At 49.7% G+C, this 72,089-nt stretch overlaps 4 non-coding genes and 1 pseudogene across 4 annotated transcripts; all 5 read right to left on the minus strand.

The window, feature by feature from the left end:
• Window positions 1-22,033: 22,033 nt before the first annotated feature.
• LOC142771507 (U1 spliceosomal RNA) lies at window positions 22,034-22,171 on the minus strand (annotated as a pseudogene).
• A 5,829-nt stretch (window positions 22,172-28,000) lies between these two features.
• TRNAG-GCC (transfer RNA glycine (anticodon GCC)) lies at window positions 28,001-28,071 on the minus strand. The gene has a single exon. It is a non-coding gene; the product is annotated as a tRNA-Gly (tRNA).
• A 707-nt stretch (window positions 28,072-28,778) lies between these two features.
• LOC119186995 (U5 spliceosomal RNA) lies at window positions 28,779-28,902 on the minus strand. The gene has a single exon (XR_005111779.2). It is a non-coding gene; the product is annotated as a U5 spliceosomal RNA (small nuclear RNA).
• A 24,540-nt stretch (window positions 28,903-53,442) lies between these two features.
• LOC142771636 (U1 spliceosomal RNA) lies at window positions 53,443-53,606 on the minus strand. The gene has a single exon (XR_012886036.1). It is a non-coding gene; the product is annotated as a U1 spliceosomal RNA (small nuclear RNA).
• A 3,259-nt stretch (window positions 53,607-56,865) lies between these two features.
• LOC142771543 (U5 spliceosomal RNA) lies at window positions 56,866-56,992 on the minus strand. The gene has a single exon (XR_012885982.1). It is a non-coding gene; the product is annotated as a U5 spliceosomal RNA (small nuclear RNA).
• Window positions 56,993-72,089: the final 15,097 nt, after the last annotated feature.

The raw sequence follows: 72,089 nt of genomic DNA on the forward strand, positions 1-72,089 counted from the left end.
CTCTTTTCGACTATAGAGAGTGTCATTTCAGCAGCGTGGCTTTTGTTTATACTTTTCTTCTCGTTTGTGTGTATGTGTGTGATGTCTGATCGCATAAATTAATTTCTAGCGGTTTTTCGTGTGAATCATAGAGTTTATTTGCGCAGGTTATGAGCGAAAAATTGCAGCAATAACATAAATATATGTTAATTACCACCCATTGATACATCTCTGGTTTTCACTGGTGGATATAACTCCGTGTAACTTATTCGGTCAGGTGGAACTGCGTGGATTACAAAGAGGTATCTAGGGTTTGCAGCACACACTTGGTTAGAAACGTACTGTGACATCACCCCTCGCCCATCATATGTGCTTCTATGCAGTCTACGTGAGAATAGATAGAGAGAAAGCACCTGACTTACTCATGCTGTCAAAACTACAAGGACAGTATTGCCATGAGATGAGCTTCTCACAAAATACTGGCTTACTACTTGTGGTGTACACGTATCCCGAAGGAGTACGGCCACCAGCGTGGGTCCGGTCTTAGCGAGCCGCAGGGCACGCGTTAACTGTCGCCGTGACGAGAACACGATACTGCTCAAAGTCGCAACACTTTATTAGGGAGTTTTAGTGCTGGGTACCCAAGCGGCTTGCGTACGCAGGACGTTGGGGCGGCGGTATTGCGCATGCGCGAAACCCCAAACGGATGAGTCGCAGGATCGCTGGGGCGATGGGGCCATGCGTCCGCGCGGTCCACCTTCGCAAGAACTCACGGTATCCGCACTGCGGATACTCTAGCCGTCGAGTTAAAATAAGCCAAAGTGCGAGCACTTATAGCAATTACACGGTTTCAGCCAGATTTCCAAAGCTAGAATAGCCTGGAACATAGAAACTAAAAAGCATATGCCAGCCCCCCGACCAGCTGAAGAGGTGGCGCCATCTAGCGTGGCCATAGTGAATCAGACAACCACAACTTTGTCATTGCAGAAACATTGTGCATTGTACATCTGGTGCAAAAACTGCGCAGCGACAATACTACAAATGAGTAACCTCTTTATTTATTCATTTTCACCTCAAAAACATTACGCGTAAGCTAACATGTTCATGACTGCAGTTGCACGAAGTGTCACAAGATGTCGACACTGTCGTCACAATAACCTTGTATTTCACTTCTTTGCGTATACCAGATTACTGTACACAATAAAAAAGTGTCCTGATCACTAGGTATGTTTAATTGAACAGTTTAAATCATAAAAAAGACTTAAATAATACTTACGAGACAAGACGCTATGGCTCTGCGAGCGCGTGTGAACTTCGTGCGGCTTGCGTTTGCGTGCGTGCCACCGTGGCGCCAACTAAAAGGCATTCCGGTGTGGTATGGGTTGGGCACGCAACGCCGCGCGCTCCCAAGCCCGCAAGGCCCCAAGAGAATGCGTACCCAGCACTAAAACTCCCTATTGTGGCAACACCAAACGCAGTACAGCCCGTTGCAAAAAGGCGCGGCGGGAAAGAAATAGGCTTATCCACGCCACGGGCGCAAAGTACTACACAGGGTGCCACGAGCACGTCTCCGCGGTAAAGGTAATCCACGGAGACACCGGGACAAAGGCCCGGTTGCTCGAGTGAGGGCAAAGGCGCTCGCGTTGGCTTCGGAGGGAGACGGGTCGGCGTAGCTAAGCCACGCACTAGGACACCGTACCGCCCTCGGCCATGCGTACGCAGCGGGGCAACAAAAGGTGAGCGTTCGCCTCAGGCGCGAGGCGCCGTCAGCGAAGTCCGACGAGCCCCCGAGCTACGGGAGTCGATGGACGGAAAAGATAGCGCGGCTCACCGTTTGCTGTCCCGGAGAGTACTGTCCGCCCGCTCCCGACGCAGCGCGCGAAAACCTCTCGGGAGTCCCCAAGCACGGCGCCACAGTCAACATCCGCTTCCGGGTGAGGGAGTTAAACGTAACTCTGCTCTCCCACCACGGCTGACAGCAAAGGAGGGCAGACATCTCGGAACATGAGAATGGCAGAAAAGGCGGCAAAGCCCGCGCAAAGGCAGCGGGCTAGCCTCAATTCCCACATACTAGACTACAGAGAATACTGACTTACTAAAAATATTGACGTCAGGTGACTTAAATTTTGGGACAAGGAGTTCGAAAGTGTAGAAGTATTTGAAGAAGGAAAAGTGTCGTGTGTTTTTGATGCCCCCATGTAAGGCCGAAAGTAGTGAGGTCGGTGAGGTATCTAGGGAAGACATGGATAAGGCAGCGTCTGCAGCAGGCGGGGCAGGAGAGGCACACACACACCACGGCCATGTGTGTGGGCAGTCTTGCACCCCAGGGTGGATCCGACCACAGCAGATGCAGCCTTCAGGCCAGGTGCAGCATTTCTTGACATGGACAAATTGGCCACGCTGCCCGCACTGGAGTGGTCGGGGCCTGGCCGGTCGTACAGGGAAGCGCATGTGAAACAGCGTCACCTGCTCTGTGGGAACGGACCTCCGAAAAGCAGGGTGACTGTGTGCCCCTCTCTGGTGTCCGACAGCACAATCATCGTGGACAGAAGGCCAGGCAGCAGGGACCCCACCTCCGGGCCTCTGTCAGCACCATGCAGGTAGCCGGTGCTTGTCCGAAGGTCTGCCGGCTCCTTGGCAGTGACCGGTATGCTTTGCAGCTCCGAGATGGCAAGGAGCTCTTCCAGGCCTTTCCTGGTGGTCGCGTCCACCGCCACGATGTTCTGGCGATGGTTCACCCTGATTTCAGCGACTCCGCGGTGCGACGACAGGGCCTGAACAAAGCTCAAGCGGGGGATGCCGCGTGAGGAGCCCCCGAGAGCTGAGGGTCGGTAGAGCGCCGTCTACACGACCGCAGGGCTGACTGGCAGCCAGCAGCAGCCAGTCTTTTGGCATGCCGGAGTGCAGCCTCCAATCATACCTGCTGGAAAGACCCCTCGGCATCTGGCTCGTCCTCCGGGACACTGGGGACGGCAGAGTGATGGACTGGTGGCCTCCCTGAGGTTGCTGAGCCTGCTGGAGAAACCCGAGGTCCCTGAGAGAGCGGATGACAGGAGTACCCGCGGGTGCAGCAGGCGTCCTCCTGACTGTGTTTGCTTTGTTTGTGTGATCGTGGTTTTTTCGCAAAAATGACTATATGGTGAAAGATCGTCGTCAGAACTCTCTTTTGACTTACGATAAAGGCTTCTGATTTGGTCATTTCATACGAAACATATAAGCCATTTCGGCGATTTTTTCAAATGCAATCAGGCGTTTACTAGCCGGAAACCAGCGAGCATACACAAGGGCGACAGTCACGGCCAAGCACGGACTCTCAGCGCGAGCGGCGTCCTTTTTTGGGTAGACCCACTAGAAGGCACTTGAGAGTTCGACCGATTTCAGTGTTCGGAGGCTTCTCTACAATTACCCCGGGGTCGAAGAGGGAGACGCCTGGTGACCTAACAGCTTGTCACTATGAGCGGGTCACAGTAAGCCTTCAGGCGCTCTGCGTTGACTATGTCGCACCCGCGACAGCGCATGTCCGAAGATTGTTCAATTGGTTCGATAAGATAGTTGACCGGAGATGTGCGCTCGATGACACGGTATAGGGGCCTTCGTATTTCGGGAGTAGTTTGCAAGAAAGGCCAGCTACAGAGGTCGGGAATGAGAGCCATACAAGAGAACCAGGAAGGAACGTGGGCTCAGAAGTGGCGGAGCCATCACAGATACTCTTCTGCCGCTCTTGCTCATGCGTCGTAAAAGTCTTGGCAAGCTCGCGATACTCTTCAGCAAGGCTGGCTGTCTCAGAAATAGGTGCACACTCAGATGGATCCGGCGTGTACGGCGGTATCGTGTCGATGGTGTGTGACGGGTGCCTTCCATTCAGCAAAAAGAAAGGTGAAAAACCGTTCGTGCTCTGAGGGGCGGTGTTGTAGGCGTAGGTGACGAAGGGCAGTATAGTATCCCAATTCGTGTGGTTGGCGGCGACGTGCATCGAAAGCATCTCGCTGAGGGTGTGGTTAAAGCGTTCGGGGAAACCATTCGTCGGCGGGTGGTAAGCAGTAGTTTTGCGGTGGACAGAACGGCACTCCGTGAGAATGGCTTCGACGACTTCTGACAAGAATACATGGCCTCGATCACTGAGAAGCTCCTGGGGTGAACCGTGGCGCAGTATGAATCGATGCAGTTGGAAGGACGCAACATCACGCTCTGTAGCCGAAGGGAGAGCGGCGGTTTCGGCGTTTCGCGTTAAATCACCTACAGCGACGATGGCCCAGCGGTTACCAGCCGACGTCAGAGGAAGTGGTCCATACAAATCGATACCTATGCGCCCAAACGGACACTCAGGGCAAGGTAACGGTTGCAGACCGGCTGGCGACATGTGTGCTGACAATTTGCGGCGTTGGCAAGCGAGGCAGGAGCGAACGAACTGTTGCACGTAGTGGTACATCCCGCGCCAGATGTAGCGTTGTCGAATGCGATGGTAGGTTTTGAATACCCCAGAGTGCGCGCATTGCGGATCAGAATGGAAAGATTCTGATATCTCCGACCACAGAATGCGATGTATCATGAGTAACCACTGCCGGTCATCGGCGTCGTAATTGCTTCGGTGTGGGTGGCCGTCACGAATGGCGAAATGGTGAGCTGGATGACGCAAGGCACGCGTGGATGGCGTTGCGGACGGATCAGAGAGCAATTCGATAAGTGGGGCGATCCCAATCTCCTTTCGCTGTTCGGTAGCGATGATGTACAAATCAATGACACAAACAGCAACCGAGGATACTGAGCAGAGCACGTCATGTTCACGTAGAAGGGAGCGCGAGAGGGCGTTGGCGTCAGCATGCTGGCGTCCGTTGCGGTACAGCACGCGGAGGTCGTAGTCTTGTAAGCGAAGAGCCCAACGAGTGAGACGGCATGAGGGATCCTTCAATAATGAAAGCCAGAAGTGCATGATGATCGGTGACGACATCTAATGTGCGACCATACAAATAAGGCCGAAACTTTTAAGGGCCCGGACGATCACCAGGCCATCTTTCTCCGTGATGGTGTACTTTGTCTCGGCTCTCGTGAGCGTATGGCTTGGATATGCTACGACATATTCAGAAAATCCGGGTTGGCGCTGCACCAGGACAGCGCCGAAGCCTACAGCGCTGGCGTCCGTGTGCACCTCTGTTGGCCCGTAGGGTCGCAGTGGCGTAGAATGGGAGGAGACGTCAACAAAAGGCGGAGTTTCACGAAGGCGTCGTCGCACTCGGACGACCACGATTTGAGAGGTCCGTTACTTCTAAGGAGCTTCGTAAGCGGCGATATGATCGTGGCAAAGTTTCGTATGAAGCGTCAGAAGTATGAGCATAGGCCCACGAATTTACGCAGTTCTTTGACGGACCCAGGTTCGGGGAATTCGGCCCCGGAGAAGCTTGGCTGGGTCAGGAAGAATACCATCCTTGGACACGACGTACCCAAGGATGGTGAGTTTCTGTGCTACAAAGCGGCACTTCATCAGATTTATTTGCGAGCCAGCATTGCTCACCCGTGCGAAAACTCCTTTCAGACGTTGGAGATGCGCGGAGAAATCTGGAGCGAAGACGACAACGTCATTGAGGTAACACAAACACGTGAAATGCGCAGAACTCTGGCCATCATGTGCTCAAAGGTCGCAGGTGCATACATAGACCAAATGGCATGACGTTGAATTCGCACAGGCCGTCGGGTGAGATGAACGCAGTTTTCGGTCGAGCGTCATCAGCCATTGTAACTTGCCAGTAACCCGAGCACAGATGGAGAGAAGAAAAAAATGGCAGCATATCCACGGAGTGAATGATGAGGAGTGGGGCGAAGCATTCGTCCGTCCATTCGTTCTTGCTTCCGTCCGTTCCTGCGTACGTCTGTGTAACCGTCCATGCGTCCTTCCACCTGTCCGTGCGTGCGTCTGTTCGTGCGTCCGTCCCTGCGTTCGTCCATGCATCCATGCCTGCGTCCGTTCATGCGTCCATCCATGCATTTGTCTGTGTGTCCGTTCGTCCATCTATTCAGCACTCCAAGTACCTCCATCTCGCATCTTTTCATCAAATATTCTCCATATAGAAGCACCGCCATCCAGCGGACATTTCAAGGACTAAACGGGAGGTGGCACATGCACACTTTCTTACGGCTTTAGCTTCGGGTTTACTTCCCACCTTTAACCACCTCGAGGTCATTGTATATACTAGTCCACTGTATTCATGCCGATGCGGCCCAACTCTCGCTAAACCTTTCTAAAACCAAGGAGGTTACACCCAGCGAGTCTAACGTAGCAACCCTTTCTCTGTCAGATCGTGCTCAATGTACAAGCCAATAGCTGCTAATGGGGATCGCAGCGTGCGCGTTACCTAAAGGCCGAATGCTCCTGTCTCTCATTCCCCCTTAGCAGCCATTAACATGTGCATTGAGAACTATCTTTTATTGTTCAGCAACGCACCGAAGAAATCTCTCACCGGAACCATCTTGGAGGTCAAAATCGTAAAGACCGCTATTTCGGGTATTTTCCACTGGTGGTTACGTACTATGAGGGACGCACAAGCCACGCCATAAGGAGCTTCGCCCCTAAAATTTGGCTCCGTGAAGGCTGTCAATTGCGTCATCGATGCGTGGCAGTGGATAAACATCCTTGCGAGTGATCTTATTGAGCCGTCTGTAGTCCACACAGAAGCGCACAGAACCGTCTTTCTTCGCAACATAATAACAGGAGACGCCCATGGACTGTCCGAGGGCCGAATAACGTCGCGTCGGAGCATATCGTCAACCTGCTTGTTGATTTCCCGACGTTCAGCAGGCGACACGCGGTAAGAACATTGCCGTAATGGTGGATGGGCACCAGTGTCGATACGATGTGTATCAGTGGGCGCGAGACCGAGAGAACCTCGCCAGATATCGAAAGAAGAAGGATATTCTTGTAACAGGTCCAGAAGCTGGGAACGCTGTACTGACGTTGTCATCAACATAGGGGCCAAATACATCAGGAGATGATGGATCAGAAGTAGAAACAGCACCGATGGTACGTGAATGGGGACAACGTGAGTCATCGGGTACGTCCAAGACTTGTGCGTCATTGTTACGGGTCCCGTTAATTCGGAAGGCGATCGCCAAGCTAATTCCAAAGGCCGAAGTATCGGCCCCCCGAACCGCACCACGAAAGCGTGGACAATTTAGGAGTGGTCCTTCTTGGCGCGCCAGCGGATGCCGGCTGTGGCCCAAAGAACAAGTCAGAGCCGAGAGTTGATAAACAAAACAAAATTATATTCTCAATAATGGCAGATCAAAAACAATACACAAATATGCACACTCCAGAATAGTTGAATACAATATGTCACCAATAAAACAACGTACTTCACAATACAATCAGCCAAACTCGAAACAATGGACACAGACAACAATACGTACTACAATGCAGTCGCATGCATCGAACAACCAAGACACTTAAAGACTAAAGAGTTAGAAAACTTAGTCAGTCCAGTGTTCTTGGAACAAAAGTCTGGATGATACTCTCCTGAGCATCACTCACTCAAAGTCCAACGTTGTCGTTCCGCTGCCCCCGAAGTTTCTCTTCCAGGAAACATCACGTCTTCAATTGGCCGCTCTACAATCTTCAACCTTCTTCACCGGAAACACGTCGGCTTCCCACACGCAGCTGTTGCCACGCGTCTTCACTCGCTAGCGCTAGACACACACTCTTGCCTGTAGCTCGAGTCTTCACCCCTCAGGTGGAAATCCTCTTCTTCTCCTCCTTTGTCACGGAAGACAAAAGGCTTCGCCCACAAGGCGGAACACCCTACGCACTCTGGCGCATACTTTCTTCTTCTCCTGCTTTGTCACTTTGAACAAAACCTTCGCCGACTACACGGCGGAATACCCTACGCGCTCTAGCACTGACTTCCGTCTTCTCCTGATCTCCCATGTCGGCTGCTCCAATAAATACCTTCCGCGCGAGACTCCAGAAAGTTCTCATCATTTCGTCGGCGCGATACGCAGCGAAGGCTGGGTAAAGGGCGAGACGGTATGAGGGCCGTCCGCGACGGATTACGCCACCCTGCATCACCACGCCCCTTTCCATTGACAAATTTCGAGGGCTTGCTCGGCCGCCGATGTGGAGTGAGGAGGTTCGTCGGCGAACCTACGCTACCGAGAGGGGAGAGGGACGCGCGCCCAGGGAGTCTTTGGATGCTTGTTTTCTTTTTTTTTATCATTGACCTCTCGGCGCTTTGTCGTAAGAATTTGGCGGCGCGCCCTTATTTTTGAGAGCTCGTTTTGTGACAGTCATCAACTGGTTGCACTCTGCCGAGACATTCCCCTCCAACCAAGGTAACAGTGTACGGGGATGGGTTTGTCACGAAAATAGTGGCGTTGGCCTGGGTGATTTGCACGATCGCAAAAGGTACTAGCAACCCTTTCCTTCTGCAAGCACGGTCGGATGGCGAAACGAGTGCAATTGTGTCGGAGAGACAGCGTAGTAGACCGATACACCCGTCGTCGAGCTTGGAGGCACTATGGTATCGTCTTTCACGAGAATCTTGCTCACTTTCGAGGGACTGTTTTCTGGCGTCAAATGCGAGAAGAATGAGAGTTCAATTTCGGTGGCCACACAATGGATGACGGTGTCGTTGCGGGAGAGAAAATCCCATCACAGGATGACGTCATGAGAGCATGCTGGAACGATGATAAATTGGGTGACATACAGAACGTCCTGAACGACAACGCGAGCTGTGCACCCTGCTGTAGGATGGATACGATGTGAACTATCAGTACGAAGGGACAACCCAGAAATCGGCGTCGTCACTTGTCGAATCAAGCGGCAAAGGTTTTCGTCCATAACTGATACTGCAGCTCCAGTGTCAATAAGAGCAGATGCATGAACACCGTCAACAAGCACGTCCATGACATTACATGGGCGGCTCTGAGGGCTGCGATAGCGTCGCAGTCCTTGCCTCGGGGACTGCGACGACTAGTTTTTCCGCTCGTGAGCAGCTGAACTTGGCCGCATGGGGGACAGGGAACGACGTCGTGGAGACGATGACCTTCGAGGAGATGGACGTTGGCGAGACGGCGGTGGCATAGACGGCGGTTCTTCAAGATAGGGACGGATGAGCTGACCATGAACAGGCGAAGAAATCGGAGCCGGCTGTACGCGATGGCAATAACGGGCTACGTGACCGGCGTAACCGCAGGCAAAGCAGATGGACCGGTTATCGGGTGTGCGACATCTGTTCACCGGGGTAGGTCTCACCCATGTCGCAAGAGCCGATGGACGGAACGGTGGCTACATGGTGGGCTCAAGCTGAGGCGGAAGGGTTACGTCAACATGCGTAGTGGGCATACCCTCTGCAGAGGACGGAGGTCGAGCGGCAGCTTCGGCGTACGTCAGAGGGGCGGGTGCTGGAACGACTTGAGGCGGCCTGGCAACCACTTGTGCGTAACTCAGGGGCGCAGGAGCTGGAAGCTGTTGGGGGTAGTACGCAGGCATTACCACCGCTATTTCCTGCTCAATCGCTCGACGGATAGGAGGGAGAAAAGTAGCATCCGATTGGTGAACAGCTGGTTGGTGGGCAAAGGGCAGGAGATAGAATTGACGCGCGATTTCCTCACGGATGAAGGACTTTAGGTCTGCCATCAACGCCACTTGGTGACAACTGGCCTCCAAGCCAGCAAGCATTGCAGCTCGTGGTGGGGAGCGACGGGTCATCGAACGCGGCCGGCGGAGCTCCTCGTAGTTCTGGCACAGTGTGATGACCTCCGCCACTGTGCCGGGGTTTTTGGCGAGCAGCATCGTGAAGGCATCATCGTCTATGCCTTTCATGATGTTTCAAATCTTGTCAGACTTGGACATGATGTGATTACGTTTGTTGCGTAAGTCCAGGACATCTTCAATATAGCTGGTAATGACTCACCAGCCTCCTGAGCGCGTTCACGTAAGCGATGCTCAGCTTGCAGCTTGTGAACAGCAGGGCGGCTGAAAACGTTGATGATAGCGGTCTTAAAATCGGACCAGGTTGCAAAATCGGACGCGTGGTTGTTGTACCACAAACTGGCAACACCCGCAAGGTAGAACACCAAGTTGGTCAGTTTGCCGTCCTCGTCCCATGTGTCGGGGACGCTCACGCGCTCGTAAATGGTGAGCCAGTCCTCCACGTCAGTGCCATCAGCGCCAGTGAAGATGGGCGGATCGCAGATGCTCGGGACACCGGGACAATGGGGTGGCATGGAAGGAGGCGTTTGCTGAGAGGCGTCGTGGGACATGGTTGATGGCAGGGTACGTGATCGTAGCTCTAAGGGCATCGAAGGGGATCGCAGCATCTCCACCAATTTGTTAAGGCTTATTATCCGGCAACCAGTGAGCATACACACTGGCGACAGTCACAGCCAAGCACGGACTCTAAGCGCGAGCGGCGTCCTTTTTTGTGTAGACCCACTAGAAGGCACTTGATAGTTCGACCAATTTCAGTGTTCGGAGGTATCTCTACACTATCACTTTTTGGATAAAGAAAAATTGGCCTGAATCTACATGGTACACTGTAAATGTCGTCGAAAGACGATAATCTTGCGTCCGGAGCAAGTGAACAAAACGTTTATTTGATGTTCTGCGCAAGAAAATCGGTGAATGTTATTTTGAAGGCACTGCGTTAGTAACGGAGGCGAACAAGCGCATCTAGGCACGTTAGACGCCAGCGCAATCTGGCAGTTATCTTCGAAAACGAAGGCGTCCGCGACCGCGGAAAAAGATGCGCGTCAGTCACGGAGGTGATAAGGTGTAGAATGCAAAGCGACGGGCAGGTTCCACCTTCGTGCCGTCTTAGCAAAGCGTTGGAAACACCTTCTTGAGCATCGCGTTGCACTGTCAGCGCAGTGCGTTAAACGCTACAGTCCTTAGAATTACTTGTGTGTGCCTCTTATAGTATAAAAGCAGACTTAAAAAACATAGACATGTTGTTATGGCGCCTCAGCTATGCGCAATATTTGTTTCTTTAATTGAAAATCGCATAACTATGAACGCTAAACCTTGAGCAATATTGGTTGGCGGTGCGGATGGGGTTGGCCGTTTGGTGTCGTTTGAAGTATCGTTAGGGCAGACAAGCAGACAGACAGACAGACAGACCAAAATTTTTACGTCGAAGGTCCCCAAGAAAGACCATCGTCTTCAAAATAGGTTGGTCATGTGGGAGCCTGCTGAGTCTCCCAGAATGTCGTCTGATATGCTTGTCGTCAAACTTCTTTTCAAAGTATCGTTCGACAATATGAAATTTGCGAATACGCTTGTTTGAAAATGCCCCGCCGCGAGGTCTAGTGGCTAAGGTACTCGGCTGCTGACCCGCAGGTCGCGGGTTTGATTCCCGGCTTCGGCGGCTGCATTTCCGATGGAGGCGGAAATGTTTTAGGCCCGTGTACTCAGATTTGGGTGCACGTTATAAAGAACCCCAGGTAGTCAAAATTTCCGGAGCCCTCCACTACGGCGTCTCTCATAATCAAATGGTACTTTTGGGACGTTAAACCCCACAAATCCATCAATCGCTTATTTGAAATCTCCCACTCACGCCTCCGAAAATTTTGAGAAAGTGTTCAGTTCATATTTTCTCTTTTATTATTGGGCAATGAATGTATATCACTTCGATGGGTGTTTTTGCGTTAAAATGCTTTCAGGCCATTGAAATTTCTGAATGTTAACAGAAAATGTAGCGAATTTAAAATAGCTTACGAAGAAAAGGAGAAAGAAAGCAAACAAAAGACAGAAAAAAAAGAAAAAGACCATAGAACAAAACCAAAACGATAGAAAAAAGCGAGAAATACAAGGAGAGAAAACAACGGACAAGATAGCAAAATAAAGATAGATCGAGAAAGAAACAGAGGGACGAGAAGAAACAAATGAACATGTACCGAGGCAAAAAATGCATGCACATCAAACAGAAGATCAAAAAAGAATGAACGGACTGACTCGGGCCGATAGAAACAAACGTTACAAAAGAAAGCAGGAAAAATTGAATATTACGGGTGCATCTCACACAGAGGCTTATATAATGAAAGACATCTGGACAATACAAGGCAGCACAAGCTTCAGCATGAAGTAGCATCGTTACAAATAGAAATACACCCATAATCAAAAATTTTCTTTTTTCTTTTTTTTAGTGGCGAAGCTCCTTACATCATGGGTCGTATGTCCCGTGTCGTCGTAGTCGTCGTAGTAGCCAGTTGCATCGCATTGCATGTCAATGAAAACGATGTCACACCATATGCATGGAGTGAATTATGATGAGTGGGGCGAAGCGTTCATCAGTCCGTCCATGCTTACGTGCATGCTTTCGTGCATCCTTCCGTACGTCCGTCCGTCCTCTCGTCATAATTCACCTCGTGGATATGCTGTGTTTTTTTTTTTTGAGGAGAGAGAGGAGATCGATGAACGCTGTTACAGAGAAAGAAAAGCGATGCTTCCGATACTTTCTTTTATGCCAGCATATGGAAGTTGTTGAATTTAGTGAGAGAAATTCGACATATACCGCGCCTTTTGGGAATCGTTTTTATCCGAAGCCGTCGACGAGCAATTATCTATGCTGCCCTCCCCCCCCTTTTTTTTCAGGAATCACGTGCTGGATAGACGTGTTTGTTTAATTGTATTGGGTGTGGGCATACGCATCGTGGGTTTACCAGCAACTTCGATTACACTAGCGGTGAAAATCAGAGACCTGTCAAGAGTCCACTCAATAGGCGCCCCACCGCGTTACCGAACACATCGCCGACTTACGCTGTGCTGAAGGGCGTAGTCAGCGAATGCCACACTGGGCCCGTGTCCCCCCCCCCCCCCCCCCAAAATTGTTTTCACGTCTGTGCTTGCGCCGCTTATCTGCGCCAGACCAAACCCCTCCATGCGTTTTTCCGCCGGCTGTAGACGCAATGGAGGGGCCTTACGCCAGACCATCTCGGATCAAAGCAACCTTTCGGCACAATAAATCAAATGACCATTCAAGTATTAGGTAATGCCGATAACCCGTGTTGTGGCGCGTAATGAAAGCGAAAGTACATGTTTTCTACAGTGGGTTTTGTAAGCAGCTTACGGAGAGCTTTGCAGAAGAATGCGATCGAGAAACGCTTGCCGGTGTGGCGTACACCTCCGAGCAAACCTGTACTCCCGCAGCCTATGTATTGGCTATCCGCACAGTATGCGAGCAATGCGAAAAAGACACTACTTCCGGCCGCCTGGTGCACACGCTTGTTCCTCAGCGTAATGCTAAGGTTGAGTCGTTTTTTGTGCCAACTATTTGTTATGTTGTTTGATTGTGCCGTATTTGTGTGCAGCCATCGCACACAAATACCGCGATGCGCGATGCAGCGATAAGCGTAGTGGTTAGAGCATCCGCCTCGCATGCCAAAGGTCCATGGTTCAAATCCCGGTGCCACGCAGTTCCCAACCGGATAAAAAAGACATCCGCGTGGTGATGGAACTGCATTACGAGGCCTGGGGTGCGGCCTCACCAGTAACCACCGCCGGGAACGCACTCCCTCACCAGAGAAGGATTGGCCACCCTGGTGCAGCATCTCGCCACTACCTCCCACATGCATACGTCAAATAACTCACGGCCCTGTTAGGTTTGGCCTGGAGATTCGTCTCTCAATACCTTCGGCACCCAGTCTTCCTGACGCTGTCGAAGATTTGAGTAATTACCCAGACAATGCGGCAAGTAAAGGCGAGTTCCCATCTTTCAAATGCGGACCCTTTTGTCGTCCCTTCAAGCAGCAGCGTGCCTGATGACCTCGGTGATTCATTGGGGGAGCTGTTGTGACCGGAGCCAGAGCTGACAGGAGAGCGGCGCTCCTTTTTAATCCCCAATCAAGTAGACGACTGGCCGGCTGCCTATGCTCATCAGGCATGAAACGGGCTTGAAACGACGCCGCAGAGTGCTGGACGTCGCTCTGAACTATATAACGTTCTACCACCACGCTCGTGGTTTGTGAAACCACTAACCTTTCTTTTCTGTAAATATGTGTAAATAGTGACATAAACCCCTGTTTTGTTTTCCGTATCCTCCAGCGACCTTCCTTGCGACCCTTAACAACTGATGGCAGCGGTAGCATGCCATCAGGAACTTCCTCCTTCCATCTTTTACAGCCCTCAGTCCCCAGCAGCTGCGAAAAAACTGACCACGGCGGCGGTCAGATCTACAACGCAGCAGAGGGTGCTAACAATCTCTGGATCCGGACAGGCCCCTATTGGAACCTGAACTTGGCAACGTTTAACGCTAGAACCTCATCTAGTGAGGGAAGTCTAGCTGTACTACTCGAGGAGCTAGAGGGTGTTAAATGGCATATAATAGGGCTCAGTGAGGTTAGGAGGACAGATGAGGCCTATACGGTACTACAGAATGGTCACGTCCTTTACTATGTGGTATGTGGTATTTGCCATGTGGTATGTGGTATTTCGGCCAAACGGGGCGCTGCCTTAATGAAAGGCTAAAAGAGCACCATTATACTGTTCACAAAGCAATCCAGGGCCACATTGGCATTCTCTGTCGCGATTGTGGATGTTCCCCCTTGTTTGATCAATGTGAAGTGGTTAAAAAGCACCCGTCACAATTAGCTCGAGAAATTATAGAAGCGCATTGTATAGCAAGAGCTGGCAGCACGTGTATTAGCGCCCCGTCTTTGGTTTTATATGAACATGAAGTGGCCTTTCTTAATCAGCATAACCGCCTATGAATCTATGATATGTGACGGTGCGATGCTGTGTGTAATCTCTCCGTTGCGTTGGGTGGTTTTGTATGCTTGCACCGGTCTACATATTTGATGCAGTTTGACAATAAAGCTCAGTTGGAAGTTAGCGCTCTGTCCTCTTGTGTCGGTCTGCTCAGCCGTTTCTTCTTCCCCGTAAAGCGCTATACCAGTTCAAGTTCAAGTTGCTATAGGGGCTTGGCTGAAAGAAGAGAACTGGGAGTGGGGTTCCTAATTCAAAGAAACATAGCTGACAACATAGAGGAATACTATAGCATTAATGAAAGGGTGGTAGGAATCGTAATTAAACTGAATAAAAGATACAAGATGAAAGCGGTACTCGCCTTACGCGCCTAGATCCAGCCATGATGACGCTTCAGTTGAAAGCTTCTATGAAGCCGTGGAATCGGCAATGAGTAAGGTATACTATACTATGCTAATGGTACTATACTATGCACAGTATACTATACTGATGGGAGTCTTTAATGCAAAGGTAGGGAAGAAGCAAGCTGGAGACCAGGCAGTAGGAGATTATGGCATCGGTACTAGAAACGCCAGAGGAGAGCTACTAGTAGAATTTGCAGAATGCAATAATTTACGGATTTTGAATACCTTCTACCAAAAACGAGGAAACCGCAAGTGGACATAAAAGAGCCCTAATGGCGAAAATAAGAACAAAATATAATTTATAATGAGTGCACACCCAGGCATCGTGCAGGTTGTGGAAGTGGTTGGCAAGGTACGATGCAGTGAATGGTACGGTCTCGAATTCACCAAGACTTGAGGAAGGAACGACAGAAACTGATACGCAAGAAGCCAATCAATGAGCTAGCACTGACAGGGAAATTACAGGAATTCAGAGTCTCGCTTCAGAACAGGTCCTCGGCACTTAATGAGGAAACCAACCTTAGCGTAGGTACAATGAATGATAATCTGACGAGTATCATTACGTAGTGTGCAGTAGAAGTTGGAGGCAGGGTAGTTAGACAGGACACATGGCAAGCTTTCCGAGGAAACGAAGAATCTCATTAAGAAGCGTCAAATCATGAAAGTCTCAAATACAACAGACAAAACAGAACTGGCAGAGCTTTCGAAGTTGATTAATAGGCGTAAGGTATCCGATGTAAGGAGGTATAACATGGAGAGAATCGAACACGCTCTGCAAAACGGAGGAAGCGTCAAAGCAGTGAAGAGGAAACTTGGGATAGGCAAAAATCGGATGTATGCACTATGGGAAAAAGAAGGCAAAATAACTACCAATATGGATAGGATAGTTAAAATAGCGGAGGAGTTTTACAGAGATCTGTGCAGTAGCCGGGACAACCACGAATTTAATACTATAAGAACCAGCTGTAACCCAGATGATAGAAGAAGTCAGACAAGCTTTGGAGAGCATGCAAAGAGGCAATACTGCTGGTGAGGATCAAGTAACATGAGATCTGCTGAAAGATGGAGGACAGATTGTGTTAAAAAAACTAGCCACCCTGTTTACGAGGTGTCTCTTGACGGGAAGAGTACCAGAGTCTCGGAAGAACGCTAACATCATCTCAATACATAAGAAATGAGATGACAAGGACTAGAAGAATTACAGGCCGATCAGCTTGCTCTCTGTAGTATACAAGCAATTTACAAAGGTAATTGCTAACAGAGTAAATAAAACATTAGAATTCTGTCAACCAAAGGAACAAGCAGGATTTTGAACAGGCTACTCAACAATCGACCACATTCATACTATCAATCAGGTAATGGAGAAATGCTCAAAATATAACGAACCACTATACATAGCCTTCATCGATTACGAGAAGGCGTTTGATTCAGTAGAAATATCAGCCGTCATGCAGACACTGCGGAATCAGGGCGTCGATGAAGTATATATAAACATCCTGGAAGAAATCTACAGGGGATCAACTGCTACCACACTGCTTTATAAAGAAAGCAACAGAATACCAATCAAGAAGGTTGTAAGGCAGGAGGACACAATTTACCCAATGCCCCAGCCGTTACCTGCCATCACAACCGTTGGCCGCCGCCACGGAGAAAGGAAAAAGGTAAGGAGAGGGCATGCCCAGCCGGTGCAGGGCGTAAAAAGTGTGGCGGAAATGACATCATGGCAGCCATTATCAGTAGGCACAATGGCGGCGTTGTTATGGTTACGTGTTGCGCAGTGAAGCTGGTCTAGCAGTGAGCGGCAACGGCTGGCGGCGGAATGTGTGCCTCCCCAGGTCTCGTGCTGAGCCGTGGCGGACAATATCTGTGCTCTGCGCCGCGTTATTGGTTACGCAGTGTTCGTCTGGCTGTTACATTACTCTTAGCAACGTTTACAAATCTATTTGTCCATCACGGGGTTTCAACAGTGCGTAGAACAAGTGCATATCCATGTGTCGTGCGGCGGATGACGCGGATGAAGCAGTTAGTGTTCAGCGAAATGGCGTTGGGCACCATGACGAAGCTGAATGACGACGAACGCCTTGCAGGTCAGTGACGGTTGAGCAGTGCTCCTGCTTGTGACAACGGACGACGCTGTTGAGCCCAGAGGACCATGTGCACATACGTAGTTTCATGTTGTGTGTGTACAGTAACAACTTGCATGTGCGTATTAAAACACCTTTTCTGTTCCGCTTGGTACACTCTCCACCAGCATTGCATGTAATCTCAACGTAACAGCAACCACGTTCAACTGTCACTAGCACCATGCTCAAAGTCACCACGGTCGCAGAATGCTGGCGCAGGTGAGTTTCACGCGGAACACGGACACAGTGGCAGGACACTGCGTCAGTCGCTTGGCGGAATGCAACCGTAGAAGGCACACGACCGATCGTGTTGCCTGTACAGTTGCTGAATTAATGACGTGAAAGCACTCGCCGTTGTCAGTGCATCTAGCGCGCGTTCTTTCGTAGTTGCTTCGTTGTCGGCGAGCTGTTACTCTTTGTTATTACTCGGACGAAGCGATTTCGCTGAAGGTGTCCCGCTGGCTCTGAGTGATGAGCCCAGTTCCATTAGTTTCGGATCATCACGACACACGCGCTGCGCAGCCCACGTGCTTTCCGAGCCGGAGAGGGAGTCGCGCCTTCTGCTTCGCATTCATATGTAAGCAAGAGAGGAGAATTTGCCTACTCAATATGGCCGACTTCCGGCTTCATCGCGGCTTCACAACGAGTGACGTCAGGGCCTCTCCTTACCTTTTCCTTGCTCCGTGGCCGCCGCAAACTTTGAAATGAGGATAATGATGTCGATAGGCTGCTACTGACATTGAGTCAGCTGGAGCAAAAACTATTAAAAAAAGTTGATGACGCAGCACATGTTTAAGAAAAACTACTTGCTCGAAGAAAAAAAATGTTTTTTATGTGTAGCGGTACGCAAACATGTAGTGTTTGTTCATTTTAAAATAAATTTTGGCCTCGACGAAGGCGCTTCTACAAGAAAGTGCAATAGCGCGAGTGGCGGGAGAGGTTAGTAGATGCACCCTGGGTGTTTAAAGCAGAAACACGCCGCGGTTCATTTTTTTGCCCCCTACAGGTGAGCACTTGAACTTGAGAGTTTCCGGGGCCTGCAACGGTTGCGATGGCAGGTAACGGCTGGCGGTACGTTCGATTGTGTCTCGGACTGTTTCGTTTCGCTGTAAATATTTCGAGCCTCTGCCGACCGGCACATTCTTTCGCATTCTGTTTATTTGACTCGTTCAAATGCTTTCGCGAAGGGAATTCAAGTGACTTTCGGGGAACGAAGCGACCGTCGAAGCTTTCATCGGATGAACACCCGTTGCAAGCCCGGGCCGGTGAGTAGAAACCACTTCAGTTTTTTTAAGGATGGTTGCTTGCGGGGCTAGTTGGTTCATTTCAACATATGTATTTTTTTATCCTATGACTACGTAGGCGCCCCTCGGTGGCAGCGCATTGCAATATTAAATTTTAAAAGTTTTAACGTCTCAACCGGAAAAACGTGCGTTACATGCGGCGTGCATGGCTTCGCGGTGGAACGAGTCGCTAACTCAATAGTTCATTCTGAAATTCTATCACCAGGTAACACCAACCAGGCCGTTGCGATAAAAGAAGGCAAATAAATCACTGTCGCCTCGAATGTGTCTTCTTAGCTAGCCCATATATTAGTGCAAAAAACCTACTAGTTAATAATTTACTGCAGTCGCGTTTGAGAAACATCACATAATTATGGGTCTGGTTTTCCTATAGTGTGACAAAGGAAGCGTCACATAAATGAGAAATACTTCTTTTTCTGCCACAGCCTCCTGGCCCACCTGACATGGAAGCAAATGTGTACAATGGGCAAGGAACCTGCTACGTGACATGCCTTGAGAAGAAGCAGCCCTGAGTGATATACGTGTTATGAGGTACCACTACATATATGCATAAAATGCTGCTGTTTACTAATTAACTGACTTTATTTGTTTACTTTGGAAAATTTCATGCATTGATTATGCATTGATTTCATGCATTGATGTCTGGTGATGTTACTTGTTTTTCCAGACTGCCATGCAATGACAGGATGACTACCCCTGAATGTCCGCTCTGCAAGCACGTTGAAACATCTGAATGTCCACTACAACAGGTCATCTCTAACCTCACACATGTAATGCTGTATTTGTGAATGTTTTACCGCGCATATTGTGGAGAGGTGCTTTAGATTGGCTACAAGCATTGCCTACCTACCGTGGTATGGAATCTACACTTCAATAATGTTGAAACTGTAACACTATTAGTTAGATTGTGTGGCGCTGCTGAGCTCAACAGCACACTGTTTGATCCCAGCCACTGTAGCCATATTTTGATGGGAGTGAAATGCTAAGACGCTTATGTGCTTAAGGGTTTGTTCAATTCGCCTGCACCACATGATCCATTTTACAAAGTGCGGCACCTCGCCAATCGTTTCAGTGGCGCAGCAATGGCATCTTCGAAATCTTGCCATTCATTTCAAAAAGCGCAGGAGAGGTACAGCACCAAAACTATTTCATGACTTTCCGGTACCTTCTGCTCTGACGGCGCTGGTTTGGTGCAGCCGCTCGGACAGCTAAACAAACAACATAGCATTAGACGTAGGTGCTGTACCCACCCCTATAAATCCGGCGTGTTTTGCCAAGATGTTTGCACCTCATTAAATTAAGCGAACAAAAATAAGGATTCCACCTTGTCGGCACCTTGTCATTCACTTGTGATGCCGCACCGCACAACTTCTGCAGCACAAGTTCTGAACTTCTCGTGCACAGCTGTGAACCAGTTCGGATTGGTGCAGGTGAACTAAACTGACCCTTAAAAGATGGAAGCTGGAAAATATGAAAAATGTGTTAACATAAGAGGTCAAAGCAAATGTTTCGACAAGCAGTCTCGTCTCCCGTGAGCCTACATTGTCATTTGTTTGAACCCCTGGAAGTCAGAATCAACCTAATTTGCCCACTACTGTACGACTCACGATCACTTCATAGTTGGCATGTGAATCGTCGGAAATTATTAATTGCACTACATAACGAACACACCCACAGTGATGGGCATTAACGGGCTTTCCGACATTTAGTTGTGCCTTGTGACAGTTTACCAACAACACCCAGAACTGTTCTGTTTTAATTAACTGTGTTTAGCTCATACAAGTTTACAAAATGATGCACCAAAGCTCGTAAGACTGCACTCAATTGCTTTAGCTTTGCACATATGTTCAATGGGCTCCTAAAATAATAAATCATAAAGGTGATGAGCAGTTGCAGCACAGCTTCCTCAAAGACTGGAATGCTGTCATGAGAAGCAAGATTGTGTTCATTGCATGTGGTACTGGTTTTTTTTTTTGCAGAAAAACGTTCCAGATTTCATTGTGCACATCTGCTTCTGTTTAAATTAAGTTGTCATAACTATAGTGTCTACCACTACGAAGTGAAATTCTGTGCACTACGGTCATGCAAAAAAAAATCTAGGAAATTGCACAGGTAGTTGAAACATACATGATCTTCGCTTGTCTATACAGCCACACTGCAAGATAGTACGTATTTCAAGTCCTAACCTCTAAAAGTAGCAGGGAGAAAACAACTTCATTTTCAACCACAAGTATACTGAAAAATAAATACAATAACAAGTGTGTAATAAATGTGACCTTTATTGTATCAGTATTCGGACAGATACACATCATGTACCACCAATTGATTTGAGGAGTGCTTGCTTGTAAGAGAGTACTGAAGTTGTATGGATATGTCTATGCAAAAAAAAAGAGATTGTGCTCAAGGCTGAGCAGATAGTGTGTTGTAAGAGTACCAACAAATATGTACAGATAACAAAGTTGTACAATGCATACCTGAAGCTTATTTTCTTAGAATCGGGCTTTTTCGATCTGTAAGCACACACTTCATAAATGTCCCTTTAGCATACATGTTCGCTGCATACTCAGCAGACTGGTCATTACCTGCGACGAGAAATTCTAGCTGTGGTAACTTTGTAACTTAACTCTAACAATAAATGTAGCATGCCTGAAATATTTTACGCCCATCCCCTAAATATATAATACCTATGATATTGGCTCACGACTGAGTATTAAACTAGTGCCTACGCTCTCGACACGACGCGACATTGCAGAATTGTGAAGTACTCAATGTAGCATTGCAGAGCGAGAAAGATTCAGAAATGCACGCATCCGCAATCGCTTATTTAACAAATTTAGCCAAACTACATTGCTCTCAATTTTCGAGCTATTTATCGGCAATGTCCAAGTTTCCTTTCCGGTTCCGCATCATGCATTCACTTCACTTGAAGATCAACACTACAGGGCAAGCGCCGCATCTGACGGCAGAATCCGACCCTTGTCTTGAAGGCACGCTATTAAACTCGAACGCCGCAACACGATGAGACCGACGCTCATTCAGCGATCTCGATGTTCAGTAATATGCATATGCTTGTTAGCTTTCCAAGAGTCTTTACACATGGATTGAAAGCTTTCAATATGTATGAGTGACTTGTTTTGTTCGGACCCGACCGTATACATTGGTTGTACCGGCTTGGACACTCGCAATAAACGATGCAAACCTTACTTGATTGACGTTGTTTTTTGCCAGTCGAAGCCAACTAGGTCACCTGGCGATAATTACAGACGCGAAGCGTGATTTAGCAACGGAAAAGAAAATACCAGAGGAAGCGAGCAGTGCGAACCACCCCACCTGCAAAAAAAAAAAATCGCGTCCGTTTATTGATTATGATAGTACTACCCGTGCCATCTAGCCTCGCGGTATGGCAGTTCAGTACGCCGCCGCTACGTATTTGCATGATATTGTGATACAACAGACCACAGGCACAGTTTCCATTCTCTAAACTGGTAGGGTTTCTGCGGTATTAAGTACTCGGAATCTTTCTTTCGATACAATATTAGGGGGATAGCGCGAACGCACTCCCCCACTACCAAAAATTGCATGCCCCATCTGCCCCAGTTTGGGGTAGTGGCAGGGGTCAGCACGAGCGCAGTGCAATGCCCGCGCCTCTCCCTGGGGGCACCGCCTGTTTAGAAAAAGTTTATTCTTTCATAGGACGAAACAAACCTAAGAGACAAGCGTCTGTATAACAGGTACAATAACAAACAAAAGACAAAGCACAACATACACTACACATTTAAACTAAAGTGTCCAAGTCCGTAGCATGTCCATAGTCCGTTGTACTAATAACTGTACATATACTACGTAAATGCACTAATCACAATATGGACAATGCACATGATGATATATGTACAGAATTTACAAGACTTAGTGAATATGTTAGAAAATATGTACAACAGGTATTAATATTCATAAGGGTTACATAACTTACAGCGTTCGAATGAAATGCATATATAGGAGAGCTAACACCCATATTGAACACACACAAACACATAAAAATAGTAAGCACATAGTGTTTACATGCACCAATCAGATATTGACAGGTGACCTGGCTATAGGAACCAGGCCAGGTGGAAAACTAATTGAACGCGTCTGTCAACTACGGACAGAAAGCGGCACGACCATTGTCGCAGAAATTCTTCCTCCCCAAGGAAGAACAATTCCTCCGACAGAAACGATATGAGTTCAGAGTAAAGGCGTTCCAGTATTGGAAAAAGAGCACGACGACGATGATCTGCCGCAACAGCTTCGCACCTATTACGCCATAAACAAAAAGCTCCCGCAGCTATTAGAAGGCGTGCAAAGCGACTACGCGGGCAGCGACCAGATGTTACAAAGCGATTAACACCTAGGCCGCGAAAACTAGTGTTAACTGACTTCCAAAACACCTTTGCAATGACACATTGCTGCAGCATATGCTGGTTAGACTCCTGTAACGGGCAGTTAGGACAAGTGGAAGATGGGACCATGCCCCACCTCTCCAGTCTGTCCCGTGTTGGGAGTACTCTCCATCCAAGACGCCACATAAAGTCACGGAGGTGACCAGGCAAAAACAATGCCGTTATCGCGCTCCACGAGACTTGTCTCGATCGTGCTAGACGGGCTGGAGGAACCAGAGGAAGCAAAATGGCCGCCGTTGTATCTACAATGCGGCTTTCAAGAATGTCCACATCGGGACAAACCTGCTGCGCGTGTCGATAAAAAGATACTGCCGTTGAGTAAAATGCAGGTACGTGAAGTGTTTGTGGTGCAGAATTAAGCCGTGCATCTGGTAGTAAATAGCGTAACTTGGTGCCTAAGAAATAGCAGGCGAGATCACGCGCGGGGCACTGATCACCACGCAACAACCGAAGTAAGAATCGTAGGGCAAGTAGCCGGCAGCGAACAGAGACGGATGGGAATGCGAATCCACCGCAGTTTCTCGGTTGCCCAAGAGCTGCTCGGCAAACCAGCTCTGTTCCACCCGACCAGAAAAAGGAGCCAATGAGGGATTGCAACGACCTGGTGATTTGTAATGGGGGCTGTAAGACATGAGATATATACCATGCACGGCCGCAAAACACCATCTGTGCTAGATACCTCCTTTCGAGCATCGGTAAATCATACTCTTGTGCTTCCCGGACGTGTCGTTTTACATCTTCGACTACTGAATTCCACAAGGAGGCTGATATGCCGTAGCAAGTATAATCAAGCCCCAGAATGCGAATAGAGTCACTTTTTGAAGACCGAAAAAGGAACTTAGACTTGCGTCTGGTGAACCAATGAATAAATATCGACATTTGGAAAAATTTAATGCAGCACCTGAAATCGTGCCATACGTAGTAAAAAGTCGTAGGCTACGGGATAAACTGTCCTCATTCTTCAAATACAACGTGATGTCATCAGCAAATGCTGTCACTGTCACGGTACCACTACCTGGAAGAGGAAGGCCTCTAACGTAAGGATCAGCGATTAGCGATTGAAGGAATGGTTCGAGGCTGAATACAAAAAGCGCAGGGGATAGAGGACACCCCTGGCGAACACCACGGGTAACCGGAAATGGCGCACTCTCTAAACCATCAAGAAATAACGTGCTGCGTATATTTCGGTATGCGTTTCTGAGAAGCTCGACGAAGTTTTGTGAGAAGCCAAATGCTGCCATTACGCTAAATATAAAGCTATGTTCGAGGCGATCGAATGCCTTTTCCTGGTCAAGTGAAACCAAGAGTCCCCGAGCTGATCTTGCTAACGTGTACGCAACTATATCGCGCGTAACAAAGGAGAGACTGTGGATTTCTCTTCCAGGAATAGAGCACGCCTGATGATGACCTATTAAGGAGGGCATCAGGCTTCTCAAACGCCGAGTGATAACTGCCGCGAAAGTTTTATAATCAACGTTGGGGAGCGTTATTGGTCGCCACTCCTCTGGGCGAACTGACGATGGGTCATGTTTAGGTATTAAAACAATTCGACCATCGCGAAAGCTATCTGGAAATTCAAAATTCTCGAAGCAGCGGCAAATAACAGAGGTGAAAAGGGCACCAATGTCGTCCCAAAACGTTAAATAAAACTCAACAGGCAACCCATCCGGCCCGGGGGCCGAGCCACGCTTCATGGAAGACAGTGCCTCTTTCACTTCGTCAGCTGACGGACTTGTGCATAGTTGTTCAGCTACTTCAGATGAAATTTGAGGGAGCCTACTTAACATTGTGGCTGTCTCGGTGGTACCGCGATGTGATGACATTGTCGTACGAGCCATGTTGGCAAAGTGAGCTAGGAAAACTGATTGATCACGTGTCGGCGGTAAGGCAGTGTGTAAGAATCTGGCCGCCGGAGTTCCTAGTTGACTCGACGGGTTGAGAAGCGAGCTTTTCGCAAATCGTAGAACCTCAGGATGAGCACAAGGATTACGTCTGCAACGCCAAGCAGCCGCCGTCAATGACGAAGCTGCAATGAGGCGTTGAAAACGACCCCTTAACTCTCGCTGCCATGCGCGCATCAAGGGAGTTAGTCGATCAACCCGAAGAGCAATACGCAGCTTTGTTGCAGTGTCCGCTAGTTCTTCGGACGTACGGCGTCTAAGGGCCCGCCCTGCTACTGAGCAGTGTAAACGCCACTGCGTCTTGAGCGCGTCCCACACCTCCGGACCGCATCCCGAAAGAGAGGCGCGCAAGATTCTAGATAAACTGGAGCGTGTACGCGCGTCGTGCAGAATGCGGATGTCAAGACGCCAAGGTTTCACTGATGATGAAAAGGGAAAGTGAGCCTCGAGCGTCACTGGTCGGTGGTCTGATATATAAACAGGCGATGATGGTAATGTTACTACGTCAGAGTGCGATACGTAAGAAGCTAGCGCGCTCGGCACATAGAAACGATCCAAACGACTAGACGACGTGCTACGCCGCCAAGTCCAGGCATACTGTGGCCCATGCACTAGTCTGTACGTATCTGTCAAAGAGAAATGGTGCACTAGGCGACGCAGCTCTCGCGCGTTCCAATCAGAGCGACCCCATCCTGGACCTTGCACGTCAGCTCGCGTGTCTAATACACAATTAAAGTCTCCAGTGAGTATGACATGACGACCGTCTAGAAAATACACGTCCAGGTCACGGAAAAAATCGTTAGACATCGCTGATTGAGCTGGCCCATAAATACACAAAACACGCAGCTTGAAGGATGATAAGACGCAGTCAAAAGCCAATACCCGCCCATTCCCGTCATAGAAAACATGATGATTGCTCAGAAGAGCGCGGTTAAAAATAATAATTCCAACTCCAGAGGAGCGAGATGTAGCGAAGGAAAAATAACAGTCTAAATTAAAAGCGCGTTTGAATGCACGAACGTGGCCAATGGTGAAAAAATTTGTTTCTTGTAAACACAGAATATCACAATGTTCTGCGCGGGCTATGCTGATAACCTCGGCTTGCTTTACTGGGTTACGGAACCCTTGAACATTTAAAGAAAGAATTTTCAGGGTGTCAGCCATATTGAAAAAAAGTGGGTGACTGACCTGGTCGTGTTTTTCGATTCGGTGTACCCCGGGGATCTGTCCGGGGGAACTGGAGTACGTATACTACACAGCACAATTCGACCCTCTAGAAGAGGGTCGAGGTTTCTTTGGTTGCTGGAACTCGGAGCGGCTATCTTGGGTGCCGTCCGAGCTGGTGCCAGACTTGTGAGCACGCTTGACCTCTCGCGGGGCTTGCATTTCCACGTCACATACGTCTGGGCTAGAAGGGAGTCTGATGCTACTGTCAACTTCGAGGCTGAAGGTGCTGTCGGACGAATCAGATGGTGGTAGGGCTGCAGCGTTAATGTTGTCGCCGCCTCCAACGAACTTGATCACGGATTGCTTGTCGAGACGCGTCAGTAAAGAACTCCCATGGCGTCTTGCTACTTGTTCAAGAGAGTCACGAGCCTGGCTTTCGGAATGATCCAATGGGCTTTGCTCATTCGGTTTCAATTCTGCTGCTGGCGAGACACCAGCGTCCGTAGATCTCGCAACGTCGGCGTCTTCTGGGCAATCAACTGCTAGCTTTAACGATGAGTCTGGTGCCTCAGTGCCTACCGGCGTTTCTTTCTCGGCTTGCGCCGGCGTCGAACATGGCATGACATGTTTGCCTGGGACAGACGCGAGATCAATCGCGGTGGCTGTTTCTGTCGCTGAGATTGGCAGACGTGGAACGCTCGAGTTGGCCAAGCTGCACACTTCTTCATCGTTTAATGGAGCTCTCAGAATCGGATTCTGGCGTTCTTCTAGTACAGCTCCTGGTTCTCGTTCTTCTGTTGCCGTTGGTGACACGGATGGTAGGGCAGGAAAGGTCCCTGCAGTAGCATCAGAATATGAACGACGCACAGGACAGACGGTGGTAGGGTGGTTATCTCCACAACGTCGGCAGGGGCGGTCGCAACCTTCGCTTTCGTGTCCGTGCACACCACAGCGACCACAGAATGGTGCTGTGCACTGTGCTCGATAATGACCACTGGAGCCACACCGACGACAAACACGTTGCAGACCGCGGTAGTCGAAGGTGACTCGATGACCAGAAACGCGAAGATAGTTGGGGACGCGATTTGTGGGACTCATTTCCATCCGGATATAGCGTGTGCCTGTGAGAACTCCGCGTCTTGCGCTCATGACGCCAGCGGTCACAGTCAATACCTTGCCGTATGGGGACAAAGCCTGGACTAGTACCTCGTTGGAGACGAAGGCTGGTAAAAACAGGCAGGCGACGTTAGTTACCTGCGGGCCGACGGGAACGACAGGGATACGCTCGCCACCGATGGTCAGGTAGCCAGCGTCGACGATGAGAGTCATGGAAGCCATGCTCTTGACAGTTACTTGGAAGTTCATGCCTCCCATGTGCTGAACGCAGTGTACCTCTGAGAGGCCAACTATTGAGGCCGTCGCGTCGACGACGGTCTCCGGACTAGTCCCCGCAGGGACGACAATGTCGAAGGCTTGCGCCTTCGAAGGCGTCTTCGAAGGCACCGCCTAGTTGATCACGGTAGCCCCGGCACCAGGTAAGTATGCCGTTGAAACGTTTTGAACTCGGTACCCACTGATAGCGACCCCCTAGGAAGCGCATGGGAGTTGTGGAAGATGGCGTAAGGTTTCTCCTCTTTTTTAATTTGAATATGTGAAGCCATCGCATTGAGGACACCTAGTACACAAATTCACCCAGTCCTGTTATATCAAATTGCTTTTTGCTCACACAAATATTGATAAAGGCTTGAAATTTGAGCGGGTATCACTCCAGCATTCGCAGAACCAGCGAGAACATTCTGTACACCGCCAGAGGCGCCACTGCAGTGGTAATTTGTATCTGTCTAATGGTCATGAACAGGACGTACGATTCATCGGACTAGCTGTCCTGAAATCCTAAATATCCAATTGTGATCGCGAAGAAAAAAAATGTTATGGCATTACCTTGGCAAACAAAACAAACCAATAAAATAAAAACAAAATATAAAAGAAAAAAAAACTGCGTCGGCCGCGAATCGAACCCGGGCCACCCGCGTGGCAGGCGAGTATTCTACCACTGAACCACCGACGCAATAATACACAATCGCTTTTATGCGAAAGTCGGAGACGTAGTAAAGTCGTGTAGGCGTACGTTTGCGCCTCACATGTTCAAATGTACAGGGCTGCAAGAACTTCATTATCGCTAAATGGGCTAAGGTATACAAAGATTGCTCAATTAGATCAAGTATTATGCGCGTATATCGATTACATTGAGCATTTAGATGCGAAACTTTTATGTAACAAGCGAAAATTTTCTAGCGAAGAGTTAACTGCCGGACAACACGGAAGTTACTCAATTTGGCTGTTTTTAGCAGTCAAGTAAGCAGCACAGTTATTTTGAGAAAGCTTACCATGGAAGAAGAAAAATGTACGCACAAGCATCACATAGTCCTTAGAATACATTCTAGAAACCATAGCATGAAGCACAAGGCTCAAGAAAAAAAACAAATGCTGGCCGAGAACAGAAAAGTGTCACAACGGGGCCTGATCACAATCAGCAGAAGCTGTACATCTCCGGATACTTAACTAAATGTTATAATCAAAATTAACGTAATTAACGAAATTAATAGAGCTTTTTTGCTGATTTCTCCATTGATCGATAAGTGATAACCCAGAACACGACAACGTTGGCACCAGCACTCATTCCGGGCATATCAAGCAAGAACTTCCCACCGGATCACCACATAAGTTATGCGTGAACCACCAGCTTGAGTATCTGACTTTCGATTTCAACATTAGGCCCTGCCCAAACGGGCAAGGCCTCCCAAAAATTGGCCTATAGGCTCATTGGAGTGCCCCACCCCACGGTAATCTTTAGTAAAAGGCGAAAGAGCCGTTGTCAGATAGGAAGGAGACGCGGCGCCGAAACGCTTTGTCCCAGAGTCACACTTAACTCATCAACCCATCATCATCCTACGTCTGTCCCGGCTCTCCCTCCCCCCAGGGCTGTGTGGGGGGAAGATTTGTTTCGGGCAGACGGCCATGCCCTGGCAAGGGGGCCACCGTTCGGCGCCAGGCGCCCAACAGACGCGGCCTGCCTCCTGGCATACAAGCCAGGGAGGCCCGACAAAGGGACTACCCTCCGGCGGAGCAACTTCAGTCGCAACGCGCAAAGTGAACGTACCCTGGCAGGGTGGGCTATCGCGGCGCATGGGGCGCGCTGCGGTCATGGCCCGTCTCCTGACCACTAGGGCCCAGCGAGACTTGACATAGGGGCTACCCTTCGGCACGGTAGCTCTCGCTACCACACGCAAAGCGGACGTACCCAAAAAAGTGGCAGCGGTGCTGCCTTCGGTCGCGGTAACTTCAGTCACCACAACCAAAGTGCCCGTGCCCTCACACTGTCGCGCGGCTGAGACCCTGCGACAACACCCCCACAGTGCGGATGGGCTATCGCTCAGCGCGAGGCGTTTTGCGGTCATGGCCCGTCTCCTCACCACAAGGGCGCAGTGAGACACAATCCGTCCTGTGGGGTCTACGGGACTACTATTTGGTGCAGAGGCCAGTGCTGCTGCACACAAACCAAACGTACCCACGGAAACCGGCACGGCTGAAAGCCGGCTTAGTCCTTCTCGAAGAAGGGAACCACCTTCCGCCTCGACGAGTAAAGTAGCCGAGCCTACAGAAGGGGCCAACACGGACCTTGCGGGTAAAGCCCGACAAGGTGACAGGATCACCTTAGCACATGCAAAACTCGGGTGAAAGACCATACAGACCAAACTCGGGGGCGACTGGCTCACTAGGCCTAGTCGTGGAGCCTTAGAGAAAGCCATCATTAAAAGTTGATGGTTATCTGCCCTCCTGCCTCACTGAAAATCACTGCCGGACGGTGCCACGTCTCGTAGAACTTCTTTGCACCAAGGCGCTGCCACTCTCGGTGGAGAACGAACCAGACCTCCTTCCGTACTTTTGCAAGCACTTCGAGAAGCCCGGGTCGCTTGCCATCAAAGACGGCACAGCACCGTGCAACCCACACTTGGTACGAGCACTCAACAAGCAGAAGCACGTATTGCTTAGCCGCTTGTCGCGACAGGGGTTGAAGAAAACGAACGGTGTTGAAAGGAACACCTGGGTGGCCAAACAAGCTAGCTATCCTTCGATGGAGGGCAGCTGGTAGTGCGCACTGAGAGAACACGTGAACCAGGTCCTCCTTAGTGCCACAAAAAAGGCACACTCCTCGTTGAGCAATTCTTGTGAAAGGCCTGAAGCTTAGAGGCAGGCGATCTCTGGCCAGGCGATACATGAATGTAGCGCGCTTGGCGTCCAGGAAACTGGCAGTAATTAACCGCCAGTTAGGACTGTATTCGGACAGGTCGTGTTCTCTGTAGCATTCGGGTAACTCCGGAGCGAGTCTATCGACTAACTCGCGGAGTTCGATTGAATCTAAATCTATCTCGGGGTCGACCTCTTGGAGACGGGCCAAAGTAGAAGCGGCCCCTGCATAGAAGGCAGAAGGCGTTCCCGCCCGAGGCACGGAATTCGAAAATGCCCCAGGCGAGAACAACCTCAGCCTGGTACTCAGGAAATAAGACGCAAAGCTTCTAGTAAGGAGCATATCTGACTCAAGAGCTACCCGTGTCCATTTAACATGTAATGCCGTGGTCACAACGCTAAGGTCGGGAATACCTAATCCTCCTTCGTCCCTGCGCAACTTCAACACGGGGCGCGCCACAAAAGGAGCGGCACGACCCCAAAAGAATTTGAAAACTTTCTTTTCCAAGATAACTTTGGTGTGGGGTTTAACTGGCATAACCGAACCTATGTACGTGAGGAAACTGAACAACAGTGATTGAATTATCGTGGCCCTGGCTGTAAGCGGACAAGACAAGGCACCGAGTTCCTCAATCCTATCAGTAAGCTTTTGCCTTGCTAACCGCCAGTTTTCGGTAGTCAGGCCATCTGGCTCGAAATGGAAACCTAATATACGTAGGCGTTTCTTTATGGGGAGCCCATGTACAGGACGTGGACTGGAGGGAGCACAGTTCAGATACATGACTGCGCTCTTTGACTTATTTATTCTGGCGCCGCTCGCCGAGCAGTACCCCTCCATAACGTCCAAGACGGTGCAAACAGTTGCCTCGTCCGGGACGACGATAGAGAGGTCATCTGCATAGGCAAACATTGCCACCGGGGGGGAACCTGGCGGAAGGGGAAATCTACCTATGCTGGTGTCTTTAGAAAGCCTCTGCAAGAGCGGCTCGAATGCGAGCACGTAGAGAGCGGGCGACAGTGGGTCACCCTGTCGGACTCCACGGCACACACCGAACGACTCCGAGACGCGATCTTGTATGACAACAGCAGAACTAGGACGAAAGTAGAGAGCCCTGACCATGCTGATGAACTTTGAACTGAAGCCCGCCTGCTTTAAAACTTTGAAGATGTACTTGTGTAATTCGAAAAACCTGAGGTGAGGCCTGAGCAATGACTGACAATCAGCGCGGTTAGACACCTCACTTACAAAGGCCGTGCCAGAAGAACCAGCTCTCTTCTACGTTGAAAGCAATATTTTTTGAAATAAGCCAAAATATGTACATAAAACTTAATGTTTTTTTCTTTTACCAATTCATCTGGATCACTTCTTTTAACTAATAATAATATAATAAACGTGTATGCGTGCAAGGAATCTAATTTTAACATAGCCATATTGCGCTTCCATTGTTTTCAGACGCGATCATACGTTGTGAGCCAATAGATGGCGCAAGCACGCTGTCAAAAAAAAGAAACTGAAAATGAAAATCAGCAAACAGAGTCAGTGTGTCGGCGTTAGTGACGAATGTAATGAATTGAGTCTAACCTCGATTAGTATACACCTTTTCACGTGAAGGAAAAAAACACCGCCATGATGGGCGGTGCGCGGGAGCACAAAGGCTAAGGGCGCAGTGTTGCCAGTGCATTTTCGAGGGGACGCGCCGATTTGCGCAGCCCAAGGAGGGCTATGGCGGTGCCCAGGGAGGCGTTTAAGAAAAGGTGAATAGTCCCTTTGTCGGGCCTCCCTGGTTTGTACGCCGGGAGGCAGGCCGCGTCTGTTTGGCGCCTGGCGCCGAACGGTGGCCCCGTTGCCAGACGTTTCTAGAACTAGGTAAGTTGCAAAACTGAGCGATGTGGCGCGGCGCTGCCGCTGCCAGCGACAAATGGGGCGTTGCTGTCGCATCCGGATTCACTCACTGCATGCTCGCTCGTGTCACTGCCGTAACATCCGTCGCCTGTGCATGTTGCAGTACGTCGATATCTGTGGAGGCTTCTTTCTGCGTGAACAGTTTTGTGCTTCAGCGTGCCCTGTTCTGCTTTGTATGCGTTGCGTGTTTCCATCATGCCCATATGTTGCGTTCTCGGCTGTAGAGTAGCTACAGGAAATGAGAGAAACCATGGCATTTCTTTTGTGCCCACGTGTACCTGAGCATGCACTTTCGTGAGAAGGAAATCCTGAAGACTTTCACGCACGTCATATGGTAAGAAGGTACAAATCGCAAGAGAAAAGTGGGACCTCGTCGATGGATGCGTTCCACGAATATTCCCGAAGTTGCCCGCTTACCTTTGTCGCGGGGCTCTCGATAAATAAGCGAAAGCTGCCCTTAGGAGTGGGGTATTTTCCAGAATATTATCGGCGAAAAAGAATAGACTATCTTTGAGCACTGAGCTCGAAGACAGTGAAATAAGTCCCGACATGCCGTCAACTAGCGGCGTCATTTCGCTTCAAGACATAGAAAACGTTTGTTTGCATGCTGACGGAAAGTTGTTGAGAACGGCGAGACAAGACGTCTTGTGGTGTTTGTAGGGCTCAAAAAAAAGCGCCATTTGTGGATAAAGGCGTCGTAGTCGCAGAAGACATGGCATTCACCATTAGCAGCCGTCACCATCGCTTGGCCAAGTAACCCGGCAAGGCAGATACCATCTACCGATATGCGGAACTTCTAGAGGACATAGAAAAGCTGAAAGTGTGTTCATGTTGTCCCATTGCGTCAACAGGCAGACTCATGAGAAAATGACTACCAAGTGCTCACCGATACCCCAAAGTGCGGTCTCTGCTTGTAGCTTTGGTTGCAGCTGTGTTAACAGGTTTCATTAGAGGAACTCGAGAAAAAGCAGAGGAAAGACATGCTCAAGAAAATGGCCGCACGCGTAGCTTTTCGACGGTATAAGTTGCTAAAGAATGTGACTGACATGGAAAAAAAAAAGGCTGACTACATAACCAGACAAAAGCCACGAGATTGCGTCACATAGTTGTAATTTATATTCAAGCACGAAAAACACAGCCACAAAAAAGGATTGAAGACATTGTAATTGCGTTCTCGCGTCTAAAAATCTATTGGTAACGTACACCAACTAGCAACTAACTGACAGACTCGCATGTTATGCTATATATCAAGCATTGTTTATTGTGGGCAGTTCAAAGAACCATAATTATTTTGTATTTGCCTTACACCGCTAAATATTGCGCAGTATTAGGTTTCTGCGGCAGCACAACAAATATCGATAATATACTGTTTGCAAAGTTCAGAACGGCCGCCACGACGACTACGCGTTTTCGTCTGCTAGCGGAAGCTTGTTGCGCCGCCAGTTCCACCAAAGCGGAAGCTATCCCGGCACCATGTGACGAGAAGTCTTACGCGGGGAGTTTTTCAACTTACCTAGTCTAGAAACGTTGCTTGCCAGGGCATGGCCGTCTGCCCGAAACAAAACGTCCCGCCCACACGACCTTGGGGGGGGGGGGGGGAGGCAGTGCCGGGATAGACGTAGGATGATGATGGGTTGATGAGTTAAGTGTAACTCTGGGACAAAGCGCTTCGGCGCCGCGTCTCCTTTTTATCTGACAACGGCACCTCGATTAGTGGTTCTCTAGTCACGTACGGTACAGTCGCGTACGGTCAGATTAGTCACAGGACTTTGCCCTACGTAACCTCTCTGTTCTGGATGCAACTTAACGCAACTTGAGATGGACGCCCACACGAAACAGGCCCTGATGAGCTCTTTTCGACTATCGAGAGTGTCATTTTAGCAGCGTGGCTTTTGTCTATACTTTTCTTCTCGTTTGTGTGTATGTGTGTGATGTCTGATCGCATAAATTAATTTCTAGCGGTTTTTTGTGTGAATCATAGAGTTTATTTGCGCTGGTTATGAGCGAAAAGTTGCAGCAATAACGTAAATATATGTTAATTACCACCCATTAATACATCTCTGGTATTCACTGTGAGAAATAACTCCGTGTAACTTATTCGGTCACGTGAAACTGCGTGGATTACAAAGAGGTATCTAGGGTTTGCAGCACACACTTGGTTAGAAACGTACTGTGACATCACCCCTCGCCCATCATATGTGCTTCTATGCAGTCTACGCGAGAATAGATAGAGAGAAAGCACCTGACTTATTCATGCTGTCAAAACTACAAGGACAGTATTGCCATGAGATGAGCTTCTCCCAAAATACTGGCTTATTACTTGTGGTGTACACTTATCCCGAAGGAGTACGGCCACCAGCGTGGGTCCGGTCTTAGCGAGCCGCAGGGCACGCGTTAACCGTCGCCGTGACGAGAACACGATACTGCTCAAAGTCGCAACACTTTATTAGGGAGTTTTAGTGCTGGGTACCCAAGCGGCTTGCGTACGCAGGACGTTGGGGCGGCGGTATTGCGCATGCGCGAAACCACAAACAGATGCGTCGCAGGATCGCTGGGGCGATGGGGCCATGCGTCCGCGCGGTCCACCTTCGCAAGAACTCACGGTATCCGCACTGCGGATACTCTAGCCGTCGAGTTAAAATAAGCCAAAGTGCGAGCATTTATAGCGATTACACGGTTTGAGCCAGATTTCCAAAGCTAGAATAGCCTGGAACATAGAAACTAAAAAGCATATGCTAGCCCCCCAACCAGCTGAATAGGTGGCGCCATCTAGCGTGGCCATAGTGAATCAGACAACCACAACTTTGTTATTGCAGAAACGTTGTGCATTGTACATCTGGTGCAAAAACTGCACAGCGACAATACTACAAATGAGTAACCTCTTTATTTATTCATTTTCACCACAAAAACATTACGCGTAAGCTAACATGTTCATGACTGCAGTTGCACGAAGTGTCACAAGATGTCGACACTGTCGTTACAATAACCTTGTATTTCACTTCTTTGCGTATACCAGATTACTGTACACAATAAAAAAAGTGTCCTGGTCACTATGTATGTTTAATTGAACAGTTTAAATCATAAAAAGATTTAAATAATACTTACGAGACAAGACGCTATGGCTCTGCGAGCGCGTGTGAACTTCGTGCGGCTTGCGTTTGCGTGCGTGCCACCGTGGCGCCAACTAAAAGGCATTCCAGTTGGGTATGGGTTGGGCACGCAACGCCGCGCCCTCCCAAGCCAGCAAAGCCCCAAGAGAATGCGTACCCAGCACTAAAGCTCCCTATTGTGGCAACACCAAACGCAGTACAGCCCGTTGCAAAAAGTCGCTGCGGGAAAGCAAATAGGCTTATCCACGCCACGGGCGCAAAGTACTACACAGGGTGCCATGAGCACGTCTCCGCGGTAAAGGTAATCCACGGAGACACCGGGACAAAGGCCTGGTTGCTCGAGCGAGGGCAAAGGCGCTCGCGTTGGCTTCGGAGGGAGACGGGTCGGCGTAGCTAGGCCACGCACTAGGACACCGTACCGCCCTCGGCCATGCGTACGCAGCGGGGAAACAAAAGGTGAGCGTTCGCCTCAGGCGCGAGGCGCCGTCAGCGAAGTCCGACGAGCCCCCGAGCGACGGGAGTCGACGGACGGAAAAGATAGCGTGGCTCACCGTTTGCTGTCCCGGAGAGTACTGTCCGCCCGCTCCCGACGCAGCGCGCGAAAACCTCTCGGGAGTCCCCACGCGCGGCGCCACAACCAACATCCTCTTCCGGGTGAGGGAGTTAAACGTCACTCTGCTCTCTCACCACGGCTGACAGCAAAGAAGGGCAGACATGTCGGGACATGAGAATGGCAGAAAAGGCGGCAAAGCCCGCGCAAAGGCAGCGGGCTAGCCTCAATTCCCACATACTAGAATACAGAGAGTACTGGCTTACTAAAAATATTGATGTCAGGTGACTTAAAGTTTGGGACAAGGAGTTCGAAAGTGTAGAAGTATTTTAAGAAGGAAAAGTGTCGTTTGTTTTTGATGCTCCCATGTAATGCCGAAAGTAGTGAGGTCGGTGAGGTATCTAGGGAAGACATGGATAAGGCAGCGTCTGCAGCAGGCGGGGCAGGAGAGGAGCAGACACACCACGGCCATGTGTGTGGGCAGTCTTGCACGCCAGTGTGGATCCGACCACAGCAGATGCAGCCTTCAGGCCAGGTGCAGCATTTCTTGACATGGACAAATTGGCCACGCTGCCCGCACTGGAGTGGTCGGGGCCTGGCCGGTCGTACAGGGAAGCGCATGTGATACAGCGTCACCTGCTTTGTGGGAACGGAACTCCGAACAGCAGGGTGACTGTGTGCCCCTCTCTGGTGTCCGACAGCACAATCATCGTGGACAGGAGGCCAGGCAGCAGGGACCCCACCTCCGGGCCTCTGTCAGCACCATGCAGGTAGCCGGTGCTTGTCCGAAGGTCTGCCGGCTCCTTGGCAGTGACCGGTATGCTTTGCAGCTCCGAGATGGCCAGGAGCTCTTCCAGGCCTTTCCTGGTGGTCGCGTCCACCACCACGATGTTCTGGCGATGGTTCACCCTGACTTCAGCGACTCCGCAGTGCGACGACAGTGCCTGAACAAAGCTCAGGCGGGGGATGCCGCGTGAGGAGCCCCCGTGAGCTGAGGGCCGGTAGAGCGCCGTCTACACGACCGCAGGGCTGACTGGCAGCCAGCAGCAGCCAGTCTTTTGGCATGCCGGAGTGCAGCCTCCGATCATACCTGCTGGAAAGACCCGTCGGCATCTGGCTCGTCCTCCGGGACACTGGGGACGGCAGAGCGATGGACTGGTGGCCTCCCTGAGGTTGCTGAGCCTGCTGGAGAAACCCGAGGTCCCTGAGAGAGTGGATGACAGGAGTACCCGCGGGTGCAGCAGGCGTCCTCCTAACTGTGTTTGCTTTGTTTGTGTGATCGTGGTTTTTTCGCAAAAATGACTATATGCTGAAAGATCGTCGTCAGAACTCTCTTTTGACTTACGATAAAAGCTTCTAATTTGGTCATTTCATACGAAACATATCAGCCATTTCGGCGACTATTTCAAAAGCAATCAGGCGTTTACTAGCCGGAAACCAGCGAGCATACACAAGGGCGACAGTCACGGCCATGCACGGACTCTCAGCGCGAGCGGCGTCCTTTTTTGGATAGACCCACTAGAAGGCACTTGAGAGTTCGACCAATTTCACTGTTCGGAGGCTTCTCTACAATTACCCCGGGGTCGAAGAGGGAGACGCCTAGTGACCTAACAGCTTGTCATTATGAGCGGGTCATAGTAAGCCTTCAGGTGCTCCACGTTGACTATGTCGCACCCGCGACAGCGCATGTCCGAAGATTGTTCAATTGGTTCGATAAGATAGTTGACCGGAGATGTGCGGTCGATGACACGGTATAGGGGCTTTCGTATTTCGGGAGTAGTTTGGAAGAAAGGCCAGCTACAGAGGTCGGGAATGAGAGCCATACAAGAGAACCAGGAAGGAGCGTGGGCTCAGAAGTGGCGGAGCCATCACGGATACTCTTCTGCCGCTCTTGCTCATGCGTCGTAAAAGTCTTGGCAAGCTCGCGATACTCTTCAGCAAAGCTGGCTGTCTCAGAAATAGGTGCACACTCAGATGGATCCGGCGTGTACGGCGGTATCGTGTCGATGGTGTGTGACGGGTGCCTTCCGTACAGCAAGAAGAAAGGTGAAAAACCGGTTGTGCTCTGAGGGGCGGTGTTGTAGGTGTAGGTGACGAAGGGCAGTATAGTATCCCAATTCGTGTGGTTGGCGGCGACGTACATCGAAAGCATGTCGCCGAGGGTGTGGTTAAAGCGTTCGGGGAGACCATTCGTCGGCGGGTGGTAAGCAGTAGTTTTGCGGTGGACAGAACGGCACTCCGTGAGAATGGCTTCGACGACTTCTGACAAGAATACATGGCCTCGATCACTGAGAAGCTCCTGGGGTGAACCGTGGCGCAGTATGAATCGATGCAGTAGGAAGGACGCAACATCACGTGCTGTAGCCGAAGGGAGAGCAGCGGTTTCGGCGTATCGCGTTAAATCACCTACAGCGACGATGGCCCAGTGGTTACCAGCCGACGTCAGAGGAAGTGGTCCATACAAATCGATACCTATGCGCCCAAACGGACGCTCAGGGCAAGGTAACGGTTGCAGACCGGCTGGCGAGATGTGTGCTGACAATTTGCGGCGTTGGCAAGCGAGGCAGGAGCGAACGAACTGTTGCACGTAGTGGTACATCCCGCGCCAGATGTAGCGTTGTCGAATGCGATGGTAGGTTTTGAATACCCCAGAGTGCGCGCATTGCGGATCAGAATGGAAAGATTCTGATATCTCCGACCGCAGAATGCGATGTATCATGAGTAACCACTGCCGGTCATCGGCGTCGTAATTGCTTCGGTGTTGGTGGCCGTCACGAATGGCGAAATGGTGAGCTGGACGACGCAAGGCACGCGTGGATGGCGTTGCGGACAGATCAGAGAGCAATTCGATCAGTGGGGCGATACAATTCTCCTTTCGCTGTTCGGTAGCGATGATGTACACATCAATGACAGAAACAGCAACCGAGGATAATGAGCAGAGCACGTCATGTTCAGGTAGAAGGGAGCGCGAGAGGGCGTTGGCGTCAGCATGCTGGCGTCTGTTGCGGTACAGCACGTGGAGGTCGTAGTCTTGTAAGCGAAGAGCACAACGGGTGAGGCGGCCTGAGGGATCCTTCAATAATGAAAGCCAGAAGTGCATGATGATCGGTAACGACATCTAATGGGCGACCATACAAATAAGGTCGAAACTTTTAAGGGCCCGGACGATGACCAGGCAATCTTTCTCCGTGACGGTGTACTTTGTCTTGGCTCTCGTGAGCGTATGGCTTGGATATGCTACGACATATTGAGAAAATCCGGGTTTGCGCTGCGCCAGGACAGCGCCGAAGCCTACAGCGCTGACGTCCGTGTGCACCTCTGTTGGGCCGTAGGGTTGCAGTGGCGTAGAATGGGAGGAGACGTCAACAAAAGGCGGAGCTTCACGAAGGCGTCGTTGCACTCGGACGACCACGATTTGAGAGGTCCGTTACTTCTAAGGAGCTTCGTAAGCGGCGATATGATCGTGGCAAAGTTTCGTATGAAGCGTCAGAAGTATGAGCATAGGCCCACGAATTTACGCAGTTCTTTGACGGACCCAGGTTCGGGGAATTCGGCCCCGGAGAAGCTTGGCTGGGTCAGGAAGAATACCATCCTTGGACACGACGTACCCAAGGATGGTGAGTTTCTGTGCTACAAAGCGGCACTTCATCAGATTTATTTGCGAGCCAGCATTGCTCACCCGTGCGAAAACTCCTTTCAGACGTTGGAGATGCGCGGAGAAATCTGGAGCGAAGACGACAACGTCATTGAGGTAACACAAACACGTGAAATGCGCAGAACTCTGGCCATCATGTGCTCAAAGGTCGCAGGTGCATACATAGACCAAATGGCATGACGTTGAATTCGCACAGGCCGTCGGGTGAGATGAACGCAGTTTTCGGTCGAGCGTCATCAGCCATTGTAACTTGCCAGTAACCCGAGCACAGATGGAGAGAAGAAAAAAATGGCAGCATATCCACGGAGTGAATGATGAGGAGTGGGGCGAAGCATTCGTCCGTCCATTCGTTCTTGCTTCCGTCCGTTCCTGCGTACGTCTGTGTAACCGTCCATGCGTCCTTCCACCTGTTCGTGCGTGCGTCTGTTCGTGCGTCCGTCCCGGCGTTCGTCCATGCATCCACGCCTGCGTCCGTTCATGCGTCCATCCATGCATCTGTCTGTGTGTCCGTTCGTCCATCTATTCAGCACTTCAAGTACCACCATTTTGCATTTTTTCATCATATATTCTCAATATAGAAGCACCGCCATCCTGCGGACATTTCAAGGACTAAACGGGAGGTGGCACATGCACACTTTCTTACGGCTTTAGCTTCGGGTTTACTTCCCACCTATAACCACCTCGAGTTCATGGTATATACTAGTTCACTGTATTCATGCCTATGCGGCCCAACTCTCGCTAAACCTTTCTAAAACCAAGGAGGTTGCACCCTGCGAGTCTAACGTAGCAACCCTTTCTTGTCAGATTGTGCTCAATGTACAAGCCAATAAATAGCTGCTAATGGGGATCGCAGCGTGCGCGTTACCTAAAGGCCGAATGCTCCTGTCTCTCATTCCCCCTTAACAGCCATTAACATGTGTATTGAGCACTATCTTTTATTGTTCAGCAACGCACAGAAGAAATCTCTCACCGGAACCACCTTGGAGGTCAAAATCGTAAAGACCGCTATTTCGGGTATTTTCCCATGGTGGTTACGTACTACGAGGGACGCACAAGCCACGCCATAAGCGTAGGGGCCAAATCAACGTAGGGGCCAAATACATCAGGAGATGATGAATCAGAAGTGGAAGCAGCACCGATGGTACGTGAATGGGGACAACGTGAGTCATCGGGTACACCCAGGACTTGTGCGTCATTGTCACGGGTCCCGTTAATTCGGGAGGCGATCGCCGGGCTGATTCCAGGGGCCGAAGAATCGGCCCCCCGAACCCCACCACCAAAGCGTGGACAATTTAGAAGTGGTCCTTTTTGGCGCGCCAGCGGATGCCAGCTGTGGCCCAAAGAACAAGATAGAGCCGAGGGTTGATAAACAAAACAAAATTATATTCTCAATAATGGCAGATCAAAAACAATACACAAATATGCACACTCCAGAATAGTTGAATACAATATGTCACCAATAAAACAACGTACTACACAGTACAATCAGCCACACTCGAAACAATGGACACAGACAACAATACGTACTACAATGCAGTTGCATGCATCGAACAACCAAGACACTTAAAGACTAAAGAGTTAGAAAACTTAGTCAGTCCAAAGTTCTTGGAACAAAAGTCTGGATGATACTCTCGTGAGCATCACTCACTCAAAGTCCAACGTTGTCGTTCCGCTGCTCCCGAAGTTTCTCTTCCAGGAAACCTCACGTCTTCAATTGGCCACTCTACAAGCTTCAACCTTCTTCGCCGGAAACACGTCGGCTTCCCACACGCAGCGTTTGCCACGCGTCTTCACTCGCTAGCGCTAGACTAACACTCTTGCCTGTAGCTCGAGTCTTCACCCCTCAGGTGGAAATCCTCTTCTTCTCCTCCTTTGTCACGGAAGACAAAAGGCTTCGCCCACAAGGCGGAACACCGTACGCACTCTGGCCCATACTTTCCTCTTCTACTGCTTTGTCACAACGGACAAAACCTTCGCCGACTACACGGCGGAATACCCTACGCGCTCTAGCGCTAACTTCCGTCTTCTCCTGATTTCCCATCTCGGCTGCTCCATTAAATACCTTCCGCGCGAGATTCCAGAAAGTTCTCATCATTTCGTCGGTGCGATACGCAGCGAAGGCTGGGTAAAGGGCGAGACGGTACGAGGGCCGTCCACGACGGATGACGCAACCCTGCATCACCACGCCCCTTTCCATCGAGAAATTTCCAGGGCTTGCTCGGCCGCCGATATGGGGTGAGGAGGTTCGTCGGCGAACCTACGCTACCGAGAGGGGAGAGGGACGCGCGCCCAGGGAGTCTTTTGATGCTTGTTTTCTTTTTTTTTATCATTGACCTCTCGGCGCTTCGTCGCAAGAATTTGGCGGCGCGCCCTTATTTTTGAGCGCTCGTTTTGTGACAGTCATCAACTGGTTGCACTCTGCCGAGACATTCCCCTCCAACCAAGGTAACAGTGTACGGGGATGGGTTTGTCACGAAAATAGTGGCGTTGGCCTGGGTGATTTGCACGGTCGCAAAAGGTACTAGCAACACTTTCCTTCTGCAAGCACGGTCGGATGGCGAAACAAGTGCAATTGTGTCGGAGAGACAGCGTAGTAGATCGATACACCCGTCGTCAAGCTTGGAGGCACTATGGTATCGTCTTTCACGAGAATCTTGCTCACTTTCGAGGGACTGTCTTCTGGCGTCAAATGCGAGAAAAATGAGAGTTCGATTTCGGTGGCAGCACAATGGATGACGGTGTCGTTGTGGGAGAGAAAATCCCATCACAGGATGACGTCATGAGAGCATGCTGGAATGAAATTGGGCGACATACAGAACGTCCTGAACGACTACGCGAGCTGTGCACCCTGCTGTAGGATGGATACGATGTGAACTAGCAGTACGAAGAGACAACACAGAAATCGGCGTCGTCACTTGTCGAAGCAAGCGGCAAAGGTTTTCGTCCATAACTGATACTGCAGCTCCAGTGTCAATAAGAGCAGATGCATGAACACCGTCAACAAGCACGTCAATGACATTACATGGGCGGCTCTGAGGGCTTTCACAATGCCATAGCGTCGCAGTCCTTGCCTCGAAGCCTCCGACGACTATTTCTTCCGCTCGTGAGCAGCTGAACTTGGCCGCATGGGGGACAGGAAACGACGTCGTGGAGACGATGACCGAGGAGATGGACGTTGGCGAGACGGCGGTGGCATAGACGGCGGTTCTTCAAGATAGGGACGGATGAGCTGACCATAAACAGGCGAAGAAATCGCAGCCGGCTGTACGCGATGGCAATAACGGGCTACGTGACCGGCGTAACCGCAGGCAAAGCAGATGGACCGTTTATCGGGTGTGCGACATCTGTTCACCGGGGTAGGTCTCACCCATGTCGCAAGAGCCGATGGACGATACGGTGGCTGCATGGTGGGCTCAAGCTGAGGCGGAAGGGTTACGTCAACATGCGTAGTGGACATACCCACTGCAGAGGACGGAGGTCGAGCGGCAGCTTCAGCGTACGTCAGAGGGGCGGGTGCTGGAACGACTTGAGGCGGCCTGGCAACCACTTGCGCGTAACTCAGGGGCGCAGGAGCTGGAAGCTTTTGGGGGTGGTACGCAGGCATTACCACCGCTATTTCCTGCTCAATCGCTCGACGGATAGGAGGGAGAAGGGTAGCATCGGATTGGTGAACAACTGGTTGGTGGGCAAAGGGCAGGAGATAGAATTGACGCGCGATTTCCTCACGGATGAAGGACTTTAGGTCTGCCATCAACGCCACTTGGTGACAACTGGCCTCCAAGCCAGCAAGCATTGCAGCTCGGGGTGGGTGGCGACGGGTCATCGAACGCTGCCGGCGGAACTCCTCGTAGCTCTGGCACAGTGTAATGACCTCTGACACTGTGCCGGGGTTTTTGCGAGCAGCATCGTGAAGGCATCATCGTCTATGCCTTTCATGATGTTTCAAATCTTGTCAGACTCGGACATGATGTGATTACATTTGTTGCGTAATTCCAGGACATCTTCAATATAGCTGGTGAATGACTCACCAGCCTCCTGAGCGCGTTCACGTAAGCGCTGCTCAGCTTGCAGCTTGTGAACAGCAGGGCGGCTGAAAACGTTGATGATAGCGGTCTTAAAATCGGACCAGGTTGCAAAATCGGACGCGTGGTTGTTGTACCACAAACTGGCAACACCCGCAAGGTAGAACACCAAGTTGGTCAGCTTGCCGTCCTCGTCCCATTTGTAGGGGACGCTCACGCACTCGTATATGGTGAGCCAGTACTCCACGTCAGTGCCATCAGCGCCAGTGAAGATGGGCGGATCGCGGATGCTCGGGACACCGGGACAATGGGGTGGCATGGAAGGAGGCGTTTGCTGAGAGGCGTCGTGGGACATGGTTGATGGCAGGGTACGTGATCGTAGCTCTAAGGGCATCGAAGGGGATCACAGCACCTCCACCAATTTGTTAAGGCTTATTATCCGGCAACCAGCGAGCGTACACACTGGCGACAGTCACAACCAAGCACGGACTCTCAGCGCGAGCGGCGTACTGTTTTGGGTAGACCCACTAGAAGGCACTTGATAGTTTGACCAATTTCAGTGTTCGGAGGTTTCTCTACACTATCACTTTTTGGATAAAAAAATTGGCCTGAATCTACATGGTACACTGTAAATGTCGTCGAAAGACGATAATCTTGCGTCTGGAGCGAGTGAACAAAACGTTTATTTGATGTTCTGCGCAAGAAAATCGGTGAATAGTATTTTGAAGGCACTGCGTTAGTAACGGAGGCGAACAAGCGCATCTAGGCACTTTAGACGCCAGGGCCATCTGGCAGTTATCTTCGAAAACGAAGGCGTGCGCGACCGCGGAAAAAGATGCGCGTCAGTCACGGAGGTGATAAAGTGTAGAATGCAAAGCGACGGGCAGGTTCCACCTTCGTGCCGTCTTAGGAAAGCGTTGGAAACACCTTCTTGAGCATCGCGTTGCACTGTCAGCGCAGTGCGTTAAACGCTACAGTCCTTAGAATTACTTGTGTGTGCCTATTCTAGTATAAAGGCAGGCTTACAAAACATAGACATGTTGTTATAGCGCCTCAGCTATGCGCAATATTTGTTTTTTTTAATTGACAATCGCACAACTATGAACGCTAAACCTTGAGCAATATCTGTTGGCGGTGCGGATGGGGTTGGCCGTTTGGTGTCGTTTGAAGTATCGTTAGGGCGGACAAGCAGACAGACAGACAGACCGAAATTTTAACGTCGAAGGTCCCCAAGAAAGACGATCGCCTTCAAGATAGGTTGGTCATGTGGGAGCCTGCTGAGTCTCCCAGAATGTCGTCTGATATGCTTGTCGTCAAACTTCTTTTCAAAGTATCGTTCGACAATATGAAATTTGCGAATACGCTAGTTTGAAAATGCCCCGCCTCCAAGGTCTAGTGGCTAAGGTACTCGGCTGCTGACCCGCAGGCAGCGGGTTCGATTCCCGGCTGCGGCGGCTGCATTTCCGATGGGGGCGGAAATGTTGTAGGCCCGTGTACTCAGATTTGGGTGCACGTTAAAGAACCCCAGGTGGTCAAAATTTCCGGAGCCCTCCGCTACGGCGTCTCTCATAATCAAGTGATACTTTTGGGACGTTAAACCCCATAAATCCATCAATCGCTTGTTTGAAATCTCCCACTCACGCCTCCGAAAATTTTGAGAAAGTGTTCAATTCATATTTTCTCTTTTATAATTGGGCAATGAACGTATATCACTTCGATGGGTGTTTTTGCGTTAAAACACTTTCAGGCCATTGAAATTTCTGAATGTTAACAGAAAATGTAACGAATTTGAGATAGCTTACAAAGAAAAGGAGAAAGAAAGCAAACGAGAGACAGAAAAAAAAAGAAAAAGACCATAGAACAAAACCAAAACGATAGAAAAAAGCGAGAAATACAAGGAGAGAAAACAACGGACAAGATAGCAAAATAAAGATAGATCGAGAAAGAAACAGAGGGACGAGAAGAAACAAATGAACATGTACCGAGGCAAAAAATGCATGCACATCAAACAGAAGATCAAAAAAGAATGAACGGACTGACTCGGGCCGATAGAAACAAACGTTACAAAAGAAAGCAGGAAAAATTGAATATTACGGGTGCATCTCACACAGAGGCTTATATAATGAAAGACATCTGGACAATACAAGGCAGCACAAGCTTCAGCATGAAGTAGCATCGTTACAAATAGAAATGCACCCATAATCAAAAATTTCGTTTTTTCTTTTTTTTTTAGTGGCGAAGCTCCTTACGTCATGGGTCGTATGTCCCGTGTCGCCGTAGTCGTCGTAGTAGCCAGTTGCATCGCATTGCATGTCAATGAAAACGATGTCACAGCATATTCATGGAGTGAATGATGATGAGTGGGGCGAAGCGTTCATCTGTCCGTCCATGCCTACGTGCATGCTTTCGTGCATCCTTCCGTACGTCCGTCCGCCCTCTCGTCATCATTCACCTCGTGGATATGCTGTGTTTTTTTTTTTTTTTGAGGAGAGAGAGGAGGTCGATGAACGCTGTTACAGAGAAAGAAAAGCGATGCTTCCGATACTTTCTTTTATGCCAGCATATGGAAGTTGTTGAATTTAGTGAGAGAAATTCGACATATACCGCGCCTTTTGGGAATCGTTTTTATCCGAAGCAGTCGACGAGCAATTATCTATGCTGCCCCCCCCCCTTTTTTTTTTCTTCAAGAATCACGAGGTGGATCGACGTGTTTGTTTAATTGTATTGGGTGTGGGCATACGCATCGTGGATTTACCAGGAACGTCGATTACACTAGCGGTGAAAATCAGAGACCTGTCAAAAGTCCACTCAATCGGCGCCCCACCGCGTTACCGAACGCATCGCCGACTTACGCTGTGCTGAAGCGCGTAGTCAGCGAGTGCCACACCGGGCCCGTGTTTCCACCCCACCCCCCACCCTGAAATTGTTTTCACGCCTGTGCTTGCGCCGCATATCTGCGCCAGACCAAACCCCTCCATGCGTTTTTCCGCTGGCTGTAGACGCAATGAAGGAACCTTACGCCAGACCATCTCGGATCAAAGCAACCTTTCAGCACAAATAAATCAAATGACCATTCAAGTATTAGGTAATGCCGATAACCCGTGTTGTGGCGCGTAATGAAAGTGAAAATACGTGTTTTCTACAGTGGGTTTTGTAAGCAGCTTACGGAGAGCTTTGCAGAAGAATGCGATCGAGAAACACTTGCCGGTGTGGCGTACACCTCCGAGCAAACCTGTACTCCCGCAGCCTATGTATTGGCTATCCGCACAGCACGCAAGCAATGCGGAAATGACACTACTTCCGGCTGCCTGGTGCACACGCGTGTGCCTCAGTGTGATGCTAAAGTTGAGCCGTTTTTTGTCCAACCTTCCGTTATGTTGTTTCATTGTGCCGTATTTGTGTGCAGCCATCGCACACAAATACCGCGATGCGCGATGCAGCGATAAGCGTAGTGGTTAGAGCATCCGCCTCGCATGCCAAAGGTCCATGGTTCAAATCCCGGTGCCACGCAGTTCCCAACCGGATAAAAAAGACATCCGCGTGGTGATGGAACTGCATTAAGAGGCCTGGGGTGCGGCCTCTCCGGCAACCACCGCCGGGAACGCACTCCCTCACCAGAGAAAGATTGGCCACCCTGGTGCAGTATCTCGCCACTACCTCCCACATGCATACGTCAAATAACTCACGGCCCTCAGTCCCCAGCAGCTGCGAAGCAACTGACCACGGCGGCGGTCAGATCTGCAACGCAGCAGAGGGTGCTAAGAATCTCTGGTTCCGGACAGGCCCCTATTGGAACCTGAACTTGGCAACGTTTAACGCTAGAACCTTATCTAGTGAGGGAAGTCTAGCTGTACTACTCGAGGAGCTAGAGGGTGTTAAATGGGATATAATAGGGCTCAGTGAGGTTAGGAGAACAGATGAGGCCTATACGGTGCTACAGAATGGTCACGTCCTTTGCTATAGGGGCTTGGCTGAGAGAAGAGAACTGGGAGTGGGGTTCCTAATTCAAAGAAACATAGCTGGCAACATAGAGGAATACTATAGCATTAATGAAATGGTGGTGGGAATGGTAATTAAACTGAATAAAAGATACAAGATGAGAGCAGTACTCGGCTTACGCGCCTACATCCAGCCATGATGACGCTTCAGTTGAAAGCTTCTATGAAGCCGTGGAATCGGCAATGAGTAAGGTATACTATACTATGCTGATGGTACTATACTATGCAGAGTATACTATACTGATGAGAGTCTTTAATGCAAAGGTAGGGAATAAGCAGGCTGGAGACCAGGCAGTAAAAGATTATGGCATCGGTACTAGAAACGCCAGAGGAGAGCTACTAGTAGAATTTGCAGAACGCAATAATTTACGGATTTTGAATACCTTTACCGAAAACGAGAAAACCGCAAGTGGACATGGAGGAGCCCTAATGGCGAAAATAAGAACGAAATATAATTTATAATGAGTGCACACCCAGGCATCGTGCAGGTTGTGGAAGTGGTTGGCAAGGCACGATGCAGTGAATGGTACGGTCTCGAATTCACCAAGACTTGAGGAAGGAACGACAGAAACTGATACGCAAGAAGCCAATCAATGAGCTAGCACTGACAGGGAAATTACAGGAATTCAGTCTCGCTTCAAAACAGGTCCTCGGCACTTAATGAGGAAACCAACCTTAGCGTAGGTACAATGAATGATAATCTGACGAGTATCATTACGTAGTGTGCAGTAGAAGTTGGAGGCAGGGTAGTTAGACAGGACACATGGCAAGCTTTCCGAGGAAACGAAGAATCTCATTAAGAAGCGTCAAATCATGAAAGTCTCAAATACAACAGAAAAAACAGAACTGACAGAGCTTTCGAAGTTGATTAATAGGCGTAAGGTATCCGATGTAAGGAGGTATAACATGGAGAGAATCGAACACGCTCTGCAAAACGGAGGAAGCGTCAAAGCAGTGAAGAGGAAACTTGGGATAGGCAAAAATCGGATGTATGCACTATGGGAAAAAGAAGGCAAAATAACTACCAATATGGATAGGATAGTTAAAATAGCGGAGGAGTTTTACAGAGATCTGTACAGTAGCCGGGACAACCACGAATTTAATACTATAAGAACCAGCGGTAACCCGGATGATAGAAGAAGTCAGACAAGCTTTGGAGAGCATGCAAAGGGGCAAAGCTGCTGGTGAGGATCAGGTAACATCAGATCTGCTGAAAGATGGAGGACAGATTGTGTTAAAAAAACTAGCCACCCTGTTTACGAGGTGTCTCTTGACGGGAAGAGTACCAGAGTCTCGGAAGAACGCTAACATCATCTCAATACATAAGAAATGAGATGACAAGGACTAGAAGAATTACAGGCCGATCAGCTTGCTCTCTGTAGTATACAAGCAATTTACAAAGGTAATTGCTAACAGAGTAAAGAAAACATTAGAATTCTGTCAACCAAAGGAACAAGCAGGATTTAGAACAGGCTACTCAACAATCGACCACATTCATACTATCAATCAGGTAATGGAGAAATGATCAAAATATAACGAACCACTATACATAGCCTTCATCGATTACGAGAAGGCGTTTGATTCAGTAGAAATATCAGCCGTCATGCAGACACTGCGGAATCAGGGCGTCGATGAAGTATATATAAACATCCTGGAAGAAATCTACAGGGGATCAACTGCTACCACACTGCTTTATAAAGAAAGCAACAGAATACCAATCAAGAAGGTTGTAAGGCAGGGGGACACAATTTACCCAATGCCCCAGCCGTTACCTGCCATCACAACCGTTGGCTGCCGCCGCCGCCGCAAACTTTGAAATGAGGATAATGGTGTCGATAGGCTGCTACTGACATTGAGTCAGCTGGAGTAAAAACTATTAAAAAAAGTTGATGACGCAGCACATGTTTAAGAAAAACTACTTGCTCAAACAAAAAAAATGTTTTTTATGTGTAGCGGTACGCAAACATGTAGTGTTTGTTCATTTTAAAATAAATTTTGGCCTCGACGAAGGCGCTTCTACAAGAAAGTGCAATAGCGCGAGTGGCGGGAGAGGTTAGTAGATGCACTCTGGGTGTTTAAAGCAGAAACACGCCGCGGTTCATTTCTTTGCCCCCTACAGGTGAGCACTTGAACTTGAGAGTTTCCGGGGCCTGCAACGGTTGCGATGGCAGGTAACGGCTGGCGGTACGTTCGGATGTGTCTCGGACTGTTTCGTTTCGCTGTAAATATTTCGAGCCTCTGCCGACCGGCACATTCTTTCGCATTCTGTTTATTTGACTCGTTCAAATGCTTTCGCGAAGGGAATTCAAGTGACTTTCGGGGAACGAAGCCACCGTCGAAGCTTTCATCGGATGAACACCCGTTGCAAGCCCGGGCCGGTGAGTAGAAACCACTTCAGTTTTTTAAGGATGGTTGCTTGCGGGGCTAGTTGGTTCATTTCAACATATGTATTTTTTTATCCTATGACTACGTAGGCGTCGCATGGTGGCAGCGCATTGCAATATTAAATTTTAAAAGTTTTAACGTCTCAACCGGAAAAACGTGCGTTACATGCGGCGTGCATGGCTTCGCGGTGGAACGAGTCGCTAACTCAATAGTTCATTCTGAAATTCTATCACCAGGTAACACCAACCAGGCCGTTGCGATAAAAGAAGGCAAATAAATCACTGTCGCCTCGAATGTGTCTTCTTAGCTAGCCCATATATTAGTGCAAAAAACCTACTAGTTAATAATTTACTGCAGTCGCGTTTGAGAAACATCACATAACTATGGGTCTGGTTTTCCTATAGTGTGACAAAGGAAGCGTCACATAAATGAGAAATACTTCTTTTTCTGCCACAGCCTCCTGGCCCACCTGACGTGGAAGCAAATGTGTACAATGGGCAAGGAACCTGCTACGTGACATGCCTTGAGAAGAAGCAGCCCTGAGTGATATACGTGTTATGAGGTACCACTACATATATGCATAAAATGCTGCTGTTTACTAATTAACTGACTTTATTTGTTTACTTTGGAAAATTTCATGCATTGATTATGCATTGATTTCATGCATTGATACCTGGTGATGTTACTTGTTTTTCCAGACTGCCATGCAATGACAGGATGACTACCCCCGAATGTCCGCTCTGCAAGCACGTTGAAACATCTGAATGTCCACTGTAACAGGTCATCTCTAACCTCACACATGTAATGCTGTATTTGTGAATGTTTTACCGCGCATATCGTGGAGAGGTGCTTTAGATTGGCTACAAGCATTGCCTACCTACCGTGGTATGGAATCTACACTTCAATAATGTTGAAACTGTAACACTATTAGTTAGATTGTGTGGTGCTGCTGAGCTCAACAACACACTGTTTGATCCCAGCCACTGTAGCCATATTTCGATGGGGGTGAAACGCTAAGACACTTGTGTGCTTAAGGGTTTGTTCGATTCGCCTGCACCACATGATCCATTTTACAAAGTGCTGCACCTCGCCATTCGTTTCAGTGGCGCAGCAATGGCATCTTCGAAATCTTGCCATTCATTTCAAAAAGCGCAGGAGAGGTACAGCACCAAAACTATTTCATGACTTTCCGGTACCTTCTGCTCTGACGGCGCTGGTTTGGTGCAGCCGCTCGGACAGCTAAACAAACAACATAGCATTAGACGTAGGTGCTGTACCCACCCCTATAAATCCGGCGTGTTTTGCCAAGATGTTTGCACCTCATTAAATTAAGCGAACAAAAATAACGATTCCACCTTGTCGGCACCTTGTCATTCACTTGTGCGGCCGCACCGCACAACTTCTGCAGCACAAGTTCTGAACTTCTCGTGCACAGCTGTGAACCAGTTCGGATTGGTGCAGGTGAACTAAACTGACCCTTAAAAGATGGAAGCTGGAAAATATGAAAAATGTGTTAACATAAGAGGTCAAAGCAAATGCTTCGACAAGCAGTCTCGTTTCCCGTGAGCCTACATTGCCATTTGTTTGAACCCCTGGAAGTCAGAATCAACCTAAGTTGCCTACTACTGTACGACTCACGATCACTTCATAGTTGGCATGTGAATCGTCGGAAATTATTAAATGCACTACATAACGAACACACCCACAGTGATGGGCATTAACGGGCTTTCCGACATTTAGTTGTGCCTTGTGACAGTTTACCAACAACACCCAGAACTGTTCTGTTTTAATTAACTGTGTTTAGCTCATACAAGTTTACAAAATGATGCATCAAAGCTCGTAAGACTGCACTCAATTGCTTTAGCTTTGCACATATGTTCAATGGGCTCCTAAAATAATAAATCATAAAGGTGATGAGCAGTTGCAGCACAGCTTCCTCAAAGACGTGAATGCTGTCATGAGGAGCAAGATTGTGTTCATTGCATGTGGTACTGGGTTTTTTTTTTTTTTGCAGAAAAACGTTCCAGATTTCTTTGTGCACATCTGCTTCTGTTTAAATTAAGTTGTCATAACTATAGTGTCTACCACTACGAAGTGTAATTCTGTGCACTACGGTCATGCAAAAAAAAAAATCTAGGAAATTGCACAGGTAGTTGAAACATACATGATCTTCGCTTGTCTATACAGCCACACTGCAAGATAGTACGTATTTCAAGTCCTAACCTCTAAAAGTAGCAGGGAGAAAACAACTTCATTTTCAACCACAAGTATACTGAAAAATAAATACAATAACAAGTGTGTAATAAATGTGACCTTTATTGATCCAGTATTCGGACAGATACACATCATGTACCACCAATTGATTTGAGGAGTGCTTGCTTGTAAGAGAGTACTGAAGTTCTATGGATATGTCTATGCAAAAAAAAAAAGAGATTGTGCTCAAGGCTGAGCAGATAGTGTGTTGTAAGAGTACCAACAAAGATGTACAGATAACAAAGTTGTACAATGCATACCTGAAGCTTATTTTCTTAGAATTGGGCTTTTTCGATCTGTAAGCACACACCTCATAAATGTCCCTTTAGCATACATGTTCGCTGCATACTTAGCAGACTGGTCATTACCTGCGACGAGAAATTCTAGCTGTGGTAACTTTGTAACTTAACTCTAACAATAAATGTAGCAAGCCTGAAATATTTTAGGCCCATCCCCTAAATATATAATACCTATGATATTGGCTCACGACTGAGTATTAAACTAGTGCCTACGCTCTCGACACGACGCGACATTGCAGAATTGTGAAGTACTCAATGTAGCATTGCAGAGCGAGAAAGATTCAGAAATGCACGCATCCGCAATCGCTTATTTTTCAAATTTAGCAAAACTACATTGCTCTCAATTTTCGAGCTATTTATAGGCAATGTCCAAGTTTCCTTTCCGGTTCCGCATCATGCATTCACTTCACTTGAAGATCAACACTACAGGGCAAGCGCCGCATCTGACGGCAGAATCCGACCCTTGTCTTGAAGGCACGCTATTAAACTCGAACGCCGCAACACGATGAGACCGACGCTCATTCAGCGATCTCGATGTTCAGTAATATGCATATGCTTGTTAGCTTTCCAAGAGTCTTTACACATGGATTGAAAGCTTTCAATATGTATGAGTGACTTGTTTTGTTCGGACCCGACCGTATACATTGGTTGTACCGGCTTGGACACTCGCAATAAACGATGCAAACCTTACTTAATTGACGTTGTTTTTTGCCAGTCGAAGCCAACTAGGTCACCTGGCGATAATTACAGACGCGAAGCGCGATTTAGCAACGAAAAAGAAAATACCAGAGGAAGCGAGCAGCACGAGCTACCCCACCTGCTAAAAAAAAAACGCGTCCGTTTATTAATTATGATAGTACTACCCGCGTCATCTGGCCTCGCGGTATAGCAGTTCAGTACGCCACCGCTACGTATTTGCATGTTATTGAATAGACCACAGGTACAATTTCCATTCTCTAAACTGGTAGGTATTCTGTGGTATTAAGTACCCGGAATCTTTCTTTCGATACAATATTAGGGGGATAGCGCGAACGCAGTCCCCCACTACCAAAAATTGCATGCCCCATCTGCCCCAGTTTGGGGTAGTGGCAGGGGTCAGCACGAGCGCAGTGCAATGCCCACGCCTCTCCCTGGGGGCGCCGCCTAGTTGATCACGGTTACCCCGGCACCAGGTAAGTATGCCGTTGAAACGTTTTGAACTCGGTAACCACTGATAGCGACCCCCTAGGAAGCGCATGGGAGTTGTGGAAGATGGCGTGAGGTTTCTCCTCTTTTTTTAATTTGAATATGTGAAGCCATCGCATTGAGGACACCCAGTACACAAATTCACACAGTCCTGTTATATCAAATTGCTTTTCGCTCGCACAAATATTGATAAAGGCTTGAAATTTGAGCGGGTATCACTCCAGCATTCGCAGAACCAGCGAGAACGTTCTGTACGCCGCCAGAGGCGCCACTGCAGTGGTAATTTGTATCTAATGGTCATGAACAGGACGTACGATTCATCGGACTAGCTGTCCTGAAATCCTTAATATCCAATTGTGATCGCGAAGAAAGAAATGTTATGGCATCACCTTGGCAAACAAAACAAATCAGTAAAATAAAAACGAAATATAAAAGAAAAAAAACTGCGTCGGCCGGGAGTCGAACCCGGCCCACCCACGTGGCAAGCGAGCATTCTACCACTGAACCACCGACTTTTTTTTTCTTTATTACACTGACGCCACTTCTTATTCTTTAATGAATGACATTATCACCAGTAAAGTACACAGAACATACTTTATCAGAAGTCAGGCAAACACCCACAAGCGTCAAGAACGGGAAGCCACTCCGGAACGGGGTCAAAAGTCTCGACAACACTGCGCACTTTTTTTTCATGGTATTTATTAAAGTACTTGGGCAATAAAGACAAAATCAAGCGAACAAAAGTACAATCAAATCGCCAAAGTAAGCGCTCAAGTGCTACTCATAAACACTAATACCCCTGTCACACGGGCACTTAATAGTCTTTTAAGTAAGCGGTCTTTTTCCGAAAAGGAGTTCCTGACAGCAGACACACGGCACAGAGCGAACTCCTTTTCAGAAGCGGTCTTTTTCGTAAACGGCGTTCGTCGATCTCTTTTACGGCTCCGAATGAGTAGCCTCGAAACCAGTGAACGCCAGCAATTTTCGATTGGTGGCAAAAAAAGAGCGAATGCTTATTTTTCTGTCACCAAAACTCTTTGTAAAAACAAATTTCATATCCCGCAGAAGGTGTAATGAACTCTTTTAATGGTTATTTCCTTTTCTACTCTCGTAAGCAGCTACAACGCGTCGGCAATATCACGTGGTGACGCTCGGTTTTGCGCTGCTTTATCATCTCCTTGGAGGCTTTTGCAGCGTCTGCCTCGCTTTCCAGAGCGAGAAGGCAGGCCGTGAGGCTTGCGATCCTCGCTTTTTCTCCCGTATGGTCGCCCATAACGTGTCGAGAGCAGCGAAAAACAAATACGGTAAATAAAAGCACAGTGGTGCCAGACGGACTTGGGAATGCTTCCTTATCTAGTGCAAAAAACTTTCACATTGGTGTTTCTTCATCTCTTATTCTTAAATTTATTTGAAGAAATGAGCAGTGCAACAAGTCGTTAATTTGTACATCGTGATACATCGTTTAATTTTCATTGCTTCTCTTTTAACTGCTAGCGCCACGCTTTCGCTAGCGTCTTCGAACGAAAACACTTAAAGCAGATCGTTGCTGCCGTGTGTCTGCACCGCAAACACCTCTTTGTTAAAAGCCTTTCAACTTCGTAAAAGACCGCTTACTTAAAAGACTTTTTGCGCGCCCGTGTGACACAGGTAAAAATGGCTAACACAGCATGAGTTCCTCACATGAAGAGTTCTTCACATCGTGTTATACAAACAAAAAAGCGGTGAGGTCAAACAGTTCTCTAAGACGGAGCACCAGTCCGGTCTAAAGTCTAGCTCGTCGTAGATGTTTTTTAGGTGGATAGCCATTTGAATGAAGTGTGCGCTTGAAGAGGTGGTGGGCTCTGCATTGCGATCTTGCATTCGTGTCTTCCACAAGCTGTGCAAACCCATGAGGAAAAACATATCATATGGTACTTCATCAAGTGTTGCTGGCAGAAGAGAACGTATTGTGTGAGAATTAATGACGAAACGTTTTTTCAGTGCTCGCTGAAGGACATTCCAAAATATTATGGCATCTTTGCAGCTAACAAAGCAATGTTCAATCGTTTCCGGTACATCACATAGACGGCAGTTAACAGACAGAATGAAAATACCTTTTCTTTCTAACCATGTGTTTAGTGCCAATGTTTCAGAGTGGAGTTTATAGAAGAATGTTTTTGAATTCGGTGGAATGTACATTTTGCGCACTCGCTTCAACACATCGTGACCAGGAAGATTGGCGTAGCAACAGTGCAATGCTGTTTTACGCACAAATCACTAAAGTGGGAGACGTAGTAAAGTCGTGTAGGCGTACATTTGCGCCTCACATGTACAAATGTACAGGGCTGCAGGAACTTCATTATTGCAAAATGGGCTAAGGTATACAAAGATTGCTCAATTAGATCAAATATTACGCGCGTATATCAATTACATGGAGCATTTAGACGCGGAAGTTTTATGTAACAAGCGAACACTTTCTAGCGAAGAGTTAACTGCCGGACAACACGGAAGTTACCCAATTTGGCTGTTTTTAGCAGTCAAGTAAGCAGCACAGTTATATTGAGAAAACGTACCATGGAAGAAGAAAAATGTACGCACAAGCATCACATAGTCCTTGGAATACATTCTAGAGACCATAGCATGAAGCACAAGGCTCAAGAAAAAAAAAACAATGCTGGCCGAGAACAGAAAAGTGTCACAACGGGGCCTGGTCACAATCAGCAGGAGCTGTACATCTCTGGATACTTAACTAAAGGTTATAATTGAAATGAACGGGCCCCCGCCGCGGTGGTCTAGTGGCTAAGGTACTTGGCTTCTTAACTAAAGGTTATAATTGAAATGAACGGGCCCCCACCGCGGTGGTCTAGTGGCTAAGGTACTCGGCTTCTGACCCGCAGGTCGCGGGTTCGAATCCCGGCTGCGGTGGCTGCATTTCCGATGCAGGCGGAAATTTTGTAGGCCCGTGTGCTCAGATTTGGGTGCACGTTAAAGAACCCCAGGTGGTCGAAATTTCCGGAGCCCTCCACTACGGCGTCTCTCATAATCATATAGTCGTTTTGGGACGTTAAACCCCACAAATCAATCAATCAAAGAACGTGCAAATATAGAGCTTTTTTGCTGATTCTCTATTGATTGACAAGTGATAAACCAGAACACGAGAACGTTGGCACCAGCTCTCGTGCCGGGCATATCAAGCAAGAACATCCCGCTGCATCAAAGCATAAGTTATGCGAGAACCACCTGCTTGAGCATCTGATTTTCGATTTCAACATTAGGCCCTGCCCAAACGGGCAAGGCCTCCCAAAAATTGGCCTATAGGCTCATTGGAGTGCCCCACCCCACGGTAATCTTTAGTAAAAGGCGAAAGATTAATTCGAAAAACCTGAGGTGAGGCCTGAGCAATGACTGACAATCAGCGCGGTTAGACACCTCACTTACAAAGGCCGTGCCAGGAGGACCAGTACTCTTTTACAATGAAAGCAAGATTTTGTCAAATAAGCCAAAGTATGTACATAAACCTTAATGTTCTTTTCTTTTATCAATTCATTTAAATCATATCTTTTAACAAATAATGTTATAGTAAACGTGTATGCGTGCAAAGAATTTAATTTTACGATAGCAATATTGCGCTACCATCGTTTTCAGACGCGATCATACATTGTGAGCCAATAGATGGCGCAAGCACGCGGTCAAAAAAAAAAAAAAGAAACTGGAAATGAAAATGAGGAAACAGAGCCAGTGTGTCCGCGTTAGTGACGAATGTAATGAGTTCAGTCTAACCTCGATTAGTATACACCTTTTCACAGGAAGGAAAAAAAACACCGCCATGATGGGCTGTGCGCGGGAGCACAAAGGCTAAGGGCGCAGCGTTGCCAGTGCATTTTCGAGGGGACGCGCCAATTTGCGCAGCCCAAGGAGGGCTATGGCGGTGCCCAGGGAGGCGTTTAAGAAAAGGTGAATAGTCCCTTTCTCGGTGGTGGTGGTAAAAAACATTTATTTCAGAAAAAGTTTACTAGAGAGTGCCGACGTGGCCCATCGGCGTGCTAGAGTGGCAAGACCCTATTCCGGGACGCCAGTGGAGCTGGAAGCTGCCCGTGCGCGCTCCACCAAGGAGCGTTGTGCAGCCAAGGTAGAGCAGCCGAGCAGGTGCTCCTCCCAAGCCTCTCTAGTTGGGATAGGAAAAGGGGATGAGAAAGGGACGGGATTAACTGGGCACGATGCTACGACGTGATATGTGTCGGCGAGCACATGACAGGTCGAGCAGGTGCCATTGATTTCCGGCAAAAAGTGCCTGGCGACCGCCGGACTTATAAAGGTGTTCGTCTGCAGGCGGCGTAGCAGTCGTTCGTCCGCTTTCTCCAAACCGCGTGCGGGGTCCGGGTAGAGGCGGCGCGAAGCCCGGTAATAAGCCAAAATTTCGCGAAAGCGCGTCAGGTTGGTATTGCCAGATTCCGTCTCGGGACATGGAGGGGCAACGGCCCGGATAGGAGAAGCGCGGGCAGCGGCATTTGCCGCCTCGTTGCCGGGCAGGCCCGAGTGGCCTGGGGTCCACACTATACGAATGGGATGAGGGTTAAAGCGCCAAGAGGCTGCCTGTAGTAGGCTAGCCGCCAGCGGAGCAATGGAACCCTGAAGGTACTGGGAACAGGCCGAGCGCGAGTCCGTCAGGATGGTGCGTGAGGCAGGGTGAGAGGCGGCCAAAGCTATGGCAACCTCTTCAGCGTGCGTTACTGTGTCTGCTCGAAAGGAGAGGACATCTACGTGTTTGCCCTCTGTAATCACGGCAGCCGTGAAGTGACCCGAGGGGGAGGGACCCGAGACGTCCACGTAGAAAACACCAGGACGATCGGAGTGTCGCGTATGAAGGGCCGCGGCGCGTGCTAGTCTACGGCCAGGATGGAGGTCAGGGTTCATATTACGGGGTAGAGGTTCCACCCATAGCTTTTGACGCCAGAGCTCTGGTACCGGCTGCAGAGGGTCTTGGTCAGATATCGGGTTAAGGCCAAGTCTGTGTAGAAGACGGCGCCCTGAAGGCGTCTGCGACAGTCGATTGATTTGGTTAACGCGATGAGCTTCGCGCATCTCTGCAAAGGTGTTGTGTACCCCCAGAGCCGTGAATCGGCTGTTGGAAGTTGCAATAGGTAGGTCCAGAGCGCGTTTGTATACTGAACGAAGAAGGACGTCCAGCTGGTGCTCGTGTCGACGACGCAGGCGAAGGTAAGGCAAGGCGTAGAGGACGCGACTGGTGACAAACGCGTGGGCCAATCGCAGGGACTGAGACCCGCGGAGGCCGCCGCGCTTGGTAGAAACTCGCCGTATCATGCGGCTCACCTGTTCGCTAGTGCGTCTGAGGCCTGCTATTGTGCCCTTTGGATCCAAGGACGATGTGAGGTGAAGGCCAAGAACCCGAATATTTTGCACTGACGGGACGGGCCCGGACGGAAGAAAAATTTGAGGCGGCGGTAGCGGAGAGACTGAAAGAAGAGCCGATTTAGCTGGAGAGCACTCCAGGCCGCATGAACCTGCGTAGGTGTCCACCAGAAGGGCAGCCTTTTGCAGGCGTTCTTCGATTTGCGCTAAGGAGCCGGTGTTGGTCCAGATTGTGATATCGTCCGCATATAATGCGTGTTGTATTCCCTCGACCTCGCTTAGAAGAGAGGGGAGGTTCATCATCGCCAGGTTAAAAAGCAGAGGAGACAGAACTGCCCCTTGAGGTGTACCCCGCGTGCCTAATAAGTACGGGCCGTGTTCGGTAGAATTAAGGCGAATGAAGGCGGTGCGATGTGATAGAAAGGCGCGAATGTAGTTGAAAGTCTTCTGCCCACAGTTTGTGGTAGACAGGTTAGTGAGTATAGTGCTGTGTTTGACGTTGTCGAACGCCCCGCGGAGATCGAGAGCGAGCACGGCTTTATCGTTATGGCGCATAGTAGTCGGCTCTATGATATCGTGTTGAAGCTGGAGCAGGACGTCCTGCGCCGACAGATGCGGGCGAAAGCCAAACATCGTGTCGGCAAAGGTGCTCCTGGCCTCCAAGTAGGCTGAAAGGCGTTCGCGAACCATGGTTTCCATGAGTTTGCCTGCGCAAGACGTAAGTGAGATGGGTCTCAGTGCCTCAATACTAACGGACTTTGCCGATTTGGGAATGAATGTCACGACCGATGTGGTCCATTCCGTTGGAAGCGGAGAACCGTCCCATATCGAATTTATAAGCTGGAGTAGCGAGAGGTGTGCTTGGTCGGGAAGATTTGCCAGGAGCGATACTGTGATTCCGTCGCGTCCAGGGGCCGTGCCCCGTCGCATTTTCGTGAGTGCAAATCGTAAATCAGAAAGCGTGTATGGGGCGTCGAGGTCGGTGTTAGGGGCGCCGGAATACGTATATGCTGGGCCTGCGGGATCAATTGTGCGGCAGATGTAGCGGTCACAAAGTTCTCGCGCGAGTTCATCCGTAGTGCCCTGAAATGCATGCAGAACACGGTGGAGCTGGCGTTGCGTTTCTCCCCTGGTGGTGGAGGGATCGAGAAGGCTTCTAAAGAGTCGCCACGCACTCTTAGAGCTCATCTGTTTTGCAGCCTTCGAACAGGTGTCTGCCCAGTTAGCATCGGAAAGTTGTGCGGAGTATGCGGCCGCCTCTGCAGTGAGCGCCTCAATGCGAGCGCGAAGTTTCCGATTAAGTTTGTTGCGTTTCCAGCGCCTTATGAGCCCGCGGCGAGCGTGCCAAAGATGTAGGAGGTGTGGATCGATTGCAGGAGTCAAATTAGAGGTTGCAAGGGTGCGAGTGTTCGCTTGTTTCATATGAAGAGCGTATGATGCCCACGCTGCATATTCGGTCGAGGAGAGGCCGGCGGGGAATGGTTGCATTCTAAACTGAGTCCAATCGGTGAGACGGGCTTGGCCCCAGTGTTGGCGCATTTTCTGCCGCGGTGTGAACGAAATGCGGAGTAAAAAGTGATCGCTGCCTAGGTTTTCGCCTAAATTTTCCCATGTAGCATCGCGGATGTGACGGGTGAGGGAGAGGTCGGGGCATGTGTCTCGCGTGACCGAGTTGCCGGAACGTGTGGGTTGTGCCGGATCGGTAAGAAGCGTCAGGCTCAGCGAGGAAATGAGCTCCTTGAGCTCTCTGCCCCGGGCCATCTCGTAGTGGTAAACCCAGTGAGGGCTGGGGGCATTAAAGTCCCCGACAATCACCAGTGGTTGTCGGGCCGCTATACGCAGTGCCCGATGGAAGAGATGCGCAAACGAAGCCCTCGCAAGGCGAGGGGGACAGTACACGTTTAAGATATGTATTGATGGTTGGCCCCTCCGCTGAGACAGCACTGATATCATGCAGTAGTCGTAAGGAAGATCCAGATCGAGGTCGATCTGTATCGCCGTGTAAGCTTTATGCACGAGGAGGCATGTGGTGGTGCCGCCTACATAGGAGCAGTATCCAGAAAGGGATGGAGCAGGGCCAGATTCTTGGAGCGCCAAGACGGCCGGCTGAGAGCCAAGTGAGCCGAGGAAAAGGGAAAGATGTGAACGCTTTCGCCTGTTCCCGAAGCCTCCAGGGTTCCACTGTATGATCTCGAATTTAGACGCAATGTTTGAACGGGACGTACGATTGGTAGCCATCGTGACTGTCCTAGGTTTTATATTTGGTCCTCCATGTCCCGCTCGGAATCCTCAGAGGCAGGGAGGGGCATGGAGGCCGGATTGTCCGACGGCGGGGTGGTGGTAGCCACCTTACGACGACGCCGTGGAGCTGTACCCTCACTGCTCACCGAGCAGGAGCGGGAACGCGATGCCTTGGGTTGAAACTGGGTGATTGCCCAGGCTTGAATAGCCTGGGTAACCTCTACTACTATGCGTTGGACCGAGAAGCTGGTGAGGAGGTGATTAATCGAAGCTTCGACGCGCGTGAGGCGTTCCTCTACGCGCGGGGTGTGCTCTTCGCTAGGGAGAGTTTCGTTAGCGGGCAAGAGAACCTGAGGTGCCCCAGGAGCCTCAAGAGCTTCTGGAGTAGATGTAGCACCGGTTCCGAGTGCTGGAGTACACATGGCTGCTTGAACCGGCGGTTTAATGGGAGTGGACTTAGCGCGAGGACTAAGCTTGGACATAGCTGGCGTAGCCGCCTGGACAGAGGAGGCAATACCGGATGGCCTTGCAGTACACTGTTGTTGGGGTTGAAGTCGCTTATTTAAGAGTTCGAGTTGTTTAGTTAAAAGAGAATTTTGCTTTTGAAGTGCCGCAACTTGCTGGCGAAGGGCCGCAAGTTCGGGAGAAGGAGGATCGACAGAAGGGGGTGAGAGAGGCTTAGAAGCAGCTTTCCCTGCCCAACTGCTCACCTGAGGTACCGCCGCTGGTGCTTCGAGCGGTGGGAATGCTTGAGAGTCGGCGTGGAGTGGTGGAGCCGAATGATGCAGGTTTGTGCTGCTGTCTGGCTGTGACGAACATGAGGTGGTCCCTCGAGGAGATGTTGAGGGCTGCTTGCGTTTCCGATATTTTCGGTATTTTGCCGTGCAGCCACTGGTCCCAGTCTCATGGGCGCCGTGGCAGAGGAGGCACTTGGGGTGGCAGTCGTGGGCATTGAGACCTGCAGGTGCGGGGGTTCCACATTTGGCACACTGGGTTGGAGCGGCGTGAGGGCACTGAGGTGGTCGATGACCGATGGTACCGCACTTGGTGCATACAGGGACCGTTTTCTTATAGGCGCGGATATACGTCGCCACGCAGTGGTAGAAGAGGAAGCGGGGTAACTTCGTGCCCTCGAAAGTCACCACCGCCGCCGCGGAATCTCCGAGTTTGCGGACCGCAAGGATAGTACCTTGAGGCCAATACAGTTCAGACTTTATCTTTTCCGGGCTTTCAGCAGGGTTTACATTGATGACGCCCTTGCATGTATCCCCTGGTGCCTTGGCGTGGCCTCGAACGGGCAGCTGCTGATCCCCCACTTGCAGCTGGAAGTCCCCGAGGAGTCGCTGTGCCATAGGCAAAATGGTGGTGCTACAGACCAAGATGTTCTGTTCCCAGATTGGCCACACTTGAATTTGCGTGGTAGTCCGGTCGCCGAGGTAGCTGCGGATGGCGTCGCCCGCGCGATCGGCCGGGACAAATGTGCGTAGCTCGCAGGGAACGCGAGGTTTCAGCACTACGATGTAGTCGTCGCGAGAGAGGCGAGGAGTTTGACGCGGACGCCACTTGCGTTGCTTCGCTGGCTGCGAGGACGGAGCAGAGGTAGGCACACCGCCGGAGGGATGGCGCGCCGGCGTTCCTTGCAAGGCTGGTGAATGGTGGCCCGCCGTGGCGTCTCGTTGTTGTTGAGACGCAGACTTCGATTTCGCTTGCTTGCGTTGCCACAGTTTCACCATGTCGTCGAGGTATTCATCTTCTGATGGCATAGTGTTTTCGGAGGATGAAATCTTCATGGACAGCATTTGGCTTGAGGTAGGATCATAGCCCGTAACCACGTTAGCGGCCGCCATCGCCGGGCTGAGAGCCCTTAGCGAGGCGGCGTTGTAGCCGGGAGTGAAGGACGTCCCTCAAGTTGTCAAAACTGGACCCACCTGGACGAAGGTGTTGTCTAGGCGAAGCGGAGAACTTGGCGGTGACGATAAATCCAAGTTTCAGGGGTACCAAGGTGGATGTCCGCAGAAATAGCAGAAAATCTACGGAGGCGATGTGGAGTGCGTCCGTCACCATCGAGCGCTCCTAGCGTTACCTCCCTTTCTCGGGCCTCCCTGGCTTGTACGCCGGGAGGCAGGCCGCGTCTGTTTGGCGCCTGGCGCCGAACGGTGGCCCCCTTGCCAGCAACGTTTCTAGAACTAGGTAAGTTGCAAACCTGAGTGATGTGGCGCGGCGCTACCGCTGCCAGCGACAAATGTGGCGCTGCTGTCGCATCCAGATTCACTTACTGCATGCTCGCTCGTGTCACTCCCGTAACATCCGTCGCCTGTGCATGTTGCAGTACGTCGATATCTGTGGAGGCTTCTTTCTGCGTGAACAGATTTGTGCTTCAGCGAGCCCTGTTCTGCTTTGTATGTGTTGCGTGTTTCCATCATGCCCATATGTTGCGTCCTCGGCAGTAGAGTAGCTACAGGAAATGAGAGACACCATGGCATTTCTTTTGTGCCCACGTGTACCTGAGCAGCGAGAGGTATGGGACCACGCCATTCCTCGTGCGGATAAGAAACTGCCCAGCAATTCACGTGTGTGTGATATGCACTTTCGTGAGAAGGACATCCTGAGGACTTTCACGCACGTCATATGGTAAGAAGGTACAAATCTCAAGAGGAAAGTGGGACCTCGTCGAAGGATGCGTTCCACGAATATTCCCGAATTTGCCCGCTTAGCTTTGTCGCGGGGCCCTCGATAAATAAGCGAAAGCTGCCCTATAGGAGTGGGGTATTTTCCAGAATATTATCGGCGAAAAATAATAGACTATCACTGAGCTAGAAGACAGCGAAATAGTCCCGACAAGACGTGGTCCCGCCGCGGTGGTCTAGCGGCTAAGGTACTTGGATGCTGACCCGCAGGGCGCGGGTTCGAATCCCGGCTGCGGCGGCTGCATTTCCGATGGAGGCGGAAATGTTGTAAGCCCGTGTGCTCAGATTTGGGTGCACGTTAAAGAACCCCAGGTGGTCTAAATTTCCAGAGCCCTCCACTACGGCGTCTCTCATAATCATATAGTGGTTTTGGGACGTTAAACCCCACATATCAATCAATCAATCAATCCTGACATGACGTCAACTAGCGGCGTCATTTCGCTTCAATACATATAAAACGTTTGTTTGCATGCTGACGGAAAGTTGTTGAGAATGGCGAGACAAGACGTCTCGTAATGTTTCTAGGGCTCAAAAAAAGATTGATTGATTGATTTGTGGGGTTTAACGTCCCAAAACCACCTTATGATTATGAGAGACGCCGTAGTGGAGGACTCCGGAAATTTGGAACACCTGGGGTTCTTTAACGTGCACCCAAATCTGAGCACACGGGCCTACGACATTTCCGCCTTCATCGAAAATGCAGCCGCCGCAGCCGGGATTTGAACCCGCGACCTGCGGGTCAGCAGCCGAGTACCTTAGCCACTAGACCACCGCGGCGGGGAGGGCTAAAAAAAGAGCCATTTGAGGATAAAGGCGTTGTAGTCGCAGAAGACATGACAGTCACTATTAGCAGCCATCACCATCGCTTGGCCAAGTAACCCGGCAAGGCAGATACCATCTTCTGATTGGCGGAACTTCTGGAGGACATAGAAAAGGTAAAAGTGTGTTCATGTTGTCCAAGTGCGTCAGCAGGCAGACTCATGAAAAAATGACTACGAAGTGCTCACCGATACCCCAAAGTGCGGTCTCTTCTTGAAGCTTTGGTTGCAGCTGTGTTAACATGTTTCATTAGAGGAACTTCAGAAGAAGCAGAGGGAAGACATGCTCAAGAAAATGGCCGCACGCGTAGCTTTTCGACGGTATAGGTTGCTAAAGAATGTGACTGACATGAAAAAAAATTACGGCATATTCACGGGGTGAATGATGATGAATGGGCGAAGCTCCGGAGGGATTCATCGGTAAACTGTGAACCTTCCGTGTAATTCGCCCAGTCGATCATCATGTAAAGACGTGAGAAATGCTGTGTGTGTATATACACAAATCAACTTTTATTTGTTCTTAGACGATGGATGGCTTGCGATGTCCCTTCATTATGACGGCTTTATGGTCTGTGAAATGAAGGGAGAGCGGTTCCTGTATAAGATCTCGCGTCTTTCATCAACTACAAGTACCGCTTTCTAGTTTATAACATCTTGCATCTTTTCATCATCAGCTACAAGTACCACCATCTAGTAAACACTACAAGAACTAAACGAGAGGTGGCTACATACAGGAGACGGTACCGCCATCTAGTGAACACTGCAAGAACTAAACTAGAGGTGGCTACATACAGGGGACGGAACCGCCATCTAGTGAACACTGCAAGAACTAAACTAGAGGTGGCTACATACAGGCTACAGGGGACGCACAGCCCACGCCCTAAGGAGCTTCGCCCCTAAAAAAGGCTGACTACGTAATCGGACAAAAGCCACAAGATTGCGGCACATAGTTGTAATTTATATTCAAGCACGAAAAACACAGCCACAAAAAAGGATTGAAGACATTGTAATTGGGTTTTTGCGTCTAAAAATCTATTGGGAACGTACACCAACTAGCAACTAACTGACAGACTTGCATGTTATGCTATATATCAAGCATTGTTTATTGTGGGCAGTTCAGAGAACCATAATTATTTTGTATTTGCCTTACACCGCTAAATATTGCGCAGTATTAAGTTTCTGCGGCAGCACAACAAATCTCGATAATATACTGTTGGCAAAGTTCAGAACGGCTGCCAAGACGACTACGCGTTTTCGTCTGCTAGCGGAAGCTTGTTGCGCCGCCAGTTCCACCAAACCGGAAGCTATCCCGGCACCGTGTGGCGAAAAGTCTTACGCGGGGAGTTTTGCAACTTACCTAGTCTAGAAACTTTGCTTGCCAGGGCATGGCCGTCTGCCCGAAACAAAGCCTCCCGCCCACACGACCCTGAGGGGGAGGCAGTGCCGGGACAGACGTAGGCTGGTGATGGGTTGATGAGTTAAGTGTGACTCTGGGACAAAGCGCTTCGGCGCCGCGTCTCCTTTTTATCTGACAACGGCACCTCAATTAGTGGTTCTCTAGTCACGTACGGTACGGTCGCGTACGGTCAGATTAGTCACAGGACTTTGCCCTACGTAACCTCTCTGTTCTGGATGCAACTTAACGCAACTTGAGATGGACGCCCACACGAAACAGGCCGTGATGAGCTCTTTTCGACTATCGAGAGTGTCATTTCAGCAGCGTGGCTTTTGTCTATACTTTTCTTCTCGTTTGTGTGTATGTGTGTGATGTCTGATCGCATAAATTAATTTCTAGCGGTTTTTTGTGTGAATCGAAGAGTTTATTTGCGCAGGTTATGAGCAAAAAATTGCAGCAATAACGCAAATATATGTTAATTACCATCCATTAATACATCTCTGGTTTTCACTGTGAAAAATAACTCCGTGTAACTTATTCGCTCAGGTAGAACTGCGTGGATTCCAAAGAGGTATCTAGGGTTTGCAGCACACACTTGGTTAGAAACGTACTGTGACATCACCCCTCGCCCATCATATATGCTTCTATGCAGTCTACGCGAGAATAGATAGAGAGAAAGCACCTGACTTACTCATGCTGTCGAAACTACAAGGACAGTATTGCCATGAGATGAGCTTCTCAAAGAATACTGGCTTACTACTTGTGGTGTACACGTATCCCGAAGGAGTACGGCCACCAGCGTGGGTCCGGTCTTAGCGAGCAGCAGGGCACGCATTAACCGTCGCCGTGACGAGAACACGATACTGCTTAAAGTCGCAACATTTTATTGTGGCAACACCAAACGCAGTACAGCCCGTTGCAAAAAAGGCGTGGCGGCAAAGCAAGTAGGCTTATCCACGCCACGGGCACAAAGTACTACACAGGGTGCCACGAGCACGTCTCCGCGGTAAAGGTGATCCACGGAGACACCGGGACCAAGGCCCGGTTGCTCGAGTGAGGGCAAAGGCGCTCGCGTTGGCTTCGGAGGGAGACGGGTCGGCGTAGCCAGGCCACGCACTAGGACACCGTACCACCCTCCGGCCGTGCGTACGCAGCGGGGCAACAAAAGGTGAGCGTTCGCATCGGGCGCGAGGCGCCGTCAGCGAAGTCCAACGAGCCCCGAACGTCGGGAGTCGACGGACGGAAAAGATTGCGTGGCTCACCGTTTGCTGTCCCGGAAAGTACTCTGTCCGCTCCCGACGCAGTGCGCGAAAACCTCTCGGGCGCCACAGTCAACATCCGCTTCCGGGTTTTGCCTGTTAACTCACTTTCTCGTACCGAATTTCTCCGCACGATAACAGTGGAGCTGCCGGTATCTCTTAACACCGTAACCTTCTTGCCCGCAACTCTTCCAGGCAGTGTTGGCATTCCCTTCGTAACACCGGTTGGCTGTTCTGTCATTACAGCATCCACAATAGGAAGTTTCTCCCCATTTTTCAACTCAACGAATCCGTCATTGACGCATCATTATTGGATTTCGGTGATGCTAGCACACAGGACACCTGGTGAGTTTGACTCACTCCGTTCCGACAAGAGTCTGCTTTGTGCCCACTCTGACCACACTTGAAACATTTTACCACCGTAGGGCTCGTAAAGTTAGTACGACAGTTGTTCGCGCGATGACCCACTCGGTTACACAAAAAACATTGCGGAACACTCTCCAATGCACGCTTCTTTTGTTCGGGTGCCGAATTTTTCAAATCTTCAGGACACTCCTTCTTGACCTTGGCCAAATTAGCGCCACCTTGCTCTTCTAAGAATTAATCCGCTAATTCAAGCATGTTTTCAAGTGACTTAGCTGTCCTCTCTTTCAAGTACAGCGACAGGCTTGGGCGGCAACTAGTAGGACATTGTTCTCTAATTAGGAGCTCTCTAAGTTCATCGTACTTCTGCGCTGTCCTTGAAAGTTCAATCCATCTGTCGAAATAATGGCAAAGTCGGGCGGCATACTGCGTAGACGTCTCACCATCAGCTGGCTTTCCTGACCGAAATCTGTCCCGGAATCTTTCCACAGTAAATCTAAATCGCTTCAAAAAAGCAGCTTTCATCTTTGCATAGTTGGCTGCATCGGTCGGCGTCAGCCTGCCGTACACACTGAGCGCTTCACCACTCAAGCAAGTACTCAAAGCAGTTGCCCATTGATGTTCCGGCCAATTCTGGCTCCTTGCAATCATCTCAAATCTGTGAAGGTACGCGTCAAGGTCGTCCTTCCTTTCATCAAACGCTACGAGCAGCTTGCTTGGGTTCAAGCGGAAGCCATGATCTTCCCGTTTGCTGCTTTCAACTCTAGCTTGGACGGGAGTTTCACTTCGCTGTTGCAAACGGAGCCACTCGAGTTCCATTTCCTGCTGCCGCTGCCATTCCCTTTCAGCCATCTCCGCTTCTCTTTCTTCTCTCGCCCTTTCGGCTGCCAACTTTTCTCTCTCCAGCTCCAACTTCAATTGCTGCTCCCTTTCTTCTTTCAGCTGTCGCTCCTTTGCCTCTCTTTCTTCTTTCGCCATTTCAGCGGCCAGCCTTTCTCTCTCCAACTCAGCTGCTTTTTCTTCCTTGGCCCTCTCAGCTGCCAACCTCTCTCGTTCCAACTCAGCTGCTTTTTCTTCCTTGGCTCTCAGCTGCCAACCTCTCTCTCTCCACTGCTTCTTTCTCCTTCTGGCTTATCCACTTCCATAGTTCGGCGCCAGAAAGACACATCTTCTCACCAAGAGCAAGTAACTTTTCGAGATCCATGGTGTCTCGCAAATAAAGTCTTGTCGCGTGTAAAAAGTATCTGCCTAAATCAGACTATCGGAACACTCCCCTGCACTCGTTAACGAGGACACTGAACAACACACAAAATCGTTCCGATAGCAGTATCAACAACTCGAGGATCTTTCTCACTACTTTGGACACACTGTGCACCAAAAGGTCCTTGTCGCGGACGCCAGATTAATTGTCACGGGTCCCGTTAATTCACGAGGCGATCGCCGGGCTAATTCCAATTGCCGAAGTATCGGCCCCCCGAACCGCACCACGAAAGCGTGGACAATTTAGAAGTGGTCCTTTTTGGCGCGCCAGCGGACGCCGGCTGTGGCCCAAAGAACAAGTCAGAGCCGAGAGTTGATAAACAAAACAAAATTATATTCTCAATGATGGCAGATCAAAATCAATACACAAATATGCACACTCCACAATAGTTGAATACAATATGTCACTAATCAAACAACGTACTACACAGTACAATCAGCCACACTCGAAACAACGGACACAGACAACAATACGTACTACAATGCAGTCGCATGCATCGAACAACCAAGACACTTAAAGACTAGAGTCAGAAAACTTATTCAGCCCAAAGTTCTTGGAACAAAAGTATGGATGATAATCTCCTGAGAATCACTCACTCAAAGTCCAACGTTGTTGTCGTTCCGCTGCCCCCGAAGTTTCTCTTCCTGGAAACCTCGCGTCTTCAATTGGCCACTCTCCAAGCTTCAACCTTCTTCGCCGGAAACACGTCGGCTTCCCATACGCAACTGTCCACGCGTCTTCACTCGCTAGCGCTAGACACACACTCTTGCCTGTAGCTCGAGTCTTCACCCCTCAGGTGGAAATCCTCTTCTTCTCCTCCTTTGTCATGGAAGACAAAAGGCTTCGCCCACAAGGCGGAACACCCTACGCACTCTGGCGCATACTTTTTTCTTCTCCTGCTTTGTCACTAGGGACAAAACCTTCGCCGACTACACGGCGGAATACCCTACGCGCTCTAGCGCTAACTTCCGTTTTCTCCTGATCTCCCATCTCGGCTGCTCCATTAAATACCTTCCGCGCGAGGTTCCAGAAAGTTCTCATCATTTCGTCGGCGCGATACGCAGCGAAGGCTGGGGAAAGGGCGAGACGGTGCGAGGGCCGTCCGGGACGGATGACGCAACCCTGCATCCCCACGCCCCTTTCCATCGAGGTATTTCCAGGGCTTGCTCGGCCGCCGATGTGGGGTGAGGAGGTTCGTCGGCGAACCTACGCTTCCGAGAGGGGAGAGGGACGCGCGCCCGGGGAGTCTTTGGATGCTTGTTTTCTTTTTTTTATCATTGACCTCTCGGCGCTTCGGTGAGAGAATTTGGCGGCGCGCCCTTTTTTTGAGCGCTCGTTTTGTGACAGTCATCAACTGGTTGCACTCTGCCAAGACATTCTCCTCCAACCAAGCTAACAGTGTATGGGGATGGGTTTGTCACGAAAATAGTGGCGTTGGCCTGGGTGATTTGCACGGTCGCAAAAAGTACCAACCCTTTCCTTCTGCAAGCACGGTCGGATGGCGAAACGAGTGCAATTGTGTCGTAGAGACAGCGCAGTAGACCGATACACCCGTCGTCGAGCTTTGAGGCACTATGGTATCGTCTTTCACGAGAATCTTCCTCATTTTAGAGGGACTGTCTTCTGGCGTCAAATGAGAGAAAAATGAGAGTTAAATTTCGGTGGCGACACAATGGATGACGGTGTCGTTGCGGGAGAGAAAATTCCATCACAGGATGACGTCATGAGAGCATGCTGGAATGATGATAAATATGGCGACATACAGAACGTCCTGAACGACAACGCGAGCTGTGCACCCTGCTGTAGGATAGATACGATGTGAACTAGCAGTACGAAGGGACAACCCAGAAATCGACGTCGTCACTTGTCGAAGCATGCGGCAAAGGTTATCGTCCATAACTGATACTGCAGCTCCAGTGTCAATAAGAGCAGATGCATGAACACCGTCAACAAGCACGTCAATGACATTAGATGGGTGGCTCTGAGGGCTTTCACAATGCGATAGCGTCGCAGTCCTTGCCTCGGGGACAACGACGACTAGTTTTCCTACTCGTGAGCAGCTGAACTTGGCTGCATGGGGGACAGGGAACGACGTCGTGGAGACGGCGACCTTCGAGGAGATGGACGTGGGCGAGATGGCGGTGGCATAGACGGCGGTTCTTCAAGATTGGGACGGATGAGCTGACCATAAACAGGCAAAGAAATCGGAGCCGGCTGTACGCGATGGCAATAACGGGCTACGTCACCGGCGTAACTGCAGGCAAAGCAGATGGACCGGTTATCGGGTGTGCGACATCTGTTTACCGGGGTAGGTCTCACCCATGTCGCAAGAGCCAATGGACGGAACGGTGGCTGCATGGTGGGCTGAAGCTGAGGCGGAAGGGTTACGTCAACATTCGTAGTGGGCATACCCACTGCAGAGGACGGAGGTCGAGCGGCAGCTTCGGCGTACGTCAGAGGGGCGGGTGCTGGAACGACTTGAGGCGGCCTGGCAACCACTTGTGTGTTACTCAGGGGCGCAGGAGCTGGAGGCTGTTTGGGGTGGTACGCAGGCATTACCACCGCTATTTCCTGCTCAATCGCTCGACGGATAGGAGGGAGAAGGGTAGCATCCGATTGGTGAACTGCCGGTTGGTGGGCAAAGGGCAGGAGATAGAAATGACGCGCGATTTCCTCACGGATGAAGGACTTTAGGTCTGCCATCAACGCCACTTGGTGACAACTGCCCTCCAAGCCAGCAAGCATTGCAGCTCGTGGTGGGGAGCGACGGGTCATCGAACGCTGCCGGCGGATCTCCTCATAGCTCTGGCGCAGTGTGATGATCTCCGCCACCGTGCCGGGGTTTTTGGCGAGCAGCATCGTGAAGGCATCATCGTCTATGCCTTTCATGATGTTTCAAATCTTGTCAGACTCGGACATGATGTGATTACATTTGTTGCGTAAGTCCAGGACATCTTCAATATAGCTGGTGAACGACTCACCAGCCTCCTGAGCGCGTTCACGTAAGCTCTGCTCGGCTTGCAGCTTGTGAACAGCAGGGCGGCTGAAAACGTTGATGATAGCGGTCTTAAAATCGGACCAGGTTGCAAAATCGGACGCGTGGT

The sequence above is a fragment of the Rhipicephalus microplus genome, chromosome 1 (assembly GCF_043290135.1).
Source record: "Rhipicephalus microplus isolate Deutch F79 chromosome 1, USDA_Rmic, whole genome shotgun sequence".
NCBI lineage: Eukaryota > Metazoa > Arthropoda > Arachnida > Ixodida > Ixodidae > Rhipicephalus > Rhipicephalus microplus.